Raw genomic sequence first — 72,089 nt, forward strand, 5'->3', positions numbered from 1 at the left:
ACTCGGCTTTGGTCTCCGGACCCATGCATCAATCCCCCTTCAGAACTATCACATTCTCCCTCACCTTCATCCACTTTCCCATCACCTGACCACCAACCCCATTCCTCTCCCTCAACCCCGACTCAAAATCCTCATTCCTGATGAAGGGCTTATGACCGAAACATCGATTCTCCTGTTCCTCGGATGCTGCCTGACCTGCTGTGCTTTTAAAGCACTACACTCACGCCACCGCAAAGATGGATGAGCTCGTCTGGGCCTCTTTATCTGAGAGCGGAGAAAGCTGAGAGAGAAATTGATTAACGTGCACAGAAAGGTTTAGGTATGTATGACAGGAATAAACTTCTTCTGGAAAGGGTAAATAACCAGGGATATAGATGAAAAGCTAGAGGGAGAATGTTCAGAGAAGATTTAAGAAGAATGTTTACACCCTGACAGTGTTGTTTGTTTGGAACTCACTGATGAACGTGTGGTAAAGCTTAGAGTCATCATAACACTCAGGAGTGTTTAGGCGAACACTCTGAGGAGCTAGAGCATGCACGGATAAGGACCAGGTACTGGAAAGTGGGGCGAGGATAAACCGAAGTTTGATGAAAGACTTGAACACCGTAACTTTGGGTGCAGTAAAATGGAGATTAGCGCAGCTCTGCAGCCCAATGAAAGACGTGTTGGATCTCTCCTGCATTGTTAAGATTGCGATTCAAAGTTTGTGGGTTTGAGTCCCACCAGAATCGGAGTGTAGTTCAGATTTCAGCTGAATCAATGATTGTTCTGCTGACTCATCATCAGTTCCGATCGCCTCGAGTTCTCGTCCCCGCTACTGACCAGAGAAGACTCCTCACCTTCTTGGTGGTGATTTTTGATGGAATCGTATCATTTGAAACATGATCAACCACGAATCCCATTGCATAAGCTCACTGTCTCTAAACACATTTCCCTCCCACAGTTGCACAGTGTTTCGGTTTATTCCGTGTCTTTTTCCCTTTGGGTGACAGGTTGATGTGGATGGGCTGGGAGAAGACATTGACGTGTTCGGTCAACCATAATAATATCAAATGGCGGGGTGGTGCTGGCGGGTGAAATGGTCCCCTCCTATTCCTCTCTGTGCTGTTTCTGACAGAGGGTTTTAAACAATAACATGATGAGGACCCTGTGAATCTACACCACGGAATACCAAGGTCCTCCCATTTATCCCACTGCCCTCACAGCTGGAATACACAGCTCCTGTTGTAGCTTTAGATCAGACAGTGGAGGATTCTCCCAGGTGCTCTGTCAGACTGCATGCTCCTTCACATAGGTTTCCCACTGGACACATGGAGCAAGCAAGCGTGTGGATATTGGGGATTCAGCGACAGATTTTCCCGTTTCCTGGCTAGGGTTCTGGCCACGGTAATAAACATGAATTTCGGGATTATCTATCTCACTTTGGATTCTTATCACTTTACAATTTAAACTGAAAATCAATTTACTCTTGCATGATATTCTTATATCTTCAGTATTCATGAAAACTGTGCAACATGTCCTTGGATGTAGCCATGGTGAAGTTTGATGATGAGTGCAGTATGTTTCATGTTGTCTGTAAGAACTTGCAGAAGGAGGTGAGTGAAGTGTCGTTGAATCGAATTCTGTGCTAAATTGAAGCCGACCGAATGAGAAGTCCTGTGACAGCGATAATATAACATTGTCTGTAAACAACGCAGCGACCCACAGAAACCCAGTTTTCAATCAAGTCTATTTTGCACAACGTTTTTCTATGTTTTCCTGAACCTGATGCGCGAATAGTCACAGGTACACATCAGTTCCTCCTCCTCTGCCTCACCTTTAATTTCAGAACGACAACAAAAGTAAAACATGCGGGTCGAAGGTCCCAGAGGTACGAGTAGGGCACTTTATAGGCTTGCTGCCGGCGGCTCCAGCGGAGCAACTGATCAGCGCTTGGCACTGAACAGCGTGTTAAACTGCCGCAGTTGTAATTTCAATCCTTATCTAACGCTGGTTTTACTGACGTTGATCAGGAATTATTGGAGCATAAGACTGAAGCGTAGTTGAAAAATAATGTCGAATAAAGCAGCATCTATTCTAAAACTCCAGTTTCTGATTTGTGGGATTGTTCTGTCTTTGGGAATGGTATCAATTATTAACCGTAAAACTGCACAAACTCCCCAGGTAGTAAACCATCTGTGGATCGAGAAACAGAGATGATATTTTAGCTTGATGACCTTTTTCAAATCTCTAACACTGCACTGGATTACATTCTTGAAAAGGTTGTTAAACTCGTTTCATATAATCCTGTTTGCTGCAAATTCACACAGATCATTAAACCGTTCGAAAGGAATTAGATTTATCTCTTTGGGTAGACTGAATGTTGTCAGTGAATCTGGTAAAGTCATGACAAATAGTTTTGCTGCTGTGCAGAACAGAGAGTTCCAACAGGAATAAGGACGAGTCTTGTAGCTGGATGTTTCGGGAGGAGACCAGTGAGTATTAAATGGACTCAGTCCCGTTCCTGGTCATTGTGACCAAATGTTCAAGGCAACAGATGGCAAAGATAATTGTGCTTGACATTGACAGGTCCATTCCTACTCACTCGAGTCACAATTGCATTACAGATCGCAGGAGCAGTGGAGATGATGATTCTTATGGCAACCTGAGAGAGTGCGGCAATTAATCCCACGTTGTTAGTCTCACTCTATACCATAAACCAGTTAGCCAGCGGACTGAGATAACCAGCTTCCATTTAATGTAAAGCTAAAACAAACAGCTCAGTACATTAACAATTTGTAGTAGTTCACTTCGAATCAGCTGCTTCACATTTCAACACCACCAGCTCTTCTTTCACTTAACATGTTCAGTTGCAGATATTATGCAATTCCTTTCCGATTAACGCTAAACAATTTGTGAGTGTGTCACTTTTGCCTCACCATTCAGGCAGCCCAGAATCTCTGCCCCTGTTAAATTCGCTTTTTGTGTGTCTGCAACTGGCTTTTCAAATATGCTGGAATCATCTTCTAATTTTATTTTTCTGTCTGGAAAGTAATCTCCGAATTCAAAAACTCAGAATAAAAAGTACCTGCTGCCAACTTCGTTGTCTTTCCTCGCTGGTTTTGAAGCTCTAACCTCGAGTTATACACTCACCTGAACGAGGTAATTTCCCTCTTATTTACCCTTACCAACCTCACATCCGCTGGAAAACCTCCATTAGGACACAACTCAGTCATTCCTGATTTATGTCGCGTAAATCTTCATCTATTCCACCATCCCATTAAATCACTTCTTTTCTTTTCTCGTGCCTATTCCTCCCAATAAATCTCATTTCCATAGTCTCTAACGATTTTGTATCAAGGGAACTCTGACCATATCCTTCCTAACCAAATTGAACCCCCCAACCCCCGTGTATTTCATCAGTAAATTTCGCCCCGTGAAATGATGCTAGGTCTAATTCAACTCATGAAAACTTAACACAATGCTATGCAATCTCATTACTGGTACAGGAAAGATGAAGGCTATTTCACTTACAGCTGAATCTGTTGGCTGCAGCAACATTGGGTCAAATTGCAGTCACATAGGTGAATGTTGTTCGCATTTTTATTTCTTCTCAACGTGTGCTGAAGTAACACAGTGCAAAATAAATTAATATTGGTGGACATAATTAAGGGGGCATGTTAAATCTGAGGTTATGAGAATAAAGCAGTTTTGATTAACATTGACCAGAGATTGTTCAAATCTCAGACACATGAGATTGATAGAGAGCAATGTTGAGAGAAATAGACTGTCTTGGCAAATGCCGATGTTATGAAGTTGTGGATGTAACGTACTTTTAATGGTGTTGAAATGTCTGGCTAGCACAAGGAGTCCAGAACAACAAAACATTTGATGAAAACAACTAAGAACTGTGTTACATGGATACAAACATCAAATTTGAATTCGGCCAATCAGTTTAAATTATGCCCCAATCAAGATTGAATTTGATATTTTTAAAATGTTAAAACCAATGAAACGGTCCGACGCTTTGTGGGACAAATCTCGGACATTTTAAAGAATTACTCAGAGCGGCAAAGAACAGCAAAGAGAGCAGCTAAAAGACCAACAGATGTAGGATGGCAGTAAAATCTCCAAGAGGTGTCTCTCTGGAGAAATAGATTGCATAGAAAAAAAGCATCAACACCGACCTGGAGAAAAACATCTACAGAGGAAGATACAAAGAGAATATTCGACAACGATCTGGTTTTTAAATTTGAACTTTTTGGTAAAGGTTATTGGGGTCGGAGTGAGGGAAGGTATTGCAGAGCAGAAGGTTGAGAGAAAGGAGTTTTAGGTTGATTATTCTCTGTCAATAAAAAGCAATAACGTTGCTATTTTTAACTTTAAGTAGTGATTTTTGGGTTGTTTCTTTGTCTCTGGAATTTTAACAGAATACAGCAAGGGGTGAATCCTTTCTGCTTTGCTGGTTTCCATTAGCAGAGGGGGTTTACCCCGTCACGTAACACCAGATTCTGTGGTTGCTTTGTTGTTTTGCTCATTTGTGCATTTTGCCTCATTAACGATTTTGAAGTTGTCCCCTCTGCACAAAACTTCCGTGCATTTGTGCCATTGTACAAAAGGTGCAGTGTGTCTAAGCGACAGGGATCCCGACAATAACATGGAAACAACACTGCGCACTCTCCTCGAGTCTGGAAAACGATCCCTACACACGTCATGTTACATCCCGCTCTCAAGGGGCTTTTCATTCCATCGCTTTCAATTCCTCACAGAATCCGTTTCAACAGTATTTGTCACTGAGTCATTTCTTTGTTTGTGCTCAAATCCGGTGAGCAGAGGGTCCCAGTTGGAGCGTGCTGAGCACATAACCCATACTCTGTGAACTGTACTCTGCTTTTCATCATTTCACTAACAGCATGTATCTATGCTCTGCAAATTTTCACACCTGTTTTAAGAAGTAAGATAAACAGTTCCTGGTTCCTGCTTTTGTTATCACACAGACCAAGATTGTAAATGCTGGGAACATGCACTGGTCGAGACTGTCTGCTCTCCCACATCCGTTTTCTCCCCAGGAGGTGTTCAGATGATGGTCTGAATCGCTTTCTTCTGTTCCCTGTCACTCCGGGATGATGTGAGCTGTGAATCTGTTCTCTGAGCTGGGGGTAACGTGATAAAACTTATACACATCAGGTGCAACGTCTGAGCGACAGGACTCGCTGCAGTATCATCCCATGCTGAATCAGACAGCAGAACCCTCGCTATGACTTCGAGAAGGACACAGACACAGATGACTGGAAGAGATTCTCTCGTTCCCTGCAGTTCTTCACATTTCTATCGGTCTCAGATGGCGTTATTTGCACAAGGTTCCCTAAAGATTATTAAGTCCTGTGCATGCGCGATCTCTCTTTTATGCAGCTTTCCAGAATTTCCATAACTCCGACTACCTCTAACCCCCTCCCGCGCTCCACAACCCCGTGTTTGATAGTGGGCTGAAAAGCGTATTCATGTTTCTCTCCCACAACACTAATTGCCAATTGAAGATGAGTTCGTCCAGCTGCCAATGATGGGAGACCGCTCGCAAAGGAAGTGCCGAGCACAGCCTCAGGGGAACCGGAAGTCAGAATGGCAAGGAGCTGCTATTAAAACTCAGTGCGGCCTACCCTCCGAAACAACAGAAAAAACCCTATTTTTTAAACAAGGAAACTCACCTGATGCATGGATCATGCTTCTGTTGCGGTCCTGGCTTGTTGGTCTTGGGTGTGATATCGCCTCGGGTGGGTGATGTTCGTGTGAGAAGTCACACTTGAGCACTGGAGTTTTGCATATGGTTCTATTTTTGACTCAGAATGTATAATTTTGATGAGCTTGAGTTCAGAACAAGGCACCGAAGCTTAAAGACACACAACAGCAACTTCTTGTAGGTCGTTACAAGACTGAGAAATGGATTCGCTAACTTCAAATGATGCTGATCCTGTTAATGTGGATTTTGCCGAGAGCACGTCCTGTGTGGAGTAACCTGAAAGCCTTAATCAGTCCAAAATTTTGTTTTACTTATGCTGTGATCTGCATGTCCTTGATTAGTATGATCTGCCTTTACCAATCGCAGACAAAAGTTTTCACTGTACTGAGGTTCATGTTATAATCAATCAATCAAATAAAGTCAATCAATCGACCGACATAGACATTTCGTTATTGTTTGGGGTCTGCATAGGCTCACTTTGCACTGTGACATATTTTGTGATTCTGAGTGATATAACAGTTAAACCAACAGAATATGGCAAGTTAGTCACCGGTTATATTGACACAGCCGGGACACATCTGTGCTACAGAGTGTCACACAATAATAGTGAAGACCTTTTGAAATCATCCTCTGAGGTACAAGCCACACGCCAGACCGAAAAGCTGAAGACTGTGTGAGACTGCTGTGGTCAGCGCTAACAAAGCGGCCCAGTGGGGCGTATTGGGCTCATAACCATGAGATTAATGGATTGAAAACATCCTCTACTCGTTGACAATTCCATGTTTCAGTGTGTGTACTGCCCCCTCCAGTGTTTTTCTATAATAGATCTCCATTCTACGCATTGCGTGCTGTTTCATTTCTGCTTCCTTTCATTCAATGTATCAGAAATGAATATTTCATACCGATACACACGGGAAATTTACACAAATGAGGAAACACACTTGTGAAGTTCTGGAACATCTTTTCCTGTTCTCTGTCGGTGTGCTCTGATCTGATTCGCAAAATCTCTTGCCAGAGCTGGGAATAAACTGGTGAAGGTGAGATACATCAGTTGTAGAGTGCTCTATGCGCATGACGCCCTGCAGTTATTCCCCACGCCGTTTCACACAGCAGTGTTCTTCCTGTGAAATGAAAAGCTGTGAATTACAATTGGATCAATTTGTTGGAGACAGAATTGCGATACAGGGACATCTCCACATTATTAGGACATACATCACCAACTATGAATAACCACAGGGATATATAAGCGTCAGAAAGTCGCTATGGACTCGATGGGCTGAACAGCTTCTATCGGCGCGTGAGTGACGCCACGCATTGATGCTGTCCCTCTTCCTGTCTCTGGGACAGAGTGGCTGATGGTGAAACAAAGTCTCATTGTTAACCCTATCTTCTGCGTTAAACTGTCTGCAGACCCGCAGCTCAAGGACGTGGGGATGGCTATCAGTGAGTGAGACTTTCAATCGGATTGTCTTTATCTAGGAAAGTTGGGGTTCAGATGTTCACTGGTGCCCGATTGCGGCAAAGAAGCCGATGTTAGTGTTACAAAAGCCTTTCTGCAGGATTGCTGTGTGAAGATGGATTTTGAACAGCAATCGGGCTGCACAAAAATGCCGTCACATGACTTTACCTGAGGGTGGAGAGTCCGGAGTACATTTGTGTCTTACCCACCAGCTCAACGTCTTTATCGTTGGCTCAGATAAATGATATTTACAGGAAGCTCCCAATCAAATTTGCTGATTCGCACCACTTGATGGAACTGGCCGTGCCGATGACAGCGAGCTTTAGAGTGTAACGACACTTGCCTCTCCTCACACTGATTGCCGGTGGAGGGAAATAACTGAATACTCTGCCGATGGAGACAACTTAGTCCAAGCAGAAGGGATAAACAGTACTGTTCTGTGAACAAGGAGACAAAATGTCAAGGCGATATTCTGAAAACACTTTGACGCTCAGAAATCTGAGAACAAATTGGGATGTAGTTGGACCTGACCGAATCTCAGCTGGTTTGGTGTTGGCAATGTAAGAGTGTCTAGGGCATGATCTTCGCTCAGCAGCTTGTGTTAATACTGGCATGGGAGAATGTCTCACTTCAAGTTGCCATCGAGTCTTGGTTGTTTGACTTCACTTTTGCTCGGTCGTCCTATCAACTGCCTGATAAAAACATGTAAATCATTAAGTTGCACCCTTTGAAATAACTTTGAGTTTTGGGCTCAGAAGTGTCATTGTAGTGGGCATGGCACACTACCACATGCGGTGGAAGTCAAACAAGTGTTAGAGGATGTTCACCCACAGAATCCCACTCTGAATAAATCCACCATCTTGATGTTCGTACAGTTCTGGGTGTGAAACTTTAGGAAGTGGGGACGTGAAATGATTGGAAACAGCGCTGAACAGGTTGATGAGAATAGTGTGGTATATGAGGAATATCAACAATAAAGGTCATTTGGAAAGTTGGGACAGGTCTCCTTGGAGAGCAGAAGGCCAAAAGCTGGCCTTGTTCAACCTTTCCAAGACATGAGTAGGTTAGACAGAGGGAATGAGGAAGGGGAAATGCTCCCTTCGCCTGAAAGTATCGAGAACGATTCGGCAGAGTTTTAAAGATATTAGTACAAGAAGAAAAATGTACATGAGGAGAGATGTTTTCACATCGGGAGTAGTTAGGGTCTCACATTGACAAAGACGCAGTTTCAATCGAGTTGTTGAAAAACTAATTCAATGTTTATGTTGAAAGCAAAAATGTGTAGAGTTACAGGGAGAAGGCAAGAGAATGATACGAAAAGAGAAGCACATTTATCTCTGTAGAGAGCCAGCACAGCTAAGGTGTTTTGTTACACATTTGTGATTCTGAGTGGAATCACAGTTCGACCAACAGGATGTAGGAAGTTAAACAACGGTGATATTGGCAAAGCCGGGACACATGACACAATAGAAGGTTATCCAGCACGTAAATGTCACAGGGAAGATGGCGCTGTCTGAAAATCCTGCAGGATGTCCTGCGGATCAGACACAGGAAATTTCACTATTCGAACCGAATCAGCCCGATGAATGGGAGCCAAGGAGCCGGAGGCGCCTGCTTCAGAACTCAATTATGAAAGAAGCTTAGGCTCGAGTCCCCACACTGCAATTTCTGTGGCTGCGGCGTGTTGAAATAATAAGCAGGATCGGGAGTTTGTTTTATGGAGACGGGGTCAGTGTCCATCTTGTCATGATCGTGTTCGCCTCCCACTTGTTAAATCGCGGGCGCAAGCTGCATTACGTTCCTGGCAAGTTGAGCTTGTACTGGAACCGAATGAAGACTGTTATTTCATCGCTGTTGTGAAACACAGTCCTGCGGTGACTCGAGTCGCCCTAATTTGATTTTCTGGCGAATGGAAAAATCGTTCCGATGAATTTCGGTGTCATATGTTATTGAATTTCTCCCATTTCCTTCATTTTCGTCTTGGAGACATCGGAAGGGAAAGGTAATCTAATCGAGACTGTGATTGGTGAAATTCACTTTTTATTGCCCATTCTTATTAGGTTCTTTCTTTCTCTCTTTTCAGTATTGACTGGGAAATGGTGGTGGACGCCACTGAGCCACAGGAACGGCGGCAGGGGCTTGTTCCGGTAGTGTAGTGGTCATCGCGTTCGTCCAAAACGCGAAAAATCCCCAGTTTGAAAATGGGCAGAAACTGCTTTCATCTTCAACTGCAGCATTTAACATGGACAAGAACGGAGCTTTCTTGCTTGCTTTCCCATCTGTAAACCTGCCTTCGAATTTGCTTGAACAAATCTGCTCTCGTTATGAAATGTAATGCAACTCCATTTAATTACTGTGCAAAGTATTGTAAATTTTTCTCCAACCTGGTTGTGATCATATGCCATTCTGTTTGAGAGCTCTTCACATCGAGAACAAAAAGCACTCAAGGGCAGTTAGCACCTCTTCCGGAGTGGGGGGGAGGGGTGAGCTAATTACCTTTTGACTTCTGTTACTACGTTCAGAAACTGTCTTTTAGATTGATGTGAACAGAAACTGCATTTCTAATAAGCACCGTGGAATTTAGCATAATTTATTGAGTCGCTTCTCGTCGACTCAGTTGGTATCCATGTGGCTCATATCCAGGTGTGAACATCTCTGCAGCGAATTGCACGGTTAAGGCAAAAAGGCAAGGAAAGTGGCATCTCGAACCGGCTCCGAGGTCAGAGCATCCTCACAATGTGCTCTGTCGTTCTCAGATTGTAATGCTACCTCCGGTTTTAGGGTGGAGAACATTCTTTGGGACTCTTATTCTGCATAACAGACACAGTGACTGAAACGATGCTGCGCGGTATGATGTGGAACACGGCCAGCTCAGCTTTGTGCATTTTCCCTGTAGTCCGGTGTGTTTCATGTTCCGTGCAAACGTGAAAGTTGTCCTGTTTCGACCAAAGGGTGAAATCATTTAGCAAAGCAAGAATCGAAATTGCAGTAATGTCAAGCAGCTCATGGTTATTTGACCAAATCATAACCGATCGTATGTTCTCACGCACTCACAGATACATTTGTAGCTGAAAAGAGTCTGAGAAGATAGACTCAACTTAGCATTGATACTTTTCTGGATTGATGGGCTATCATTATCTGCAGCGAAATTAATATTGTAGACGGGCACATCCCAGCAGTTGTGCGAGTCGGAGAGGGATCATGGAACCCTTTTCACGTGACTTTGCATCTGTTGTTATGCAGCATCACAATTGGAAGTGCAAGAAAATGGGGAGCGCGGCCGGCTGGTAGTGTGGCCGAGCGGTCTAAGGCGCTGGATTTAGGCTCCAGTCTCGACAGAGGCGTGGGCTCAAATCCCACCGCTGCCATTTTCTGCTGATCAACTCCAACGCTGCAGCTCGTTAAAATGCTGTTTCTGTCCCCACGGAAAATTGATGTTGAAAACAAAAGAAAAATGGGTTTGCTTCCCAGGGAATTAAATGTTGTGTGGGGTAGTGCCAAATATTTCAAAGTGTCTCTGCAGTTATGATAGTGTTCGCCTCCCGCGCGGAAAATCGCAAACAGCTCTGCCCTTCCAGGCAAGTTGAGCTTTCACTGGAACCGAATGGAGACTGTAATTTCATCGCTGTTGTGAAACAAAGTCCTGCGGTGACTCGACTCGTCGTTATCTGGCTAATGGGAAAATCGTTCCAATGAATTTCGATGTCATATGTTATTGAATTTCTCCCATTTCCTTCATTTCCGTCCTGGAGACATCGGAAGGGAAAGGTAATCTAATCGAGACTGTGATTGGTGAAATTCACTTTTTATGGCCCATTCTTATTATGTTCTTTCTTTCTCTCATTTCAGCATTGTCTGGGAGGTGGTGGTGCACTCAGGCTCCAATATGTTTGAAAGAGTAGTTTGGAATTGCCCTGTTGTTAGTTGCGAGATTAGTTTATGGCTCATGCCCCCGGACTGTCTCACATTTAGCATTCATGCATCTCTGTGTCTGAAAATACATTTGGTTTGCCAGTTTTGTTTGTGTTCCGTGTTAAATGCTTTCTGTTTTGCGATTCGTTCAATACATTACGAATTAACAGGGTTTCTGAGGTAACTTCCAGCTGCAAAACTCCTCAACTGAGAATCTGGGAAAATTTCCCGGAGTATGGTCAGTCGGAGCAAAAGTAAGGAAGTCGTTCGTTTCTGCAGTGTTTCACAATACTACCTTACCCGTGAGCAGTCGAACAGACTAAATGATTGTGCCACAGACTGCGACGGCAAACTCCGCGAAAAAGTAATCCTTTAAAGCCGGTGTAAGCAACACAACGTTATTGGGGTACACCGAGTGGAAACAAATACTTCGATGTATCTCGTCCATGCTCACCACATAGCCAAAATTAAACAAGTCCCATTAAACAACGAGCTATTGGAAACAGAAAGGTGAAAGGTAGAACGGCTTCACCTTTCAGTGCTGGATGACACTGAGCCACAGCCGGGGTGGCTGCGACTTGTTTTTGTAGTGTAGTGGTCATCTAGTTCACCTAACACGCGATAGGTCCCCAGTTCGAAATTGGGCAGAAACTGTTTTGTTCTTCAACTGCAGACTTTTACATGAACAAGAACGGAGCTTTCTTGCTTGCTTTCCCATCTGCAAACCTGCCTTCGAATTTGCTTGAACAAATCTGCTCTCGTAGTGAAATGTAATGCAACTCCATTTAATTACTGTGCAAGGCATTGTAAAGTTTTTCTCCAACCTGATTGTGATCATATGCCATTCTGTTTGAGAGTGTAGTTACCGCCTTCTGTTCCGTCCACGAAAAGCAGTACTGCATTTGCATTCCTTGCGCAGGCGGCCCGGTTCAAAGACAGGAAAGAAGCTGATGCGCTGGTGTCACAGCGCACCACGGATTCCTGAACTTGTCTGTCTGTCAAATGTAGCCCAAAGTCGTCTCTGAAAGCCCTCATTTGGAAGCTGTCTGTCGTTATTCAACGTGCGAGAATTGGCACCAGAGGTCCTGGATCATGTTTTGGAGCAGTTCGCACGTTAGTGGCTCATTCAACCAGCAACAGCAATGAAAGAAATTACACTTTCAGAGGAACCTTTGAACTTGTGCTTTCATAGCGTCGCTAGCATTAAGGTGCGCCCCGAGATCTGAGTCATGCTGGAACTGAAACGGAGGAATCGACAGAGAGGCTACAGAATGACATCGAATCCATTTGGTTTTCTTTAAATCACTGACGAGCAGGAAAATGTAAACGGGGAGGGCGAGTGGGGAAGTGAGGCAGTTGCAGCTCTGGTGAAATTCCTTCGGTGTGATTCACTCAGCAACCAGAGACGTGAAGGTGACTCAGGCGTGAGAGCTCTTCACATGGAGAACAAAAAGCACTCAAGGGCAGTTAGCACCTCTTCTGGAGTGGGGGTGGGGTGAGGTAATTACCTTTTGAATTCTGTTACTATGTTCAGAAAATGCCTTTTAGATTGAGGTGAACAGAAACTGCATTTCTACAAAGCACCATGGAATTTAGCAAAATGTATTGAGTCGCTTCTCGTCGATTTCCACACAGGTTTCCAACTCATGTCCAGGAGTGAACATCTCTGCAGCAAATTGCACGGTTAAGGTAAAAGGCAAGGAAAGTGGCATCTCGAACTGGCTCCGAGGTCAGAGCATCCTCACAATGTGATCTGTCGTTCTCGGATTGTAATGCTACCTCCGCTTTTAGGGTGGAGAACATTCTTTGGGACTCTTATTCTGCAAAACAGACACAGTGACTGAACCTATGCTGCACGGTATGATGTGGAACACGGCCTGCTCAGCTTTGTGCATTTCCCCTGTCGTCCGGTGTGTTTCGTGTTCCATGTAAAAGTGAAAGTCGTCCTGTTTCGAGCAATGGGCGAAATCATTTAGCAAAGCAAGAATCAAAATAGCATTAATGTCAAGCAGCTCATGGTTATTTGACCAAATCATAAGCGAACATATATTCTCACGCACTCACAGATACAATTGTAGCTGAAAAGAGTCTGAGAACGTACACTCAGCCTACCATTGATTTTTGTCTAGATTGAAGGGCTATCATTATCTACTGCGAAATTGACATTGCAGACGGGCACATCGCAGCAGCCTTGCCAGTCGGAGAGGTATCATGGAACCCTTTTCATGTGACTTTGCATCTGTCGTTATGCAGGAGCACAATTGGAAATGCAAGAAAATGGGGCGCGCGACCGGCTGTTAATGTGGCCGAGTGGTCGATGGCGCTCGATCCAGGTTCCACTCTCGAAAAGGGCGTGTTTCGAATCTCACCACTGCCATCTCTGCTGATCAACTCCAACGCTGCAGCTCGTTGAAATGCTGTTTCTATCCCCACGGTATATTGATGTTGAAAACAAAAGAAAAATGGGTTTGCTTCCCAGGGAATTAAATGTTGTGTGGGATAGTGCCAAATATTTCAAAGTGTCTCTGCAATTATGATAGTGTTCGCCTCCCGCGCGGAAAATCGCAAACAGTTCTGCCCTTCCAGGCAAGTTGAGCTTTCACTGGAACTGCATGGAGACTGTTATTTCATCGCTGTTGTGAAACAAAGTCCTGCGGTGACTCGACTCGTCGTTATTTGGTTTTCTGGCTAATGGGAAAATCGTTCCAATGAATTTCGATGTCATATGTTATTGAATTTCTCCCATTTCCTTCATTTCCGTCCTGGAGACATCGGAAGGGAAAGGTAATCTAATCGAGACTGTGATTGGTGAAATTCACTTTTTATGGCCAATTCTTATTGTGTTCTTTCTTTCTCTCTTTACAGCATTGTCTGGGAAGTGGTGGTGCACTTAGGCTGCAGTATGTTTGAAAGAGTAGTTTGGAATTGCCCTGTTGTTAGTTGTGAGATTACTTTATGACTCATGCCCTCGGACTGTCTCACATTTAGCATTCATGCTTCGCTGTGTCTGAAAATACATTAGATATGCCAGTTTTGTTTGTGTTCCGTGTTAAATGCTTTCTGTTTTGCGATTGGCTCAATACATTTCGAGTTGACAGGGTTTCTGAGGTAACTTCCAGCTGCAAAAATCCTCATCTGAGGATCTGGGAAAATTTCACAGAGTATGGTCAGTAGGAGCAAAAGTAAGGAAGTCGTTCGTTTCTGCAGTGTTTCACAATACTACCTTTCCCGTGAGCAGTCGAACAGACTAAATGATTGTGCCACAGACTGCGATGGCAAACTCCGCTAAAAAGTCATCCTTTTAAGCCGGTGTAAGCAACACGACGTTATTGGGGTACACCGCGTGGAAACAGATACCTCGGTGTATCTCGTCCATGCTCACCACATAGCCAAAATTAAACAAGTCCCGTTCCCCAGCATTTGGCCCCAATCCCTCTAAACCCATCCTATCCAGAAACTCATCCGATTACCTTTGCAATTTTCTGATTGTAATAGCCTCCTCCACTTCCTCTGGTAGCTCATCCCAAACACGCACATCCTTCTGTGTGGACAATGTGCCTCAGCTCCTTTGTCAATTTCAGCCCACTCACCTTAAACCTATGCTCTCGAGTTTTCAACTCACCCCAACTTGGGTAAAACACGTAAATACTCAATTTACAAGCCTTCCATCAGATCATGTCGCAGCCGTTCCGCTGCAGGGAAAGTCGTCCCAAACCATTCCAACTCGTCCTACGGTCCAAACATTGTCGACATCTTTGTCTGTATTTTGTCATCAATTTCACGGGTCTTTGTTTTACGTTTTCAAGATGTCAATTCCGCTGGACAACAACGTGCTGTTGGAAACAGAAAGGTGAAACGTGGAATGGCTTCAACTTTCAGTGCTGGATGCCACTGAACCGCAGGTCGGGTGCCTGCGGCTTGTTTCGGTAGTGTAGTGGTCATCACGTTCGCCTCACACGCGAAAGGTCCCCAGTTCGAAATTGGGCAGAAACTGTTTCGTTCTTCAGCTCCTGCCTTTTACATGGACAAGAACGGAGCTTTCTTGCTTGCTTTCCCATCTGCAAACCTGCCTTCGAATTTGCTTGAACATATCTGCTCTCGTAGTGAAATGTAATGTAATGCAATTCCATTTAATTACTGTGCAAAGCATTGTAAAGTTTTTCTCCAACCTGGTTCTGATCATATGCCAATCTGTTTGAGAGTGTAGTTACCGCCTTCTGTTCCGTCCACGAAACGCAGTACCGCATTTGCATTCCTTGCGCAGGCGGCTCGGTTCAAAGACAGGAAAGAAGCTGATGTGCTGGTGTCACAGCGCACCACGGATTCCTGAACTTGTCTGTCTGTCAAATGTAGCCCAAAGTCGTCTCTGAAAGCCCTCATTTGGAAGCTGTCTGTCGTTATTCAACGTGCGAGAATTGGCACCAGAGGTCCTGAATCATGTTTTGGACCGGTTCGCACGTTAGTCGCACATTCAACCAGCAACAGCAATGAAAGAAATTACACTTTCAGAGGAACCTTTGAACTTGCGCTTTCGTAGCGTCGCTTGTATAAAGGTGCGCCCCGAGATCTAAGTCGTGTTGGAACTGAAACGGAGGAATCGACAGAGAGGCTACAGAATGACATCGAACCCATTTGGTTTTCTTTAAATCACTGACGAGCAGGAAAATGTAAACGGGAGGGCGAGTGGGGAAGTGAGGCAGTTGCAGCTCTGGTGAAATTCCTTCGGTGTGATTCACTCAGCAACCAGAGACGTGAAGGTGACTCAGGCGTGAGAGCTCTTCACATCGAGAACAAAAAGCACTCAAGGGCAGTTATCACCTCTTCTGGAGTGGGGGTGGGGTGAGGTAATTACCTTTTGACTTCTGTTACTATGTCACCACATAGCCAAAAGTAAACAAATCCCATTCCCCAGTATTTGGCCCCAATCCCTCTAAACCGTTTCTAACCAGAAACTCTTCCGGTTACCTTTGCAATTTTCTGACTGTAATAGCCTCCTCCACGTCCTCTGGTAGCTCAATCCATACACGCACAATCCTTTGTGTGGGAAATGTGCCTCATGTCCTTTGTCAATTTCAGCCCACTCACCTTAAACCTATGTTTTCGAGTTTTCAACTCTCTCCAGCTAGGGCAAAACACGTAAATACTCTGTTTACAACCTTTCCATAAGATCATATCTCAGCCGTTACGCTGCAGGGAAAGTAGTCCCAAACTATTCCACCTTGCCCTATTGTCCAAACATTGACGACATCCTTGTCTATATTTTGTCATCAATTTCAGGTGTCTTTTTTTTAACGATTTCAAGATGTCAATTCCACTGGACAACAATGAGCTGTTGGAAACAGAAAGGTGAAACGTGGAATGGCTTCAACTTTCAGTGCTGGATGCCACTGAGCCACAAGACGTGCGGCTGCGGCTTGTTTCTGTAGTGTTGTGGTCATCACGTTCGCCTAACGCGCGAAAGGACCCCAGTTCGATGCGTTGAAGGTATTGTGGGAGAATACAAACATTGAATTGGTTAGAAAAGGAAGATGCGAAGTGGATATTAGTCATAGATCGTAGAACAATACCGCGCAGTACAGGCCCTCCGGACCTCGATGTTGGTCCGACATGTCGTACCAATCTGAAGCCCATCTAACCTATGCTATTTCATGCACTTCCATATGCTTGTCCAATGACGACGTAAATGTACTTAAAGTTGGCGAATCTACTACCGTTGGAGGCAAAGCATTCCATAACCTTAGTTCTCTATGATTAAAGAAACTACCTCTGACATCTGTCCTATATCTATCATCCCTCAATTTAAAGCTATGTCCCCTCTTGCTCGCCGTCATCATACTTGGAAAAAAGGCTCTCCCTGTCCACCCTATCTAACCTTTCTGATTATTTTATCTGTTTCTATTATGTCACCTCTGACCCTTCTTCTCAGCAATTAGAACAGCCTCAAGTCTCTCAGCCTTTCCTTGCAAGGGCTACCCTCCATACAAGGCAACATTTGAGTAAATCTCCTCTGCAGCCTTTCCAAAGCTTCCACATTCTCTTATAATGCGGTGACTAGAACTGTACACAATACTCCTAGTGCGGCCGCAGCAGAGTGTTGTACAGGGGTAGCATAACCTCATGGTTCTGGAATTCGATCCCTCTATTAATAAAAGCTATAACACTGTCTGCGTTCTTAACAACCCTCTCAACCTGGGTGGCAACTTTCAAGGATCTGTGTGCCTGAACATTTCCCATCAACTACCACCCTCTGTCTTCTTTCAGCAAGCCAATTATTGATTCAAACTGCTATATCTCCCACAATCCCATTCCTCCGCATTTTGTGCAATAGCCTACGGTGGGGAACCTGATCGAACACCTTGCTGAAATCCAAAATGCACCACATCTACCGGTTTGCTTTCATCTACCTGTCTGGCCACCTTCTCAAGAATACCTCGTCCTTGTGAACCTCAATCACATCTAGTTTAGTAGCTTGTACCTCTGTATTCTCCTCGACAACACTAGTTTTCTAGAGTGAATACTGTTGAAAAATATTCATTTAGTGCTTCCCCTATTTCCTCAGACTCCACACACAACTTCTCACTACTATCCTTGATTGGCTCTAATCTTGCTCTCTTTATCCTTTTATTCCTTAAATACCTATAAAAAGCCTTTGGGCTTATCCTGATCCTATCCGCCAACAACTTCTCATGTCTCCTCCTGGCTCTTCTGAGCTCTCTCTTTAGGTCTTTCCCTGCCTACCTTGTCACCCTCAAGTGCCCTAACTGAGCCTTCACATTTCATCCTAACATAAGCCTTCTTCTTCCTCTTGACCAGAAATTCCAATCCCTTCATAAACCACGGCTCCCGCGCACTTCAGCTTCCTTCCTGCCTGACAGGTACATACCTATCTCGGACACTCAGGAGCTTTTCCTTGAATAAGCTCCACTTTTCTAATGTGCCCATCCCCGGCAGTTTCCTTCTTCATCCTATTCTTCCTAAATCTTGCCTAATCGCATCATAATTGCCTCTCCCCCAGCTGTAACTCTTGCCCAGTGGTATACACCTATCCCTTTCTATCACTAAAGTAAACATAACAGAATTGTGATCGCTTTCACCGAAGTGCTCACCTCCTTCCAAGTCTAACATCTGGCCGATCTCATTACCCAGTACCAAATATAATGTGGCTTCACCCCTTGTTGGGCTGTCGACATACAGTGGCAAGAAGCCCTCCTGCACATACTGGACAAAAACTGACCCATCTCTATTGCTCGTACTATAATGTTCCCAGTGAATATTTGGAAAGTTGAAGTCCCCCATGACAACTATCCTGTCTCTTTCACTCCTATCGAAAATCATCTTTACTATCCTGTCCTCTACATCTCTGGAACTCTTCGGAGGCCTATAGAAAACTCCCAACAGGATGACATCTCCTTTCCTGTTTCTAACCTCAGCCCATTCTACCTCAGTTGACGATTCCCCAAACATCCTTTCTACAACTGTAATACTGTCCTTTACTAACAATGCCACACCTCCCCTCTTTTACCATCTACTCTGTTCTTACTGAAAAATCTAAATCCTGGAACCTGCAACAACCATTCCTGTCTCTGCTCTAACCATGTCTCCGAAATGGCCACAGCATCGAAGTCCCAGATATCAACCCATGCTGCAAGTTCACCTACCTTATTCCAGTTGCTCCTGGCGTTGAATTAGACACACTTCAAACCAACTTCTTGCTTGCTTGTGCCATCTTGCATGCCGGAAAGTTAATTTCGGACCTCCCTACTCTCAACCTTTTCTATACTTGAACTACAATTTTGGTTCCCATCAGCCTGCTGGATTAGTTCAAACCTACCCGAATAGCCTTAGCGAATTTCGCCCCCACCCCAGGATATTGGTGCCCCTCTGGTTCAGATGAAGACCATCCTGCTTGTAGATATCCCACCTACCCTAGAAAGAACCCCAATTATCCATGAATCCAAAACCCTCCCTTCCGCACTATCCCTGTAGCCACGTGTTCAATTCCTCTCTCTCCCTGTTCCCAGACTCACTAGCACGTGACACGGGCAACAAACCAGAGACAACAACTCTGTTCGTCCCAGCTCGAAGCTTCCATCCTAGCTCCCTAAATTTCTGCCTTAAATCCCCACCTCGCTTCCGACCTATGTCGTTGGTCCCAATGTGGACCACGACTTGGGGCTGCTCCCCCTCCCCTTTAAGGATCCCAAAAACTCGATCAGAGACATCACGCACCCCGGTACCTGGGAGGCAACACACCACAGAACATCCTATCTGTCCCGCTAATGATGGAGTCCCCAGTGACTATTGTTCTGCTCCTCTTCCCCTTTCCCTTCTGAGCAGCAGGGACAGACTGTGCCAGAGCCCTGTGCCCCACTGCTTTCCCCTGGTAAGTACCCCCCCAACAATATCCAAAATGGTATACTTATTGTTGAGGGGAATGGCCACAGGGGATCCCTGCACTGCCTGCCGGTTCCCTTTCCATCCCCTGACTGTAACCCATTTGCCTTTTTTCTTGTACCTGAGGAGTGACTACCTCCCTGTAACTCCTCGCAATAACTCCATCTGCCTCCCGAATGATCCGAAGTTCATACAGCTCCAGCTCCAGTTCCCTAACGCGGTTTTCGAGGAACTGCAGTTGGGTGCACATCCTGCAGATGTAGTCAGCAGGGACACGAGTGGTGACCCTTACCTCCCACATTCTGCAGGAGGAACATTAAACTGCCCTCACCTCCATTCCCATTATTCTGAATTCCCAAAGAGATTGCTGAAAAAGGTGGAATTAAAAGTAAACTCGCTACCTTACCAATCTGGTGCACAGAAGTTTTTTTTTTCCTGTCAGAGGAGGAGATGGGTGGGAGACACTACCCGAGTAGTGTTTCGGGTAATGCAACCACACAAATATATGACTTTCCAGAAGTCGTTCGCTCCTCCCTCACACCTCTCAGCAAATGGAGGCCCGACCCACGAGGTAAATCCCTTTTAAATCTTTATATAGATCTAGGCATGTCAAGGAACGGGCAAATATTGGTCTTTGGATCATATTAAGAAAATGTGCCTGTGTTTGAGCACAATGACGAGTTGAATGGAAAAGCAGTGTATTCTTTAAATGAAATATTTCCTTATTATTGAGCCTTCGCGTAAGGGGAAGAGCTACTCTTTGTTTTCCTTGTCTAGACCCCTCATGTTGTTAAACACCTCCATCAGGAGCTCCTCTCAGCCTTCTTTGCTTAAAAGTAAAATCAAGTAAATCCAACCTCTCTTCAGTTTGAGTACACTCTTATCGTGTTACTTCTGAAAGGTATCAGTGTTAAATTGACCTGTCCAGCTGAACAACCAGTTTATACCATCTTGTATCCTCATACGTTCCTCCTCACTGTGAACCACCAGTTCATCTTTCTGTCATCCACAACATTCTTTATCAGTCCCTCCAAACTCCATCCCTCCCATTCTCATCATCATCGTTTATGAAGTTCGCAACTAAGCCTTAATTTTCTCCTGTTCTTCAGATGTTGTTCATAGGGAAAGCATTGAGAATTCCATTCGCTTGTTTTCCTATTTTGGTGAATTTGCAGCGTGATGCAGTTGAGTTCTTTTTTATGAGGGAGCCACAAATTTTATATTGGACATGGATCTGAATTCTGCTTTTATACTATGCTCCTCCGTATGTTTTATTTATTAAGCTTGTACGTAATTAGTGTTGGATGAGGTTTAGATGGCTTTCACGGCAGCATTTGTGTTCCACGTGGACCTCGATAATGTTCTTTGTATCGTTCCCTGCTATAGTCAGAGCTGAAGGAAGTTTTTGTCTCTACGATAGTGACTGATTCATTATTTCAACTAAATTATATATAGACTCACAGCAGGAGATCAAATCATATCGTCAAGTCCACCTTGAACTGGAAACAATTATTAAATCATATGTCTACTTTTCTTCATATTGTAAAAACATTTTCAAAAAATGTTCTTAGAGCAGCGTGGATCTTCTAGCTGCTCCTGGGATTTCAGGCAGTTGAATATTTAATATAGTCTTTTTTGCAGTCAATATTATAGTTAATTAAATGAACATAATTATTTCTATTTTGTTTTATTAACATGCAAAAACAAACAAAACAGCAAAAAAACTCACGATTTTCTTTTAAACGAATTTTTTTTAAAAGAGATTTTTAAGGGTGGTTTACAAAAAAAACGAAATGTCTATTTTTGTTTTAAAAGATTTCTTTTATTACACTGCAGAAGTTTTTTTAAATTAATTTAATTTATTTAATTAATTAAAATCAGGAGGTGCACCTTCCTTCCGGAGAATCCTACACGTTTTCAGCTCTGGAGAAAACTATTTTCTTCTCGGGCTTTATTGAAGAGGAATATTTTTATTAATTTAGCTAAATGGTTGATTTTGTTTAATTTTTCTATGTTTGATACCTATATGTATATATTTTTCAATTTTAACAGTATTGTCTGTAGGTAATGAAAGGTAACAGAAGGAGTCATAAAAAATTCTGCTTTTAGGCATAATATTATTGAAGTCTCATATAAGGCACAGAGAGGATGGCTGGAAGAGTTAGAAAGAAAATATTATCCAGCATATCAGTCATATAGATGTGTGGCTCTCAGGAAAGATGAGAAAGTAGTTCAAAATTCTTCGGTGGCTATTCCTCTACCAAAATGCTTTTCAGCTTTTAGAACAGCTGAAGGGGATTGAACTAAATGGAAGAGCAATCAAATATTGGACACTTGGAATTATTCTTATGTTCAGCAGCGTTTGAGAAGATTTAGTGGAATTATTGCTTCAGTGGACTTTTCTATCGGGGCATTAACAGAAGATTCTATGGCAGTGACCGGTAATTCAGGATGCTTTGTTGATTTCCCTGTGCTAAGATGAAGAACGTCTCGAAACATTTCAAGCACGTTGTTAAAGGTGAGATTGAGTAGAGAAACATTATTGTAGATATTGGCAGGAATGATACTTTTTGGGAAAGATAAAAGCAGTACAGAATGAACTTAAGAGGTCAGTTAGAGTATTAATAATAAAACCTTTAAAGCAAAACTTTCTGTTTTACTCCCAATGCCAAACTCAACTGGGAAGGAACAAAAGGTTAACAGAGAAAACCCAACGGTTGAAGAGCTACTGTGTTATTGAGGGATTTAGATTTTTGGGAAATTAGAATCTATTTTAGAATAGAAATGACCTGTTCAGAAAGGATTGGTCCAATCTAAACTGGAAAGCAACCAATATCTTAGCAGGGAGATTTGCTCCTTCTATGTAGGGATACTTTATGTTGATAGAGTTGACAAAGGGGATATTCCAAGTAGAATAATAAATAGTAGGATGAATGGACAAGTTTATGAATTTGACGGGTGCACATCAATTAGAAAAGAAAAACGAGAGTCAAAAGTATATAATAATTCTAAAGCACGAAATTGCATTTATTTCAATGTGAGGGGTCTTACAGGGGAGGCTGATGAACTCCGGGCATGTTCAAGAACATGGGATCTGGACATCATATGTATTACAGGAAATTGGTTGAGAGATGATCAACTAGGAAATGTACTGCTGGGAAAGCACAGCAGGTCAGGCAGCATGTGAGAAGCAGGACAATCAACGTGTTGGGCAAAAGCCCTTGATCAGGAATGGGCTGATGAAGGGATTTTGCTTGAAGTGTCGATTTACCTGCTCCTTGGATGCTGCCAGACCTGCTGTGCTTTTCCAGCACCACTCTCTCGACTCTAACTTCCAGCATCTGCAGTCCTCACTTTCGCCTGAGTGATGTTCAAGCTGAGAGATGGCAATTCAATGTTCCAGTTGTTAAGCATCATAGAAAGGGTGGAAAATATATGCGGAGGGCAGGGAGGGGGCGGTCTGCCATTTTTGATTAAGGAATAAATTATTGCTGGAACTGAGGATGATATTTCTGAAAAATTATCTAGTTAAAATATGCAGCTAGCATTAAAAATAAGAAAATAAAGTTGACTTTGAACAGATTGCACTAATTGCTCTTTTGTGAAAAACCGTCCAGTGAAAATATATGGGTCAAAATTAAAAAGAAGAAAGGAAAGAACACATTAATTGTATTGTACCGATTGCTCTCCAACAGTAAGAAAGAAATTGAGAAACAAACATGTAGGGAAATCTCGGATATATATAAGCTTAATAAGGTTGTAATAATGGGGGATTTTAATTTTCTTAAAATTGATTGGGACTACCACAGTTAAATGGTTGGATGGTGAAGAATTTGTCAAATATGTTCACGAAAATTTTCTTCACAAATATCCGGATGATTCTAACAGAGATGGAGCAAAACTAAGCCTTCTTTTGTGCAAAAGGCAGGGCAAGTGATTAAAGTAAACGTGAGGGCATGTTTTGGGCATTGCAATCATAATTCTATTAGTTTCATAATGGTTATGGAAAAGAATAAGCCTTTCATTAATTTTTTTATTTATTTGGAGTACCATGAATGTTAATGGGATGGAACAAGGACTTACACAAGCTTGATTGGAGTAGACTGTCAGCAGGTAAAACAATGTCTGACAAGCAGGAGGCATTCAATAGTGTGACGACAGGAGTTAAGAGGCATTATGTTCCTGTTAGAGTGAAGGGAAGATTAAGGAACAATGGACAACTACAGTTATTAAGCTTTTATTCAAGAATCAAAGAGAACCTTACTTTAGATATGGACAACTTTATTCAATTTAATCGCTTAGTCAATATGAAGAGTGGGGGGGGGGGGCATTATTTCGAGAGAAATCAGGAAATCAAAAAGTCAATATGAGATAGTATGGGCAGATAAGGTTAAGGATAATCCAAAAATATTGTGCAACTGCATTAACAGCAAGAGGGTAACCATAGAGAGGGTTAGGCCTCTCAAAGATCATGAAGGATATCGATGTTTTGAACCCAGGATATGGAAAATAAAATCATCCCATTCCTGGTGCAACAGACAGCAACAAACACACACTATTTCCTGCACCTCACATTCATCCAGCTTGAACTCTATCTGCTATCTGTCATCAAGATCCTTTTGCATTCTTAGAAAACAATCTTCAATGTCCACTGTGCCACCAGTTTTGGTGTCATCCACAAACTTATGAATCATGCCTTCGATATTCTCATGCAAATCATTTGCATAAACGACAAACAAAGAAAACTCAGATCCAGCCTCTATGGAACACTGCTGGGCACAAGCCTTCAGTTCGAATAGGAACCGCTCACCATTACTCTGTTTCCTGCCATTGCACCAATTGAAAGTGCTGGAGAGAAACCACACTTTTCAGGCAGTATCGGAGCAGAGAAAAATGGAATTAACTTCTTTTGAGTCCAACATAACTTGTTCAAGATAGGTTCATATAAGACTTGATAACTCTGTTTCTCTGCCCAGATCCTGTGTCATCTGTTGCTTTTCTCCATCATTTTGCATTTGCATTTCAGATTACCACTTATTCTTGATTGATCTGGATGTTGGTTATATTTGGACAATATGCTCCATTCCTGTTCCTATCACTTGTGCCAGTGACACAGGTATTACACTGGAATCTGTTTCTTCTTTAAGTTCTGAAAATAAATGCGCGGATCTCACCAACGTGATTTTGATTTAAAAGGCTTTTTAGAGACATCTACACTTGACGAAAAGTAAAAAAATAGTTTATTAATTACGATATTGCCTGTGTGTTTATGACTAGACTTATCTCCTCAGTCACTGAGCATTTTCAACACGTTTCTCTGAATAATTACAAAAAAAGATAGTTGTCATGCAGCCCATCATCTCTGTACCAGCTCAGTATGAGCTGTGTCTTCACTCTTACTCTGCTGAAACTCACTGTAACCCAACACATTTTGTAATCTGTGTCTGTTTTTATTTCTGTATATCCCGTCCCGATATAAACAATCTGAACAACCTGTATAACCTGTGATTAAGCAGTCGATATATACAATATAACTATGTACTTCACATTTAAAATTGTCCTATTCCATTCATATTGTCGTTCAACATTCCATATATCAGGGGTCATCTGTTATCTTGCTCTGCACTGCATTTCATTCCATTTGTCAGAAACAGTCTTGGCTGAATACTAGTGACTGGGAGATATTACTGCATCCCCCTCAGGTCTCCTCAGCCACTGGCCGCAGCCCTTTCTGTCTCAAAGCCATTATCATATTCATTCCATCCTTTACTCATTAATTCACGACGTTTAATAAACAAGGTTATTGTACATTGTTATGAACCAGGCCCGACCACTCAAAACATTCTTAAGCACGTAGCCCAGTCCGTAATGTTGCCATTTATTGAAGGAAAGTGTATAGTGGATATTCCCAAAGTGAATTAGTTGGTCCGACTGCCGACTTTTAAACAAACAGCATGTATTTGTAAAAATAAGGAATGAAACACAATGAACCGAAAACACTGTACCTGAATAATTCATCCTATCCGAAACTGACAGGCTACCTCGAATTAAAAATGCTGATCCAAATTACTTCCAACAATCACAATAAACAAATCCCTGAGCACAAGGAGTAAAAATTACACATAAAAAAGCTTATAGTTTACGAAGTCAGAGGACTGAAGGAGGGGGAGAGCATCCAGTTTCAACAGTGAACCTGACTCAACGAACCCTCGAACTGAACTAACCTGTGCAGCTGGAGAGCTGGCCACATCCTCTTGATTACACCAGTTTTATTAAAAGGCTTGAAAACCTTCTGCCCGAGGCATTATCTGTTAGGTAAAAGAAAACAAAGGACCCCAATGAAGCATTCAAAATTGAGAACATTGGGTCGTTTAGAACCTCTCTGAAAAAACTTTTGGACAACATAACCTTGGAAAGATACCACCTGTGTGACAACTCCCCCAATATAAAACCGAATCTTCAATATCCAAGATGGCTTCAGTTTTCAAAACTCCCAAAAATGGTAGTTTGTACTCTACAATGAGCATGTATATTCATTTACTATAAACATGCAAACATGCACAACTACATCCAGATTCAGTGTGTGGTACATTCATCATTGAGTGCCTCCATTTGTCACTCCAGTCTCAACAATGTATTGGAAATCATGTTTTCAAGACCTGCCACGTGCACAATTTTTAAAGTGAATGGCTGTCGCAACAGGCTCCAGCTAAACAGTCTCGCATTTTTGTCCTAACAATTCTCAAAAAGACTTCATTGAGTTATGATAAGTGTACATGGTTGTCTCCGATACATTGCCATTAATATAAACAGTAAAATGTTGTCATACCAACACAAAAATCACAATCTCTTTCTCAACTGTTAAATATTTCTACTAATGAACATTGAACTTCTTGGAAGAATACCCAGTAGGTCTCTCTGTCTTCCCGTCATCTTCCTGCAAGAGCCCAACAACGAAATCCACATCATTCGCATTTAAATCCACCTTGAATGGTTTTGCATAATCAGATGTGTCTGATCGTGGGCAGTGGTTAACACATATTTCAAATGCTGTCAAATGCCTTCTGACACTCCTCTGAGCAATGAAACTTCTTGCCTTTCTTTAACAATTCAGTGAGTGGAGCAGTCACACTGCGAAAATGAGGCACAAACATTCGATAAAATTGTCTTAATCCCAGGAACCGCTCCTTTTGTCAACAGGATGCGAAATTCCCCAATTAACGTCACGTTAAAATCTCATGGCACCATTTATCTATGTCCAATAGCATGGCCAAGGAAGGTGACTTTTGCTTTGGCAAATTCATTTTACCCTCGGTTTACTACCAAGACTGCCTTCCGAAGTCGATCGAACAAGTCTAATAGATGCTGTAGTGTTTCTTCCATGAGTCACTAAAAATCACAAGGTCATCAATGTAAACCACAGATTGGATAATCCAGCAATTTATTGGTTAGTCCCTGCAATGTGGATGGCACATTTTTCATACCAAATGGATGTTGCTTGTCCCACATTTTCAACTCAGTTTTCAAACAGTGGAACTGGGAATAATCAACATTTTAAACTGCATTGACGTTATGATAGCCCACACATAATCGTTGGGTACCGTTTGGCTTTGGCACCATGACTGTGGGTGATTTCCAGTCACTGTAACACATGTTGACTATGTCATCTTAGAGCTGGCATTCAATCTCCTTCTGAGCCTGTGCCAACTTTAGAGGATTAGGTCCGTAAGGATGTTGGTTAATTGTAACGACATCTCCTATAGCTACATTCTGCACAATTAGGTGAGTACTTCCAAGTTAATATCTGCGAAATTCCACATGTGATAGTAATAACTCTTTCTGATCATTTCAATTTTTCTCATCAAGGTAAATCAATAAATCATTCCCAATTTTAGACAAGCATCTCATTGTCCACTTTAATTTGAGGAATGTCCGATTCAGAATCCTCTGAAATTGGTTCTTACGTCGGTGCTGTAATCATTACCACCTTGTCCTCTGTCTTTCCTTCCCCATCAAAGTACATTTTTAGCATATTCACGTGACATACGCTGTGAAATTTCTTTCTTTTTGGAGTCCCTATCAAGTAGTTATCCTCTATCTATATCCGTTGTATTTGGTAAGGTCCAAAAACTTTGTTTTTCATAGTTCACCTATCACTGTCCGCTTCCTGCTTTATTGCATGCTGCAATACTTTTAAATGCTGTCCAGCCAACTCCCCGCACCCTAATCGTTCCCTAAAGTTTGAGACCTAGTCCAAATGTGTGGCCTTTGAATTCTGATTTACTATTTTCTCCTTAATCAATATTAATGGTCCTCTCACTTGATGTCCACAAAATATATCAAATGGATTGAATTTGCTCTCTTAATTTGGTTATCCCTGATCACAAAAAGCGCAAATGGAATTACCTTACCCTAGTCAGCTGGATAATCCTGATCATAAGCCCTCAATATGGTCTTTAATGTTTACTGTCATCTTTCTGACGCTCCCTGCAATTTTGGATGGTATGCAGTCGATTTGAATTGCTTTATTCCTAAGACATCATAGTGAATAAATTAAATGTGAAGTTTGAACCTTGACCTCACTGTATCTCTATTCGTCGTCCGTGTCTATTTTTTGAAAAGAGTAATTCCTTTGAAAATCTTTTAGCTGTGATACGGCAGCTTGGGATGGACTCTGGAAATCCAGTCGATACATCCATTATTGTTAACAAATACTGGTGCCCACCTTTTTGTTTGAGTTCGGGGACGTAGCCAATCAATCAAGACTCTTGTAAAAGGTTCTTCAAATGCAGGAATAGTAAAGAACGGCGCAGGTTTTATTATCGCTTGTGTTTTTTTTTTCCAATTACCTGATATGTATAATACATCTGGCAAAATTCAACTACATTCTGTTGGAGTCCAGGCCAGAAAAATGTCTCTGTCTTTCAACCTGTGTTTTCTTCACTCCTCAGTGACTTCGAGGTGGTAGCTCATGCGCCATTCACATCACCTTTTTTCTGTATCCCATTGGCAATATGATTTGATGAACTTCTGCCCAATAATCATCTCCTTGAGTATGTGATAGTCTACACTTCCTCATTTGGACATAAGTTTTAGGGTAATAACACTCAGGGATGCATTCAAAATTCCTAACGTATATGCTTTTTGATAAAATTCCTTTAACCTTTAATCTTTCTGCTGTAACTCAATTAGTTTAAATGAACTAAAATATTTGCATGATGCCCTGTTTGCTCAATCGTTTTTTCACAACTATATGATGGAACAAAGTCTCTGTAAATGCCACTTCAGCTTCCTTATCTTTACATTTTTGATATCTCCTGTTTCAACTGGTCACATTGGGGCTTCGTTACCCACACTCAGGAAACTTCCAGGATAAGACTCCTGCAGTTCTTCAGTTGCCTGCGACTCCACTGGCTTTTCAACCAGAGTTGGCAGCAGTTCAACCGGTGAATCAGCTGTACTTTTTGCAAGGATAGATTGTATTCCTGGAGCTGAGAGTTTGTCCAATGGTCCTACCACAATTTCTCCACACTTTTCTGGATATTCTATCCTCGCTTTACATCATTATGCACTTTTTGACTCAAGGTGAATTCTCTTTAGCAGTACCTTTTCTGGAAATAGTCCTTCTGGAGTATATATCTCCTGATCTTTCAGCATCACAGACTAAGAGGGTCCTGTGTCCCTTAATACTGCATCCTCTTTACATGCTCTATGTCTGTAAACTTTCCATTTGCAGGTATATTTTCTAAGCAGATCTGCCACTTCCTCTTTAACAAACCTCTGATCAGCTTATACACTCTGATGCAGCTTTCTAGCTTCCACTGTGCTTTCTGTTACCACCCCAACAAAACTTCCAAGCTTATCCTGTTTTCCTGCATCTGTATTTTTTTTCCTGAACCCTCCAATGCAGTGATTTCATGTGACCTAATTTATTGCAATGAAAGCACCGGACCTTTTAAACTTCTTTGTTTCCTTCAAGTGTTTACTTTTTAGCCTGTGCGAAATCATCCTTATGACCTTCTTCGAGATCTACCTTTCCCTCCCACGTGAGGATGCTCTTTGCCCCAGTTTCTATCCCTCGTGGACTGAAATTGATTCCAAAAGCCAAACCATGTTTTATGGATCAATTCATAATCATCCGCCACTTCAGCTGCCAGCCTTGCCGTTTTAACCTCGACTCTTCCGAATGTGTTTGCATTATGTCAGGCAGTGAATCTTTGAACTCCTCCAAAAAGTAATTGTCTCTCTTAGAGCATTGTAAAGCCCTTTTCCAGCTATCAAAGTTACTTTGTTTGATCCTTTCAAACTCAATGTATGCTTGATCAGGATCCCTCCTTGTATTCCTGAAATGTTGTCTGTCGGATTCTGGCACAAACTCATATGCACTTTCTTTACCTCTTCATACACCCCAGATCCCTCATCTGTTAGTGTTGCATTGCGAATACTTGCCGAACTCAACCTACAAGTTTTGTTTGGATCAACAAAACCCACATGGTCACTGGCCACTGCAATTGATTAGCCACTTTTTCAAATGAAATGGAAAAGGTTTCCACATCCTACTCATCAAATTTAGGCAAGGACTGGATATATATATCAGGCTTTTGACTACCATGGTTTTGCTCATCCTCACTCTGTTCTTCACTAAGCTCACCTTCAGCCTTCATCCCCACCCTTTTAAGCTGACTTTCCATCCTAAGTGTCTATCTCTGAAGCACAAACCCTCTGTATTTTTCTTTCTCTCCTGCTAAGGACATTCATTGTTTTTGCTTTCCTCTGCTAAAGCTATTCATTCTCTTTCTTTCTCTTCTGATTTTAGCCGTACCTCAAACTGCTTCATTTACCGTTTAACTCAAGCTGCGTCATTTAAATTGAAGTTTGCTCATCTCTACAGATCCTGATGGAGTTTCCAGCAAATTGGAATGCTAAGATACTGCTGCAATCATCTCATCTTTCCTCACGTTAGGAGTTAGCTTCAACACACGCTTTTCTACTAATGCCCACAACTTGGACTTATGTGCATTTTGTTAAAAACCCCAAGGTCACATCTTCCACCTCCAAAACATCCTTGATTCCTGCAAGAGCCATTGCTGTCTAAAGCTCTGAGTCCCCACCAAATCAACACACGGAATAGGAGACACTAATACTTGCCACTCGCTGGCTAAATCCCGCAAATGGCCTCCATTCTGTTATGGAACAGGCCCGACCCCACAGAACATTTTAAGCAACTAGCCCAGACCGTAACTTTGTTATTTCTTAAAAGTTAGTGTAGAATGGATCTTTCTTGAGTGAATTAGCTGGTCAGACTGCCGAGTTTTAAACAAATAACATTTATTTACCAAATTACCGAATGAAACCCAAGAAACCCAAAATAGAATACCTGAATAACTGATCCTATATAAACCCAACAGGCTATCCAGACTTTAGGATCCTGTTCCAAATACTTGCAACAATCCCAATAAGCAAACCCCTTAGCACCAAGCGTAAAACTGACACAAAGGCTTACAGGTTATAAGGTCAGAAGGGCAGATGGATGGGGAGAGCGTCCAGTTCCAACAGTGACCCTGACTTAAATAACTCCAGAACCGATCAGACTCGTCCAGTTAGAGAGTTGGTCACGTCCTCTTGATTATACAAGTTTCCGATTAAAGACGAGAAAGCCTTCTTGCTGAGGCATTACCTGTTAGATATAAACAAAAGGATCCCAATGAAACTTTCAAAGTTCAGACATATTGGGATCTTGGTTCATTTAGACCGTCTTTAAAAAATTAAAGTCAACATAACCTTGGAAAAGGACCCAGGAGTGGGAGAGAGTCAGCCTCGTCTGTGACCCACCGCCAAAGAGATGATGAGATAGGAAGGTTGAATCCCCTCACAATTATCCCAGTGCCTTTGTTACAAATTCAAACAATTCCCTGTTAATGCAGTGTCTAAGAATGTGATATCACTCAGTATCTCTCCATGTGGTATCCCTCGCTGTGTCAGTCTATTTGCTGCCTCTGTCAGCATTTCTCCCTCTTACAGATGGTCTGAGATCCTGAGTCAACAGAATTCTCCACTCCAGAGAGATGCAGCAGCACGGGCAAGGGATGGAGATTGGGATTTTCGAGATCGCTGCTGGACTCTGTGCAACTCTGCATGTGTTATCCTCATTGCATCAGTCTAATTTCCCATTCTGTCTATTTCTGTCTCATGCAGGTAATCAGGATGTTCCTAACTCCTGTCTCATCCATCACCTCATTAAAGCTGGTTGGTCAGCCAGAGAGGGATGGAGAGGGACATCTGGAGCCTTCAGTAAATCCTGCAGCCGGTAAGATCGCTCACAGTATACAGCACAGGGTGGAAGGAGGAGATGTCTTTATTAAGACCTGGAAGACAGGACTTAGACACAGATCTGGGCAAGGAACAGCAACATTCTAGGCTTCATTCCCACCATCTTGTGAGGGTCCTGCTTTCACCTCTGCTGTACTGGTCCTCGATGCGACAGCACAGGGGATCGCAGGCATCAATCCTGGCCCATTCTGTGTTCGTGATCACTGTAATATCCTCCAGTCCCGATAATCCTACCTCTGTCTGGAATCTCCTCTAGTCCACACCATTCTCTCTGTCTCTGTCAGGTTCTCCAATCCCTAACACCCTAATTCCTAAACTTCTGCAGTAGATACTAAATTCCTTCATCCTGGTAAACCCTGACAGTCCTGTCTATCCCTGTAAGATCCTCCCACCAATGCCACCCTCCATGTCAATGTATTTGTCTTTAACCTCTCCATCGGTCCCTATCTATGTAATCTTCTCCAGCTCCTACAACCCTTCCTTTGCTGTGAAAAATTTGTAATCTCCTTATCCTTCTCCAATTCTTTGATCTTTATCTTGTTAAATTTCACCCTCATTCCCGACACCATACCCCTCGCGACCACAGGAACCTCCTTCAGTTTGTGCAACCCTCCCCATCTGTATAACTGTCTCCATCCCAGCACACTGGCATTCTCCATTGCCTTCCGATCTCTGTAACCTTCAGAACCGAGAAGCCTTGTTATAACTGTAAACGTTTCAGTCACTACAATCTTCCATATGTCTGTTAGTATTCACAATACACTTCTCCCGGAAACACACCCCGTCTGTGCCTCTCCGACTGTCTGCCTCTCCCTACATCCATCCCTATCCCTATCTCCAGAATCTAATCCAGCTCCCTCTATCTCTGTAAATTCCTCCAATCCCCAAACCCCTTTGTCCCACTGACATTCTTGACCAGATGTAACTCTGTTTAACTCGAACAGCCTCGAGTCCCTGGAAGCCTCCCTGTCTCTGTAACCTCTACCAATCTGTTTAACCCCCCACTACTGAGGAATGACTCCCTGTATTCGCCATAAGGCAGATGGAATGACAGTGAACAGATATGATGGAACTGTCATCCGGAGATTTAGCTGCAGAATGACCATGACTGGGAGGTGAATACTGAAGGGTTGTTGGGATAGAGTTATAGAGTGCAGCATGGTAACCAACCCTTCGGTCCAATCCATTCATGCTGAGCAGATATCCCAACCCAATCTAGTCCCAATAGGCAGACTAGGCAAAAAGCCAACAACTTGTGAAGGAAGGATGAGGTTAATGTATTAATGAGACAGTCATGTGGATCTGAATATCAAAAGTGGAGCTGAGAATAAGCAAGCAGCAGCAACCATTAGCAGGAATTCTTTTGTAAGCACCAGACAGTGATGGGAATGTCAATATGGTTACAGTCAGGACTGTATGTACTAATGGCAAGGGCAGTACAGTAACTGTGTGTGACATGGTCTCCATGCCGACTGATACAGCAATGAGTATCAGTGCTGTAACGGATAGAATCCTGGATTGTATGTGAGGTGGTTTTCTATAACATCATCATATTTGTAGATCAAATGCTGTGTACTAATAAATATCCAATAATTCCATTATAAAGGAGTTTTGTGAGCAGAGACCCATAATATTATGCAAGATATAATGAATTTGTGCTCAGATCATGAGATGTAGGAGGGGAATGAAGCCATTTGGCCCATTGACTATGCTCTGTCCTTCAATTAGATCATGGTTGATCTGATACTGTTCAACTCTACTTTCCTGCCTTTTCCACAAAACCCTTGTTTCCCTGATTCATTAACATCTGCAGGAGGTTACAGAACAGTTGGAGAGATAGACAGAAATGGCAAATTGAGTTCAATCTGGACAAGCGTGAGATGATGTCAAATTCAATAAGAACGTTAGCATACTGAGGGATATTGATATACAGAAGGATCTTGGTGCAAGTCGGTAACTCCCAGAAAATGGCAACAGAAGTATTTCAGATGGGAAAGAAAGCAAATGGAGCACTGGCCTTCATCAGTCACAATGTTGGGTATAGTGGTTTCCATCTGATGCTGTGATTCTATAAGACGTTTGTTTGGCCACATTTGGAGTATTGTGTGCAGTTCTCACCTCCACACAATAGGGAGGATGGGGAGGCTTTGGAAGGGGTGCAAAAGGGATTTATCAGCACGTTACCTGTGTTTTAGGGTTTTTAAGGGTGTGTTAGGTTTAAGAGGAAATTAAACAAAGTTGGATAGTTTCGTGAGAGTATCAGAGGCTGACAGGTGACCAAGTATAGGGATATAACGTTAGGACAGGGATAAATAATGTAGATAGTCAGTATCTCTTTTCCAATGTGTAAGTTTCAAATACTGGAGTGCATAGGTTTAAGGTGAGAAAGAGGAAGTTTAAACGAGATGTGTGAAGCAAGTTTTTTTTTACGTGGAGTGGATGTTACTGATTGAGATCGTAGAAGCAGAAATGTGAGTAAAGTTTTGAAGTGGGATTTAGACAGAAACATGAACAGGCAGAGAATAGAGGGATATGGACCATGTGCAGGCAGATGGTATGAGTTAGAATAGTATCTTGGACAGCATAGACGTGGTGGGCCGAAGGGCCTGTTGCTGTGCTCTACTGTTCTATTTTCTAACTTCCCAGCATCTGCCTGATCAGACCCCCTCAGAATTTTGGATGTTTCATTCCATTTCTCTCTCATTATCTAAACTTCAATGGGTTCAACCTCAACCTACTCCACCTCTTCTCATTAGAAAGTTCCTCCATTCCCAGGATCAGCCGAGTGAACCTTCTCTGACCTGTCTCCAATTCAAAAATATCTTTCCTGCGGGCACTCACACTGTTCATGATATTCGAGGTGGGTCTGACTTGTACCTTGCATAGTTTTAGCTAGACCTGCCTAATTTTAGACTCCATTCCCTCTGTAATAAATGTCAGCATTTTATTTGCCATCTCTATTACCTGCTGACCCTGTGAGCTACCTTTTTCAGATTGATAAACAAGATCTCCCACAACCCTTTCTGCTGTCAGTCTGAAACCAAATAGTGTTAGCCTGACAGTAAATCGGGAGCATACTGACATTGTTAGAAAGGATATTTCAATACACAATAACTGGCCACTTAGAAAGCCAATTGATTAAAAGAGAATTTGTTTTTGAGCCTGTTGCATTTAATTTGTTGGTGTGAATATAAGTGGCAGAATTGTAATGGTGTAGGAGGGTGTGGTGGTACGGGGGATATGGTGTATTTGAATTATCAGAAGCCTTTACGCAAGTTTCAATAAGGGCTAAAGAGTCACTTGGTAGAGAATAGGCCCCCTTAAAGATAAATAAGGTCACCCATGTGTGGAACCAGAGGAGATGAGTCAGATATTAGACAAAATAGTGTTGTCAGAATTTACTGTGGCGAAAGACATGGAAGCTCGGGAACGTGGGGAAATAAATAGTGATGTCTTGGAAAGAATCCTCAACAGAGAAGAGAAAGTGCTGGAATCTTAAAACAAATCAAGGTAGATCAATCCTCAGCAGCTCATTAGATCTGTGCTAGAATATTGTGAGAAGCGAGGGAAGAGATTGCAGTGTTTCTAACAGAAATATTTATATTATCAACAGACACAGTGAGGTGTTGGAAGACTGGAGGGCGGCTAATGCTGTTCCATCACTTAAGGGCTGCAGGGAAAAGCCAGGAAATTACAGCTCAGTGACCCCAGTGATAGGGAAGTTGTTGGAGGAGATTCTGTGAGAAAGGTGCTCCTTAAATTTACAAAGGCAAGGGCTGATTCGAGATGGTCAGCAGGGCTTTGTGAGTGGAAAACTATGTTGCACAAACCGGATTGACTCTTCGAGGAGGTGGCCAAAGATAGATGAAGGCAGAGCAGTCAACGTTGTCCACATGGACTTTAGCATCGAGTCAAGAGGAAGGAGGAAGTTTACTTAAGTTCGAGGAAGCAAGGATCAGACAGGGCTCCAGAGAGTTGCATTGGGTGGCAAGGTGTCTCAGTGGTTAGCACTGCTACCTCATAGCACCATGGACTCCATTTCGATTACAGCCTCAGGCGACTGTCTGTGGGGTGTTTGCACATTCTTCCAGTGTCTGCGTGGTTTTCCTCCAGGTGCTCTGGTTTCCCCCCACAGCCCAAAAATGTGCAGATTATGTGGCTCAGCCATGCTAAATTAACCATAGTGTTCACGGATGTGCAGGTGTGGTGCATTAGTCAGGGCAAATGGAGAGTAATAGGGTGGGGAATGGGGCTGGGTTGGATACTGTTTGGAAGGTTGGTATGGAGGTGTTGGGCAAAATGGCCCATTTCCACACAGTAGGGATTCTCTCAAGATACCAGGAAGGAACCGTGGAATGGACTTAGGGCAACTAGAAGGGAATGTGAAAAAGCATTGTTGGGAAGGATTAAGGAAAACCATAAGGTATTCTCCACTTATGGGAGGAACAAGAGCAAGGCATGAGTGAGGATAAGGCCAATCTGGGGTAGTGGAAGGAACTTGTGCCTGGAGTCACAGGAGGTAGGGGAGGTCCTTAATGAATACTATGTCTCAGTATTCACGGCTGAGAAGGGTCTTGTCGTTTGTGAGGGCCGTGTGAAACAGGCTGATGTACGTGAACAGGTGGATGTTAAGAAGGAGAATGTACTGAGAATTTTGTAAAATATAAGTCACTGAGCCAGACTGGATGTGTCCAAAGTTACTACACGAAGCGAGGGAATGGATTGCTGCACACCTGGGTGATGACCTTTGCACCCTCAATGTCCACTGGAGTCGGACCAGATGATTGGAGGCAGGAAACTATGATTCCCTTGTTCAGGAAAGGGAATAGGGATAATCCTGGGAATTGCACACCTGTCAGTCTTATGTCTGTGGTGTGCAGATTATTGGAGAGGACTCTGAGAGATAGGATTTATTATTCTTTGGGAAACCATAGTTTGATTGGAGATAGTCAGCATGGTTTTGTCAGGGGCAGGTCATGCCTTACAAGTCTTATTGAATCTTTTTAGAATGTGATGAAACACCTTTATGGCTCATTCAGAAAATATGGAGGCATGGGATACAGGGAAACCTGTCTGTCTGGATACGGGATTACTGGCCCACAGAAGACAGAGGGCGATGATAGATAGAAAACCATTCATCCTGGAGCTCAGTGACCAGTGGTTTTCTGCAGGGAGTGGTTACAGGACCTCTGCTCTTTGTGATTTTATGAATAAGTTGAATATGTGAATGGAAGAGTCGGTTCGTAAGTTTCCCAATGACACAAAGGTTGGTGGAGTGGTTGATAGTGTGTGGGGCTGTTGTAGGTTGCAATGGGGCATTGACAAGACGCTGAGAAGTAGCAGATGGAGTTCAATCTGGAAAAGTGTGAAGTCGTTAATTTTAGAAGATTGAATTTGAATGCAGAATTCCTGGTTAATGGTAGGATCCTTGGCAGTGTGGAGGAACAGATCCATAGTTCCCTCAAAGTTGCCACCCAAGCTAATCGGCTTGTTAAGAAGGAATATATTGTATGGGATTTCATTAGTTTGGGGATTGAGTTTTAAAGCCGAGAGGTTATGTTGCAGCTCTATAGAGCCCTGGTTAGACCTCAGTTGGAATATTGTGTTCAGTTCTGGTCCCTTCATTACAGGAAGGATGTGTAAGTTTTAGAGAGGGTAAAGAGGAGATTTACCAGGATGCTGCCTGTACTGGAGAGCATGTCTTATGAAGAAAGGTTGAGGGAGCTAAGGCTTTTCTCGTTGAAGTGAAGAAGGATGAGGGGTGACTTGGCAGAGGTGAACAAGGTGATGAAAGTCATAGATAGAGTGAATAGAGAGATTTTTTTACCTTGACATAAATAGCTATTACAAGGGGTTATAATTTTCCGGTGATTAGCAGATGGTTAAGGGGAGATCTCAGAGGTAGGTTCATTACATATAGAGTGGTGTATGTGGAATGCACTGCCAGCGGTGGCAGTAAAATTAGATGCATTCGGGACATTTAATATACTTCTGGATAGGCACATGGATGATAAAAAAAATGAAGGGAACGGAAGTTCGAGTCATAGAGGTGTACAGCATGGAAACAGACACTTCAGTCCAACCCGTCCAAGCCGACCAGATATCCCAAACCAATCAAATCCCACCTGCCAGCACCTGGTCCATATCCCTCCAAACCTTTCATATTCATATACCTCTTAAATGTTGCAATTGTACCAGCCTTCACCACTTCTTCTGGCAGCTCATTCCATACACGTACCACACACTGTGTGGAAAAAGTTGCCCCTTTGGTCTCTTTTATGTCTTTCCCCTCTTATCCTAAACCTATGGACTTCCCAACCACAGGGAAAATACTTTGTCTATTTACCCTATCCATGCCCTTCATAATTTTGTAAACCTCTGTAAGGTCACCCCTCAGCCTCCGACACTCCAATGAAAAACGCCCCAGCCAGTTCAGCCCCTCCCTATAGCTCAACTCCTCCAACCCTGGCAACATACTTGTAAATCTTTTCTGAACGCTTTCAAGTTTCCCAACATCTTTCCAAAAGTAAGGAGACCAGAATTGCACGCAATATTACAACAGTGGCCTAACCAATGTGCTGTACAGTTGCAGCATGACCTCCCAACTCCTGTACTCAATACTCAGACCAATAAACGAAAGCATACCAAACACCTTCTTCACTATCCTATCTACCTGCGACTCCACTTTCAAGGTGGTATGAACCTGAACCCCAAGGTCGCATGGTTCAGCAACACTCCCTAGGACCTTACCATTAAGTGTGTAAGTCTTGCTAAAATTTACTTTCCCAAAATGCCGCAGCTCGCATTTATCTGAATTAAACTCTATCTGCCACTTTTTTTTAATCTTACGGTCGGATAAAAGATTGGCATTTCATCATGACCGAAGGGTCTTGTTCCGTACTGTTCTGTGTTCTACGTGTCGTATGGAAAGCTGGGTAATAAGCTCAGATCAGTGTAAAAGGTTATGACGTTCAGGAGGAGGTAGTCAACTGGACAGAAAATTGGGCTAGATGGTAGGAGACTGAGGGTGATGGGAGACATATTGTCTTTCTGACTGGCGACATGTGACCAGCAGTGGGGTGGGTCCCCTGTTGTTTGTTATTTGGATAAATGGTTTGGATGGGAATATTGTTAAGTAAGTTAAGTTTTTTGGGTGACACTGAAATTGGTGGTAAACTGGACAGTGATGAAGGTTATCTATGATACAACAGGATGAACAGTACTGCTGGGATAGTGGGCTGAAGAATAGCTGATGGAGTTTAATTAGATAAAGGTGAAGTGTTCCATTTTGGTGAAACAAACCAGGGTGGGACTTGTACAGTTAATGTTAGAGCCCTGGGTCGTGTTGTCAGTAAGTGACCCAGTGACCCAGGTAAACAGTTCTTTAAAAGTGGTGTCACAGACAGGCTGGTGAAGAAGGCGTTTGGGATGGTTTCCTTCACTGGGCAGAGCATTAAGAGTAGGAGTTGGGACGACATATTGTATCTGTACAAGACATTGGTGAGGCCACCATAAAAGCATTGTTGATCAGTGGGAAGAACTCATCTGGTTCACTGACCTCCTTTTGTGTAGAAAATCTGACATTCTAACCTGGCCTGGCTAATATGTGACTCCAGACCCATTGCAGTATGACTGACTCTGAGCTGTCCTCTGTGTAATTAGCAGTGACACCCACATCTCATGAATGAATAAATAAAAATACATGTATCCCTCCCTATCTCTGCAAACACCTCCGGCTGCAGCAATCCGTACTAGCTTTGTAACACCGTTCAGATCCTGTCCACTCTCTGTAACACTCTCACCACCTCCAGCACCTTCACCTCTCCCTGTTCCTTTTGTGACATTAAACCCTTACACTGATTCCCCTTCCCACTGCCCAACTCCTGCGAGCAGACCCTTTGCAATCCCTTTAACACTTACTCCAAAAACATTTTCTCGCTTCAGGATTTTAAGTACTTTTTGGTGATCTTCTAAGCCTCATAATCTAATATGATCCATTTTGTCCTGAGTGAGGGGCCGGAGGGAATTTCTTGCTGAGATTTTCTGTTTCGATGGAATGTTCTTTTGTTGAGTGATTTACTCTTCCTTCAAACTGTTCATTTACAGGCCCATATTTCAGTCTGTTTCGCCTCTTTACCTTGGTCAGGTCTCATCTCAAACCCGTGTAATTGGCTGTTTTTGTTTCTAGTTGTAGCTTGTCCTTTCTGTGGTTCACTTTAAAACTTTATATTTCTTTAAACTGCACTTTATCACCATTTCCCTGAGGATCTCTCCAGGTGACATTACTCATCCACTAAGTTTCATCACACATCGGTCACTCTGAGATAGCTATGTCCCTAGCCAGTTGCACAATTTGTTATTCAAAAAAAAACCGACAAAAACTTTTTCTGAACTCCTCTTCCAATATCACTATTGTCAGTGTGACTGTCCCAGATTATGGAAATATTGAAGTTTTCCAAAATTATCACAATGCCTTTGTTAAAAAATTCCAGTGAGTTCCTGTGTAATGCAGTGATGAGCAATGGAATGCAGTTCGCTGGCCTAAAACGGTTCTGCTGCTTGTGTCCTTGGAAAGTAGTAGCCAGAATTTACATTCAGACTGACTCTACTTCATGATCTGAGGCCAAATGATTTCTCTGTAATGCCTTTGTTATCCATTATTGTTAGCGTTGCCCATTTTGCCTGAGTTTGCACAAGGTGGTGAACCATTGAATATTTATGCCCACCTTTTGTTCGCCCTGTACGCATGTCTCTCTGGTGTCTAAATCCCTTTTATCTCTGTGTCACAAATGAATCTACCTTATTGAAGAGACATTATCCATTCCAAAAAAAACATAATTTACTATTTTCCATAATTTCCTGTCACAGCCCTATTCCCTGATGTACATTCCCTGGTGTAGTTAAACTCTGTCCCATCCTGTTCCTTTCTGCTTGTCTTCAGTCATATTCCCACGCTGCTCCCACACTTCACCTTTTCTCTTTGCATTTGGAAAGCTCGTTTCACCTGAACCCTGTCCCAGCATCCTCTGTGTCAGTTTAAAGCCCTGTCCCATAAACCTACCGACATGATTGGCCAGGACACTGGTTCCAGTACAGTTCCAGTGGGACCATCCTAATGGACTATTTATTAAATCGGGTATGGGATGTGGGTGCCTCTGGCTGACCAGCCTTTCTTTTCCAGCCCTAGCTGCCTTCGAGCTAAGTAACTTGCTCGGCCATTTCAGAGGGTAATTGAGAGGCAAACACTTTGCTGTGAGTACATCGTGTAGACCACGTGAGGAGATGTCCTTATCTAAAGGACAAGTATTTGGTTTTTTTGCACATCAGCAATGGTTTCGTATTTATTTATGGATTGTTAATTACTATTTTTAAAATTATTAATTTCAAACTCCACCATTTCTGATGGTGGGATTCAAACCCTCTTCCCCTGAACATTAGCTGAGGTTTTGGATACATGTTCTAGCAATAATACCACTTGGCCATGACTTCACCTGCTCACTGGTTGCTCATCCCTGAGCACTGATACTAGAGCATCATGAAGCTAAACCCATTCTTCCAACATGACTGTGTGATCCTGAAGTCTTGCAGCACTCTGGTGATATCACTCAGTCTCTGTCCATGTGGTATCCCTCACTGTGTGGGTCGAATTGCTGCCTCTGTCAGCGCCTCCCGCTCTTCCAGTTACTCCAGATCCTGAGCCAACAGAATTCTCCACTCCAGAGAAATGCAACAGCACAACCCAGGGATGGAGTGGGACTTTCCAGATAGCTGTGGGGTTCATTTCCATTCTCCATGTGTAACCCTCACTGCATCAGTCTAATTTTCTATTCTGTCTATCTCTCTGTCTCCTGTAGGTATTTAGGAAGTTCTGGGGGTCTCGTCCAACACCTCATTGAAGATGATTGGTCAGCCCGAGAGGCAAACGGAAGGGCGATGTGGAGTCTTCAATAAATCCTGCAGTGAGGTAAGATCACTCACAGTGCACAGAGCAGGGAGTAATGAGAGGGCTCCAAACATCGCTAACAGGACATGACATAGATACAGTGCTGGAGGGGGAGCGCAGTACAGTACAGACACACCCCAGACTCAATCACCACCTCTACTTTATTTTATGTTGCACTGAGACAGCATGGGGAGTGCATAGTTATCAATCCAGGCCTGTGCTGTCTTAGTGAGCATCAGGACAACAGAGGGGCAAGCAGGCCTCTGACGAGAGGTTGGGAATGCTGCCTGGGATCTTTCTGTTCTGTGTCCTCCCTCCATCACTGTGCTAAGACTCACTACTCTGCAACTCTGTGCCTATGGCATGGCTTGTGCAACAGTGTCTTCAGTAATTTTTAACTCCTATAACAGTTCCTGTCCCTGTAACTACCTCCCTTCCCGATAGTCCTCCACATATTTGAAATGTACTGCATTCCAGACTACCCTCCTTATCGCTATAAATTGCTTCAGCGTCTACAACATGCTTTATTTCGGTACTGTAATCCTCTTTAACTGGATACAGAGTGATACAGCACAGAAACAGAACCTGTGGTACAACTCATCAATGCTCTCCATGTTTCCTATAATGAATGAGTCTCATTTGCCTGCGTTTGGCCCTTAGCTCTTCAAACCTTCTCCCCTCCATGTACCTGCCCAAATGTCTTTTCCATGCTGTAATTGTTCTTGTTTCTCCCATGTTCCCCTGGCAGTCTGTTCTGTCTGTGCACCATCCTCTGTGGATAATGTTGCCCCTCAGCTCCCTCTTTAAATCTTTGCTCTCTCACGTCCCGTTTGTACTCTCGAGTTTTGGACTCCCTTACCCTTCGCTATTCACCATTCTTAGGCCCAATCCTTGTGGCACTCCACTGGAAACAGACCTCCAGTCTGATAAGCAAACCTCCAACACCACCCTCTGTCTTCTACCTTTGAGCCAGTTCTGTATCCAAATAGCTAGTTCTCCCTGTATTCCATGAGATAGAATCTTGTTAATCAGTCTCCCATGGGGAACCTTGTCGAATGCCTTACTGAAGTCCATATAGATCACATCTACCGGTCAGCCCTCTTCAATCCTCTTTGATACTTCTTCCAGTCTTCCGACACCTCAACTGTGACTATCGATGATACAAATATCTCAGCAAGAGGCCCAGCAATCACTTCTCTAACTTCCCACAGAGTTCGAGGGTACACCTGATCAGGTCCTGGGAATTTATCCACCTTTATGCATTTCAAGACATCCAGCACCTGCTCCTCTGTAATATGGACATTTTGCAAGGTTTCACCATCTATTTCCCTACATTCTATATCTTCCATATCATTTTCCCCAGCAAAAACTGATGCAAAATATTTGTTTACTATCTCTGTCTTTTCAACTTTGTAATTGTAACCACGTCCACCATTCCTCAGGAAGATCATTCCACAACCAAAACACCCCATGTCTTTTTTTTAACATCTCTCTCTTCTAACCTTAAAAATGTGGTCCCTCCTCTTGAGACTCCCCCATCCTACGGAAAAGGCAACTACCATTCAATCGATCTATATCTCATTTTTTAAAATAAACTTTTATAACATCACATCTCAAACTCCAGGCTCCAGTGAAAAAAGACTCAGCCTATCCAGCTATTTTTCAGAACTCAAGCCAATCATGTCCAACAATGTCCTGGTAAATCTCTGCTGAACATCCTGCAGCTTTATAATATCCTCCCTATAACTGGGCGACCAGAACTGGACAGAGTATTGCAGAAGAGGCCTCAAAAATGTCTGCACAATCTCAGCATGACGTCCCAAATCCTCCACTCAATGGACTGAGCAATAGTCAGGCGTGCGAAGCACTGGCTTATCCATCCTGTGATGCAAGCTTCACGATTTATGTACCTGAACCCGGAGGTCCCTCTGCACTAAAACACTAACCGAGGCCCGAACATTAATTGTATAAGCTCTACCCTTGTTTGTTTTACCAAGTGCACTACCTCGCATTTATTCAGATTGAATACCATCTACAGTTTTTCAGCCCATTCACCCATTTCATCAAGATCGCTTTGTAATCTCAAAAACCCTCCTTCACTGCCCACTATACTACCCTCCAGTCTGTCCAGCACATCACACATGGCTATCAATGGTACAAATCGCTTTGCTCGCTGCTCCACAATTTCTTCCCTACCATCCCACAATGTCCTGTGATACACTTAATCAGGTCCTGGGGCTTTCCATTCCTGTAAAATCTCCAGCACCACCTCTTCTATAACATGCACTCTTTTTAGAGATGGGCAGCATGGAAACAGACCCTTTGGTCCAACTCATCAATGCTGACCAGAAGATCTAAATAAATCCATCCCATTTACCAGCATTTGGCCCATGTACCTCTAAACCCTTATTATTCATATACCCATCCAGATACATTTTAAATGTTGTCATAGTATCAGTATCTGCTACTTTCTCTCTCAGCTCATTCCATACATACATCAGCGTGTGCATAAAAGAGCTGTCCCTTCAGTGCCATTTAAACCTTTCCCCTTCAACCTTAAACCTATGTCCTCTAGATTTAGACTCTCCAACTCTTGGGAAAAGACCTTGACTGTTTACCCAATCCATACCCCTCATGTTTATATAAACCTCTGTCAGATCACCACTCAGTCTCCGATGCTCCAGGGAAAATAACCCCAGCTTATTCAGCAACAATCCTGGCAACATCTTGTTAATCTTTTCTGAACATTTTCAACTTTCACAACATCCTTCCTATAGCGGGGATACTGGAATTGCAGAGAACTCCAAATGTGGTCTAACGTATTACTCTTGTTCCCTGAGTTCCCCAGTCTTTGTCCACAATAAGTTCTGGAGTAAAAAATGTGTTTAAGGTCTTAGCCATATCCTGCGGTTCCACACACCAATAGTCTCCTTGATCTTTAAGGGACACTATTTTGTCTCGAGTTACTCTTTTACTCTTAATATATTTATACAATCACTTTTGGATTCTCCTTATCATTCTCTGCTGAGACTATTTCATGTACCCTTTCTGCATTCCTGATTTCTACCCAAAGTATATTCCTGAAGTCCCTGTGATCCTTAGGGATTCCCTTGATCCAGCGGGCTATACCTGACATGAGCCCCCTTTTCCTTGACCAGATCCTCAAGAGACAGCCAATGTTTTCTAGTGCTGTCAGCATTGGCCTGCACATAAACAGGAACATGCTGGTGGTGATCGCTCAATTTATCTCAGTTTTAAAATATTCTCACTTGCCAGACTTCCCTTTCCCTGCAAATAGACTCCCAATCACCTTTTGAGAGTTCCTGGCTAATATTATCAAGATTAGTCTGGCCCCATTTTATAACTTGAACCTGTGGACCAGCCCTGTCCTTTTCCATGGCTATTTTCAAACTAATAGACTTGAGTCACTTTGGCAAAATGCTTTCCCACTCACACCTCAGTCCCTTTTCCTACCTTGTTTCCCAAGGGGAGGTCAGGTTTTGCCCCTTTCTCTTTTCAGGCCATTTACATATTGATTGGGAGTTTTCTGGAACACAATTACCAAATTCCTCCCTTGCAAACACTGAACACTGGCAGTCCCAGTCTAGGTTTGGAAAGTTTAAAAACCCCAACCATAACAGCCCTATTAATATGATTGATATTTGAGATCTCCTGATATGTTTGTTCCTCAGTCTGCCACGGAGTATTCGTGGTCAGTAGGACAATCGTGTCAGAGTGATGACCCATTCTTATTTCTCAGTTCCACTAACATAGCGTCACTGGGTGATCCTACAGGAATATCCTCTCTAGGTACTGATGAAATGATTCATGCAATGAAAACCCCACCACCACACGTCCTCTCTTGCCTCCCCTTCGATCCTTCCTGTAGCATCTCCACCTTGAAACACTATCACCCACCCTGTCAATGTGAGCTCCTCCTGTATCTCCATCCATTTACCCATCTCCATAACCTTCTCCAGCTCTTACCCCTATCTGTTTAAACATCACTCTCCACTCGAACCTCCCCTACCGCAGGAACTTCCTCCTGTTTGTGCAATGCTCTCTTATCTGTGAAACTGTCTCCAACCAAACTTGCTACCCCAATCTCTCAAAAACCAATCCAGATTCCACAGCCTCCATGTTTAAATAACCCCTAGAACCTAAGCCTCCCTATATCTGTAAACATCTTCAGTCACGATAACCCTCCATATCTCTGTTTGTTCCGCCAGATGATGCAAACCTCTTTATCTCTGTAATCTGGTCAGTTCCCTGAAACAGTCACTGTCTGTGTAATCCAGCCCTGTCCTACAAACATCCTTAGCCCTGTAAACTTCTCTATCCCTCCCAACATTCCCAACTCCATGAACCTGTCAGCCCTACAGCTCTCCACATTTCTGTAACCTCCTAGGGGCCTATGGTCCTCCCTCCCTGTCAAACCACCTCCAGTCCCCACGTCCCTCCCACTCTGGGTCCTCTGCTCCAGATCAGACCATTGCTGTCTCTGTAAACACCTGCACTCCTGCCAACTCTTCCCATTTGTGTAACCTTGTTCAGACTCCATACTCTCCAGTTTTCTGCATCCTCTTCATGCATTGCAACTAAAACCACATGTTTATGTAATATCCACCAGTGCTTACACCCTCCCCAGCTCAGGAATCTCTTACAGTCCTAACAAAGCAACTAAACTGTGAAACCTCTCATTTCCCTACAATCCTCCCTCCCTCCCTCCTCAAATGCCTTCATCACCATGAAACCTCACAACTACTGAAGCCTCCCTTTGGTACTGCAACCCTCCTAATGTCTGCAAAATCGTCCTGTCCTGATATCCCTCCCTATCTCTGTAACGGGTGCCACCCTCCAGTGCCCTTCTGGTGAACATGGCAGAGGAGAGAAGATTTGTAGAGTCCAGGCCATGTTACGGAGGTAGAATTCTGGGGATTACAGATTTGGTCTAATGTCTGTGGTGTGCAGATTATTGACGAGGACCCTAAAGACAGGATTTATGACTACTTGGAAAACCATAGTTAAATTAGTGACAGTCAGCATGGGTTTGTGAGGGGTCAAGTCATGCCTCACAAATCTTATTGAATTCTTTGAGGATATGACAGAATACGTTGATGGATCATTCAAAAAAGGATGATTGGGATACAGGGAAATCTGTCTGTCTGGATACAGGATTGGATGGCCCAGAGAAGACAGAGGGTGGCAGTAGATGGACAGTATTGAGCCTGGAGCTCAGTGACCAGTGGTGTTCTGTAACAATCGGCTCTGGGACTCTGCTCTTTGTGATTTTTGTAAATGACTTGGATGTGAATGTTGTAGAGTGGGTTAGTAAGTTTGCCAATCACGTGAAGGTTGGTAGAGTGGTGGGGAATGTGGAGGGCTGTTGTAGGTTGCAATGGGACATTGACAGGACGCAGAGCTGGGCTGGAAGTGGCAGATGGAGTCCAATCTGGAAAAGTGTGAAGTGATTCATTCTGGAAGGTCGAATTTGAATACAGAATACAGGGTGAAAGGCAGAATACTTGGCAGTGCGGAGGAACAGAGAGACCATGGGGTCCGTGTCCATAGATCCCCCAAAATCGCCACGCACGTTGGTAGGGTTGTTAAAAAGGCATATGTTGTGTTGGCTTTCCTTAGAAGGGGATTGATTTTAAGAGCCGTAAGGTTTTACTGCATCTTTATAGGGTCCTGGTGAGACCACACTTGGAATATTGTGTTCAGTTCTGGTCCCCTGTTTACAGAAAGGATGTGCAAGTTTTAGAGAGTGTACACAGGAGATGTACCAGAATGCTGCCTGGAATGGAGGGCAGTTCTTACTAAGAAAGTTTGAGGGAGCTAAGGCTTTTCTCATGGGAGTGAAGAAGGGGGTAAGGTGAACTGGTAGAGGTGAACAAGGTGATGGAGAAAGTGAGGTCTGCAGATGCTGGAGATCAGAGCTGAAAATGTGTTGCTGGAACAGCGCAGCAGGTCAGGCAGCATCCAGGGAACAGGAGAATCGACGTTTCGGGCATAAGCCCTTCTTCAGGAATCCTGAAGAAGGTCTTATGCCCGAAATGTCGATTCTCCTGTTCCGTGAACAAGGTGATGCGGGGCACAGAGTGAGTGAATAGTCAGAGACATTTCCTCCTACGGAATAAATGGCTATTACAAGGCGGCATAATTTTAAGGTGATTGGAGGATGGATAAGAGCATAGAGAATGGTAGGTGGTTGGAATGCACTGCCAATGGTGATAGTAAAATTAGATACTTTCGAAACATTTAATAGACTCTTGGATAGACAGATGGATAATAGTAAAAAGAAGGGTATGTCGGTTAGTTTGATCTTACAGTTGGATAACAGGTTGGCATGAAATCATGGCCGAAGGGTCTTGGGCTGGACTGTTCTGTATTCTATCTTCTGTCTGGTAAACTGGGTAATAAGCTCAGTTCATTGCAAAAAGGATATGGCATTCAGGAGGAACGAGGGAACTGGATACAAAATTGGCCTGATGGAAGGAGACACAGGGTGATGGGATACATGTTGTTTTTCTGACTGGAGGAATGTGACCAGCGGTGTAGTGGGTCCCCTGTTGTTTGTTATTTGGATAAATGGATTGGATGGGAATATTGGTTTCCTGGTAAGTAAGGTTTTTTGGTGACGCTGACATTGGTGGTAAAGTGGACAGTGAAGAAGGTTATCTGTGATACAACAGGATGAACAGTCCTGCTGGGATAGTGAGCTGAAGAATAGCAGACGGAGTTTAATTAAATAAATGTGAGGTGTTCCATTTTGGTGAAACAAACCAGGGTGGGACTTGTACCGTTAATGTTCGGGCCCTGGGTCGTGTTGTCAATCAGTGACCCAGTGACCCAGGTACACAGTTCTTTGAATGTGGTGTCACAGGTAGACAGGCTGGTGAAGCAGGCGTTTGGGGTGGTTACCTTCATTGGGGATGGCATTAAGAGTAAGAGTTGGGATGTCATGTTGTGGCTGTAGAAGACATTGGTGGGGCCACCATTAAAACATTGTTGATCAGTAGGAAGAACTCATCTAGTTCACTAACCTCCTTGAGGGAAGGACATCAAATATTCAAACCTGGTCTGGCCGACATATGACTCCAGACCCACAGCAATATGGCTGACTCTGAGCTACCCTCTGGGTAATTAGCAGAGGCGTCAAAGAACGTTGTTCCAGGCAGTGACACCCACATCCCATGAATGAATAAATAAAAATACCTATGTCCCTCCCTACCTCTGCAAACCCCTCCAGCGGTAGCAATCCGTCCTGGCTTTGTAACACCCTGACCACTCTCTCTGTAACACTCTGACCACCTCCAGCACCTTCACCTCTCCCTGTTCCTATCGTGTCAATGAACCCTGACCGTGGCTCCCCTTCCCACAGCCCTCCTCCTGCGAGCAGACCCATTGCAATGCATTAACATTTACTCCTAAAACACACTCTCATTTCAGGATTTTAAGTACTTTTTGGTGATCTTCTCAGCCTCATGACCTTGTATGATTCCTTTTGTCCTGAGTAAGGGATCAGTGGGAATTTCTTGCTGAGGTTTTTACTGTTTCAATCGAATGACCTTCTGTTGTGATTTACACTGTTCCTTCAAATGTTCTCCACTGTTCGTTTCCAGCCACATATTTCAGTCTGTTTAGCCTGTTTACCTTGGTCAGTTCTCCTCTCAAACTCATGTAATTGGCTATTTTTTGTTTCTAGTTGTAGCTTGTCCTTTCTGTGATTCACTTTAAAACTTTATATTTCTTTAAACTGCTCTTTATCACAATTTCCCGAAGGATCTCTGCAGGTGACATTACTCATTCACTAAGTTTCATTACACGGTCCCTCTGCAATAGTTATGTCCCTTAACAGTTGCACAATGTGGTTTTCAAAGAAACACTGAAAAAAAAATTGTCCGAAATCCTCTTCCAATATCAATGTTGTCCGTGTGATTGTCCCCGATTATACAAGTATTGAAGTTTTGCAAAATTATCACAATGCCCTTTTTAAAAAAATGTCAATGAGTTCCTGTGTAATGAAGTGATGAGCAATTAAAAGCTGTTCGGTTGCTAAAACTGTTCTGTTACTTGTGTCCTTGGCAAGTAGTAGCCAGAATTTACATTCAGACTGAATCTACTTCATGATCTGAGGCCAAATGCTTTCTCTGTAATGCCTTTGTTATCCATTATTGTTAGTGTTGTCCGTTTTGCCTGAGTTTGCACAAGATTGCGAATCACTGAGTATTTTTGTTCATCCTGTATTCATGTCTCCCAGCTGTCTAAATCTCTTTTATCTCTGTGTCACAAATCCATCTTCCTTATTACAGCGACATTGTCCATTCAGAAAAAAACACAACTTACTCTTTCCCACAATTTTCTGTCACAAATCTATTCGCTGATGTACAATTTTAGTTAAACTCTGCCCTATCCTGTTCCGTTCTGTTTGTCTTCAGCCACATTCCCATACTGTTCCACTGCTCCACGTTTTCTCTCTGGATTTAGAAAGCTCCTTTCACCTGAAGCCTGTCCCTGCATCCTCTCTGTCAGTTGAAAGCCCTGTCCATAAGGAGAAAGTGAGGTCTGCAGATGCTGGAGATCAGAGCTGAAAATGTGTTGCTGGAGAAGCGCAGCAGGTCAGGCAGCATCCAGGGAACAGGAGAATCGACGTTTCGGGCATAAGATTCCTGAAGAAGGGCTTATTCCTGAAACATTGATTCTCCTGTTCCCTGGATGCTGCCTGACCTGCTGCGCTTCTCCAGCAACACATTTTCAGCCATGTCCATAAACCTACCGACATAATCGGCCAGGACACTGGTCCCAGCACATTTCCAGTGGGACCATCCTAATGGATTATTTATTAAATCAGGCATGGGATGTGGGTGTCTCTGGCTGACCAGCCTTTCTTGCCCATCCCTAGCTGCCCTTGATCTGAGTTGCTTGCTCGGCCATTTCAGAGGGTCTTTGAGAGGCAAACACTTTGCTGTGGGGATGTCGTGCAGACCACGTGACGATGGGCAGATGTCTTTCTCGAAAGGACAAGTGTTTGGGTTTTTTGTACATCAGCAATGGTCTCATACTTATTTGTGGTTTGTTAATTACTATTTTTAAAATTATTGATTTCAAATTCCACCATTTCAGATGGTGGGATTCCAACCGTCCTCCTTGAACATTAGCTGAGGTTTGGGATACATGCTCTAGCAATAATACCACTCAGCCATCACTTCGCCTGCTCACAGGTTGCTCATTCCTGACCGGTTATACCAGTGCATGATGAAGCGAAACCTGTTCTTCCAACACAATTATGTGATCCTGATATCTTCCAGTACTCTGGTGATATCACTTAGTATTTCGCTCTTTCTCTCTCTCTCTTTCTCTCTCTCTCTCTCTCGCTCTCTCTCTCGCTCTCTCTCTCTCTCTCTCGCGCGCTCTCTCTCTTTCTTTCTCTCTCTCTCACTTACTTTCGCTCTCGCTCTCGCTCTCTCTCGCTCTCTCTCGCTCTCTCTCGCTCTCTCTCGCTCTCTCTCGCTCTCGCTCTCGCTCTCGCTCTCGCTCTCGCTCTCTCTCGCTTGCTCTCTCTCGCTTGCTCTCTCTCGCTCTCTCTTTCTTTCTCTCTCTCTCACTTACTTTCTCTCTCGCTCTCGCTCTCGCTCGCTCTCTCGCTCTCGCTCGCTCTCTCGCTCTCGCTCTCGCTCGCTCTCTCTCTCTCGCTCTCTCTCTCTCGCTCTCTCTCTCGCTCTCTCTCTATTGAAGCTACACCAGATCCTGAGCCAACAGAATTCTCCACTCCAGGGATGGAGACTGGGATTCTCCAAGTCTCTGTGGTGGTACACAGTGCCATTTTTAATCGTCAATGTATCAGTGTAATTTCCCATTCTGTCTATCTCTCTGTCTCCTGTAGGTACTCAGGAAGGTCCTGACTCAGTAGACTTCCCAGCTGCTGGGTGTCTCGTCCATCACCACATTGAAGATGGTTGGTCAGCCAGAGAGACAAAGGGTAGGGAGACCTGGAGCCTTCAATAAATCCTGCAGTGAGGTAAGATCACTCACAGTGCACAGAGCAGAGAGCAATGAGAGCGCTCCAAATATCGGCTAACAGGACATGACACAGATACAGTGCTAGATGGGGAGCACAGTTCACACATACCACACGCTCAATCACTACTCCTGCTGTAAGTTCTGTTGTACTAAGACTCACTAATCTGCAACACTGTATCTATGGCATGGCTTATTCACCAGTGTCTTCAATAATTTGTAACTCCTATAACAGTTCCTATCTCTGTAACCTCCTAGCCCGATTGTCCCTCCACATATTTGAAATGTACTGAATTCCAGACTACCGTCACTATCGCTGTAAATTGCTTCAGTGTCCACAACATTCCTTATCTCGGTAGTCTCCTCCTCCAATAACTGGAGACCGAGCCATGCAGCACGGAAACCTTTCCTTCAACCAAACTAGTCCATGCTGACCAGAGTCCATGAATGAGTCGCGTTTCCCTGCATTTGACCCGTATCCCTTCAAACTTCTCCTCCCCCCAAATTGAACATTTCTCTACCACTTTCCCTGAAAGTTTATTCCATAACTGCACCATCCTCTGTGTGGAAACTTTTCTCCTAAAATCGCTTTTAAGTCTTTCCTCTCCCTTCTCATATTTTTGCTCACTGGAACACAGAACATGACAGCGCATTACAGACCCTTCGGCTTTCGATTTTGCACCAACGTGTGGAACCAATCTGAAGCCCAAGTAACCAACACTATTCCAACTCTTGTCCATATGTCTATCCAATGACCGTTTAAATGACCTTAAAGTTGGCGAGTCTACCACTGTTGCAGGCAATGCATTCCATGCCACGACTAATCTGAGTAAAAAAACCTACCTCTGGCATCTGTCCCATATCTATTTATTCATGTTAATATCTACCTCAATGTAAAGCTATCTCCCCTTGTGGTAGGCATCGCCATCCAAGAGAAAAGGCTCTCACTGTCCAACTCCTCTCACCTGCTGATTATCTTATATGTCTCAATTAATTGACCTCAAACACATTCTTTTGAACAAAAACACCTTAAAGTCCCTCAGCCTCCCCAAATGTGATTGGAGATGGAAACAGTGGAATGAAGTGGAGTTTGTAACCAGAACAGTAGACAGTGACCTCCATGCTCTTAATACGTAAATAACAAAGGCAATGATACAGTAAATTGCAGTTCTCCGCTGGAACAGAGTAGGTCAACATAGAGAGTAACAATGCCAGCTCAGAGAGGGAGACAGTCAATGAACACATTCCTTGATGTAGTTAGTAGTGGTCTGTAGAGTAAATATCTGGAATGAGAATTTCAACAGGAAAATAACAGTGACAAGAAGTGTAGACTATATAAAAGAACAGTAGATTAGCAAAGGCTACGACAACGGATAGTGGGCACCACACAACAATCAACAGACAGGAGTGTTCCCTCCCAGCTGGGGAACACTTCAGTGGTCCAGGATATTCAACCTCGGACCTTCTAGTGACCATCCTTCAAGGCGCATTTCAGGACAGGCAGCAGCGAAAAGTGGCCGAGCAGAAGCTGATTACAAACTTCAGTACCCATAGGGAGGGCCTGAACTGGGGCCTTGGGTTCATGCCACATTGCAGGTGACCACCATTGCATTATACACACACACACACACGCACACAGACACACACACAAACACACACACACAGACACACAGGTACTCCTATACACACACATACGTACGGACACATATGTACACAGACACGCACACAGACACACACACACCCTTACAGACACACACACTCTCACAGGCATCCGCTCAGAGATTTAGACCACTCTACACTCATGCATACACATATACACTCTCTCTCACTGATACTCAAGTCCCCCCACCCCAGACACACACACACTCCCACACTCACACATGCACCCCCTCACAGACTTAAGATACTCTACATCACTACACACACGCATACACTCCCTCTCACACTCACAACCCCCAACCAAGACAAAGACACACATACAAACAAAGACTCACGTGCACCCATATATTATGTGGGGTGATTTTGTACTTGCATAATTACATTATACTTTGCTCAAAAACTGCATGCATTCATGTAGAAATCTGAACTCAAAAACTGCATGAATTCATGTAAAACTCTGTTATCTCACTTTTTAGATTAGAATCAATCTAAAGATTATGGTATAGACAGAGAACACAGGGGCTAACAGCTTCAACATATTGTCTAACTAACACTCGTTGTTACTGCTAACCTGAGAATGCAACTTTAAAAGAAAAACGTTTTGTAATTTACACATGAAAGTAATGAAACTATCATGCTATTCAAACAGATGAAAGACTCAACAAACAATCAAGGTATTTTTCAATGTATAATTTCAGTTACATCAAACTGTAAATTTTTGCTATAAATTCTGTGCCTTACAAGTGTGTCCTCCACTATCACCTGATGAAGGAGCAACGCTCTGAAAGCTAATGTGCCTCCAATTAAACCTGTAGGATGTAAACCTGGTGTTGTATGATTTTTAACTTTGTACACCCCAGGCCAACACCGGCATCGCCAAATCATGACGAAACAAACAGGCTCAGTTAACCAGTTCCACACATCATTTTTCATATCACTGTAAAAGGGAACATTTACCGGGTTTGGAAGGAATGGATGAAGGTTGTTGAGGGATGGACCAAAAGTTTTTAAATGTTTAAAATCTTTTTTTAAAACTTGTATATGAGAGTATTAAAAGGCACTGCAGGGGTCTATATATGTTCCACTCAGTTTATGAATGGAGGCAGTTATAAAATAACAGATCTCTTGCATAAAAAGAAGTCAGGTGGGCAAGTTTCTAGATACCTTACCCCAAAGTATAATACTTAATGACCAGTGTGAGGCTGCTCCTGGTTTTAAGTGCCCTAATATCAAATCCTTTCATAACCTTGAGACAGAGCATTGAGATTGCTGCTCAGCAACAGGCCGAAGCAATTCTGTCCCAATGGGCCTCTTACAGAGGGATAAGAGAAGGCCATTCAGCCCATATTAGCCTGTTGCTACTTGAAAAGGTGGAAATCTAAAATATTGGCACATTTTGCCAACAGAATCATTCAAAACGAAGAGATGTGACGCTGCAATTGTATGAGGTGTTACTGAGAGGGCACCTGTAGGACATTGTGTTGTTTGTGTTTCTGTAACTGAGAAGGGATGGACTTCCATCAGAAACAGTTTAACGGCTGCTCATAATCCACGGATTGCTGTGTCATTTAATGCCTCGGGTCTGTTACACAAAGACAGGAGGAGGCCATTCCTGCTTTCCAGTCTATTACAGTGGGCCACGAGGAGCCCGTTCGGCCTCTAGACCCTGTTATAGAGGGGCAGGAAGTGTAAATGTAACTTTCAAGTCTGTTACGCATAAATATTAGTTTTAAATTAGTTTTGGAATAGGAAAGACCTGATGTAAACATTAAGGTTCCAACTTTGAATACGGCCAACTTTGAAAGAGTTAGGCGAGCCCTGTGAAAGGCTAATTGGAATACCCTATTCACAGGTAAAGGGATGGTTGGAAAACGCAAGGCCATCAAAACTTGTTTTCAGAGAGTCCAGAGCCAATGTGTTCCCATTAGTGAGAGAGTCAAGGCTGGTGGCTGGTGGGTGCAGGGAGTGCTGGATGGCGAGATATATTGATGGTCTGGTCAAGGTAAGGAAGGAGGCATATGTCAGGTAAACAGAGCTGAGATCCCGAGAGATGTGTCAGGGCAGCAAGTGTACAGTGAATGGGGATATCAGACCAGAAAAATGTGGACAAGGGATGGCTTTAGAAATACAGTTAACGAGGCATTGAAGAAATTATACAAATCCTTTAATGTCAAAAGATTAACTAGGGAGAGAATAGGGCCCCTTTAAGATCAGTAAGGCTACCTATGTATGGAACCACAGGAGATTGGAGGGATATGAAACATGTATTTGTCCTCAGTATTTAATGTGGAGGAGGTTACAAGAGCGAGAGAATGAGGAAATATATAGTGATACCTTGAAAGTGTCTATATTACAAGGAGGTGTTGGATATTTTAAAACACATAAAGGTGAACAAATCCCTGGGACCTGATCAGTTGTTTCCCAGATATTTGTGAGAAGCTAGATTGCTGATATATTTGTAACATTGATTTCCACGGGTGAGGTGTCAAAAGACTGGAGGGCTGCTAACATAGTGTTATTATTTAAGAAAGTAAGGAATAAACGGGTAACCATAGATTGGTGAGCCTGAAGTCAATGGTGACTAAATTGTTGGAGGGGATTTCGAGGAAAAAGATCGATATGCATTTGGAAAGACATGGACTGAAGAGGGCTGTGTACATTGGAGATCACATCCCACTGACTTGGTGGAATTTTTTGAGGAAGTGATGAAGATGATTGATGAAGGCAGGACAGTGGATGTTGTCTTTATGGAATTCAGTTAGAAAACCAAAATGTTCTGCATGGTAGACTGGTTAGCAAGGTTAGACTGCCTGGGATCCAGGGAGAGCTCGTCATTTAGATCCAAAATTTTCTTGAATATTGGAAACAGGGCGTGATAGTGGACATTTGTTCTTTAAACTTGGAGGTCTGTGACCAGTGGCCTGCCGCAAAGATCAATAGGGGTCCACTGCCTTTTGTCACCAATACAAATCATTTGCACTTGAGTAAATGAAGTATGGTCAGGAAGTTTGTAGATAATTCCAAATTTGGTGGTGTAGTCGACAGTGAAGAATGATCTCTCAGACTATAATGGAACTTTGCTTAGGTGAGCCGAGGAGTGGCAGATGGAGTTTATTTTAGTTAAATGTGAACTATTACATTTTGGCAAGAAAAATCAAGGCAAGACATATAGGTAGGGTTCTGTCGAAAGCTGCAAATCAAGGAGAACTCCATCGAAATTATCGAATTCCTTCAGTTAGGAAATAGGCTTTACGGCCCATCGAGGCCACACCGAACCTCTAAACAGTATCCCACTGGACAAACCCCTACCCTATCTCTCTTAGCCTGCTTTTCCCATGGCTAATCCACCTCGCCTACACATCCCTGGGTACTTCACGCAATCTAGCATGGCCAATCTACCCTTACCTGTATATCTTTATACTGTCAGGGGAAAACATAACATCCGGAGGAAACTCATGCAGACATGGGGCGGATGTGCAAACTCCACACAGCCAGTCAATGATGGAATTAAACCCAGATCGCTGCGCTCTGAAGCAGCAATGCTAGTCACTGAGCTACTGTGTCATCTTGTGGTGCAGGTTCTCCGTTCCTTGAAACTGCCGTCACAAGTAGATAGCGGAGTGAAGAAGGCACTTGGTGACCTGCCCTTTTTGGTCCGTGCTTTGAATCTAAACATTTTCACTACATGTTGCATCTGTACAGGACATTGGTTTGACCACTTTTGTAATACTGCCTTTAATTCTGGTCTCCCTGCTGTCGGAAATATGTTGTCAAACCTGAAAGGGTGCAGAAGTGAGTTAAAATAATGTTGCAGGTGTTGGATGGTTAGAGTTACAGGGAGAGTTTGAATAGGCTGGGACTATTTTCATGTGTTGAGGCTGAGGGGTGATCTTAAATACGTTTATAAAAGCATGACGGGCATAGATAAGTTAAACAGTCAACGTCTTTTACCCAGGATAGGCAAGTCCAAAATTAGAAGACAAAGGTTTAAGCTGAGAGGAGAAAGATTTAAAAAGGAACATGAGGGACAACATTTTCACACAGAGACTGCTGTGTGTATGGATTGAACAGCCAAAAGAGGTGGTGGAGGCAGGTACAGTTACACCATTTAAAAGGCATTTGGATGGATACATGCATGGGAAGTGTTTAGACGGAGATGGGCCAAGTGCTGGCAAGGGGGACGAGATTTATTTAGTATATTTGGTTGGTATGGGCGATCAGACCGAAAGGTATTTGTCCGTGCTGTACATCTCTGAAACTCTATTGCCTCTTGAGTGTATAACACAGGAACAGGAGGACGATATTCAGCTTCTGAATTCTGTCAGGCAACTTGTTTGTTCAATTGCTGAGAGTAAAATACAAAAATACATCATTCAAATTTTGACGGTGTTTTACAAAAGCAGGAGAAAGGCTTTTAGTCAAGAGAAGCTGCAACGAATGTGAAGAGGCCATTCAGGCCCTCGACTCCATTCCACAGGAGCAGCAGGTGAGTGCAGAGCTATTGGAACCTGTTAGTCAGTAGCAGGAGGAGGACATCTACTTTCACAAACCTTGGATCAGGCTGCAGTCACACAGCTACTCAAGATTGGGACACAGGAACAGGATGCAGTCATTCAACTGCTTGAGACTGTGACACAGGGACAGGAGGGAGTCACTCAGAGGTCGAAACTGGGACACAGGGACATCTGGAGGTTAGTGAGGCCCCAGCATCCTGTTGTGCAAGGACAGCAGGAGGTGACTCACTCCCCTCCAGTATGGGACACTGGGAGAGAAGGAGAGTTTGCTTGGAACAAACAGAAGTATATGAATAGGTTGCATTAGTGGTCCATTCCATCCTGCCCCAACATTCACTAAGACCACGGCTGATCTGATTGTGATTCCCTCATTCCATTTTACGGAGACTCCCCTCTCTGCAGCCTCTGTCCCGTTTCTTGGACATGTTGCAGACTCAGATGCTGCAACAACACTCACCATGACTCATCCAGAAGGATGGGTCTAACAGGATGAGTCAGGATTTGAAGAGTCCAATCACAAGAATGAAAATTCAAAATAAAGGCATTGCCAGATGTTTAGTACTCTCACATTCGCAATCCAACTCACATAACCAGCCCATCCATTACATATTCAGGATGGAGCACTGTGTATATCCGGCTAGTGTACAGCTATATGCAACCCGGCAATGTCCAGAGTGAAACACTATGCAGCCCACACCAATGCTTGATCTATAATCCTGAACTAAATTTTAGGTGTGGGGAGCTGTGCAGTCCGCACTGGTTCATTCATATACAAACCCAGGCTGTTGCATTGTTCGATAACACTGTGTTAGATCACTGCCCAGTGTGGGGAAACAGGTAACCAATGCTGTAAGTGACAGAATGTGCAGTTCCCATCCATTTACAGCTCCATATCTGCACTGTACCTTGACAAGGGGTGCTGCGAATGTGAAAATCAATGTGAGGAAGAGATATAAATGGAAACAATTTAAATACCAATAGTTCTGATTAAGGCGCATATCACTCTAGTATTTAAAGTTGAAATAACTGAGATAATATCCAATGAGGTTTTGTGAACGGTGCAAAGAAGTAAGAGGGGGATGGTGATGTGATAGTGGTTGCACTATAAGCCTCCAAATAATCAATGGGAATAAGAGGAACAAATATTCAGGGAGACTGGCGAGACTTGCAGGACCAATAGGGTTGTCATAATAGGTGATTTTAATTTTCCTAACATAGACTGGGACTTCCAGAGGGTTAAGAACTTAGATGGAACGTAATTTGTTAAGTGTGTTCAGGAAAGCTTCTACAAGCAATATAGAGAGGTTCCTATTGGGAAAGGGACAAACTCGACCTACTGTTAGGAAATAAGGTCGAATCGGTGACAAAGGTAAAGTGGGCGAGCATTTTGGGAATAGTGACTAGAGCTGTATTAGTTTTAAAATAGTAGGGACAAAATTGGTCCACAGAATCAAGTTCTAAATTGGGGAAAGGCGTATTTTGTTGGAATTAGACAGGGGATTTCAGGGGATGATTGGAGTAGTTTGTTTGCAGATAAAATGATCCCGGGCAAGTGAGAGGGCTTCAAAAGTGAGATATGTTCCTATATGTTCCTGTGAGGATGAAGGGAAAGTGAGGCTGGAAGAGAGAACCCTGGATAACAAGAAATATTGAGGCTCTGACCAGAAAAAAAAGAGGCGTGACTCAGGTACAGGCAGCTGGGACCAAGGGAATCCCTGGAGGTACACAGGGGATACAGGAGTTTACTGAATAAGGAAATCAGCAAGGCGAAAAGGGGGTATGAGATAGCCTTGGTTGAGCAGATTAGTGTGAATCCAAATTCAGTATAAGAAATAAAAAGAACAACCAGAGAGAGAAAACGACACCTTAATATCCAAAATAGGCATGCCTGTGTAAAATCTCAAGAGATGGGTGAGGTCCTCAATTCCCCTTCTGTGTTTATCATGAAGAAAGACATGAAGACCTGTGACCTTTGGGAGGTTAGTTGTATATCTTGGTACAGTCTCTGTCACAGTAGAGGTGCTGATGGACATATTAGAAATCACAAAGTCAGATAAATCTCTTGGTCCTGACCAGATATCTCCAAGAGCACTGCAAGAGGCGAAAGAAGACCGTTCAGCGGCCAAGGACCCGGAATACTGGGCGGTAACAAATGTGCCCTTATTCAAGAAGGGTTGGAAAGAAAAACCTGGGAAAGGTAGACCAGAAAGCTTCATATCTGTTATCGGTAAACCACTTGAGAAGCTTCTGAGATATAAGATATGCATTTATTTGGAAAGACAGAGTTTGACTTGGAGCAGTCAGCATAGCTTTGTGCGTGGCAGATCATGCCTTAGAATTTTTGTTAGAGTTTTTGAGGAAGTGACCATAAAGGTTGACAAATGCAGGGTGGTGGACATAGTCTGTATGGATTTCAGTAAGGCCTTTGATAAGTTTCCACATGGTCGGTCGCTCTGGAAGGTTAGATGGCATGTAAACTGGCAAATTGGTGACACAGTTGGCTTGACATTATGAAGCAAATGGCTATTGTGGAGGTATGCTTGTCGGACTGGAGGCCTGTGACTAGTGGAGTGCCTCAGTGGTCGGTCCTGGGCCCATTGCTGTTCGTTATCTTATACCAATGATTTGGACCAGAGTGCACAACGCAAGGTTATTAAGTTTGCAGATGACTCTAAATTAGGAGGCATCATTTACAATGAGAAACATTATCAGAAATTGCAGCAGTACCTTGGTCAGCTGAGGATGTCGGCTCAGAAATAGCAATTTGAGTTTAATACAGATAAATGTGGCGTCCTGCATTTTGGAAAGTCAAATCCAGGTAGGAGTTTAATGATGAATTTGAAAGCCTTAAGGAGTGTAGTGGAACAAAAGGACGTTGGAGATCAGGTGCACGGTTGTCTGAAATTTGAGTTTAAATACGCAGGACAATGAAGAAGGTTGTTGGCTAACTGGTCTTCATCAGCACATTGAGCATAGAAGTTGGGACGTTATGTTGCAGTTGTACAGAATGTCGGTAAGGCTGTAGTTGGAGTATTGTGTTCAGTTTTGTTCACCTTGCTCTAGAAAGGATATTATTGAACTAGAAGGAGCGTGGAAAAAATTTAGAAAGATGTTTCCTGGGCTAAAGGCTCAAAGTTATAGGCAGAGGTTGGACACGTTAGAACTTATTTCTTTACAGTATAGGAAACTGAGGGAGTTCTGTTAGAAATGTAGCTCTTATAAAATCATGAGAGGCGTGCATGTGGTGAATACTTCAATTTTATTTCCAAGGATGGGGAATCAAGGACTAGCGGACATCTATTAATGTTTGGAAAGGATAAAAAATAGAAAAAGGAAACTGAAGGGCAACCTTTTTACACAGAGTGTTGTACGCATATGGACTGAGCTGCCAGTGAAAGTGATTGAGGTGGGTACAATAACAACATTGAAAAGGCATTTGGATAAATACACAGATAGGAAAGGATTAGAGGGATACAGAGCAAGGGCAGGGAAATGGGGTGAGTGTGGATTGACATTTTGGTTGGAATGGACCAGCTGGGCCAAATGGCCAGTTATACTGGCAGTCTCGTGCAATATTACTGTAAATGAATGTGTTTTGGGGTGGAGACAGAGTCGGGGGGAGACTGAGAAAAAAATGTCATGGAAGGATATGTTCACAGGTTTCTGAATGCTGAAATGAAGACATTTCGATAGTATCATGCAACATGGGTCAGTATTTCGAAGAATTATGAGTGAAAGGGATATTGCTGTGAGTTCAGGCGATGGAGAGTTTTGGATGAGCATTTGGTTCTGCAGCTTTGTTAACTGGGAGTGAGGACAACAGAGTCTTCGCCTCACTGGGCTGAATCTAACAAAAAAAAACTGTCGCAGTTACATTTTCATTAAGTGTGACAGAGGGGTTGTCTGCACAAGGCCGAGCTAGTTTCCTGGTGGTCTTACCAAAATCACTTCATTAACTACCCACCCCACTCCATAGTGTCCCTCTTATACAATGCCAGCCTGATTCTCCAACCCATCATGACTGGAGGTACTCACCATCGCCGGGAGGTCCCGAATATTCTGTGATCCCTGGCACTTGTACCATCTTTAAAAGGCCAATTGGTACACGGTTGTGCTTTCTCAGTTCAGGTCTGCCCTGCACAGTTTACCTCGAGCATGGCAGCTAAGGGGAAATTTTCACCACGGTTTGTCAACGGGGGCACGGAGGTCCTGGTAGATGGGCTAGTACAGAGGGGGACCATTCTATTCCCAGGGGGATCACACCACCAGACCCACCAAGCATAGTCTGAACTCCTCACCCATCTCAGTGCAGTGTGCGGTCTGAGGAAATGTCCAGCAATACAGCACACGCATCAATAACCTTCCCTGCTCTGTCAGGGTAGGGGACACTGTATTCTCTCTGCTCCCTCACACTCACTGTATATCTGTTATAGCATCGACCCCCGAACAAGGCTCATGCTCCACCACTCTCACTACTGCATGCATCACCTTTCCTCTCTTTCTCTCTTGCCTTTCTAATGCCCCTCCACAGAGTTATAAAACATTCTGGAGAATGCCAATTATGGAATGTTCCAGATAATGTTCCAACTTATTCCCACTTACAGAAAAATGGCTGTGCCCCAGTGTGTAACACGTAAAATGATGGAGTAGAGATGGACGTTTTACAAATCACACACAACTAAAATCCATCATGAGGCCATTCAGTACTTCAAATATGTTCCAACATTCAATACGTTCGGGGTTTTCTCAGCTCCATGTTACAGGAACTTTCAGTCATTCAACCCCCAGGTTCCTGTTACCGAGCAGACGATTCTCAGACACTTCATACCCCGGGTTTCTTCTAGCATGTGTTCAGAAGGCATTTCCCATGGGAACGGACTCTCCTTACAAAATATTTCATCTGATTTATAAATTCATGCAATAATCAGCATGCTTTCCACAGACCAATCAAAAACTTGCACTTATTTTATGGTTATCGATATCAAACCACAATTAGTCATTCTGGTTATTTCACTTGTCACGCCTTATTGTATTCAGCCAAAGGCAGCTTCCAAAAACTTGACTCATTATAAAATGCAATTTCTGGCAGAGAACATTTTTATCCTCAGCCGTTATCATGACGTTTATCTCAAATATACCTTTTAGCTTGTCATGAAAGTTTCTCTTGCCCTTTGTCTGTGACTGATTCTGTGTGTAACAGTTATACAGTTTGTGATGCAGAGGGAGGACACCAGCGCCGGTTCAATTCCCCACACTGATAGCGGTTACCATGAAGGGGACGCTCTCTCAACCTCACCCTGTCACTGGGGTGTGGTGACCCTCAGGCTGAACCACCATGAGTAGTCTTTCTAATGAGAGTTCTTTGGGACTCTATTCTATCAATTCTGGCATTTTAACTTTTTAACAAACATTTTTTATTGAAAAAGAGTTTTTTTATTATTATTATATTAAATCAATAACAAAACAACTCAAATACCTGAACAAAATTACACCCATATGAATGTACATACAAAACAAGTTGAAGTCTCTAAATGGACAGAAGAAAAACAAAAAATAAACAATAAATAAAAAAATACGGCTCAGCGTGACAAAACGATAGTTCTCGTTCTTCGAGAGCATTACACATTCATATGTTCATAATTCTTCATAAAAGATTCATGAGACAATATCGTCACGGCTATATAAAAGCCCCTTTTAGAGTAGCAGATAAGCCTGTATCGCGGTAATCCAAAAATGATTTCCACATCTTATATAAATCTCTGCTTTTTGGTGCCCCATACTAGTGAGAAAGTCCAAAGGGATATTCTCCATGACAAACTTACAACCACCCAACAGACCCGGGGGGTTTTCAGACATCCAACATAACAGAATATTTGTCCCAGCACAGGAAGTTTGGGGGAGATATTAAACGAGTATTTTGCATCAGCATTTATTTTGGAAGACACAAAAGGTAGGGAAATAGATGGTGACACTTATCAAAATGTCCATATTATAGAGGAGGAAGTGCTGGATGTATTAAAATGGGTAAAGGTGGATAAATACCCAAGGATGTCTTGAAACGGGTCCCCAGGGCCTGATCAGGTATACCCTAGAACTCTATGGGAAGCTAGAGAAGTGATTGCTGGGCCTCTTGCTTGAGATATTTGTAATATGGAAAGTCACAGGTGAGGTGCTGGAAGACTGGAGATTGGATAACGTGGTGCCACAGTTTAAGAAGGGTGGTAAGGACACGCCAGGGGACTATAGACTAGTGAGCCTGACGTTCGTGGTGGGCAAGTTGTTGGAAGGAATCCTGAGGGACAGGATGTGCATGTATTTAGAAAGGCAAGGACTGATTAGGGATAGTCAATATGGCTTTGTGCGTGAGAAATCATGTCTCACAAACTTGATTGAGTTTTTGAGGAAGTAACAAAGATTATTGATGAGGGCAAAGGGTTAGATGTGATCCATATGGACTTCAGTAAGGGTTTTCATAAGGTTCCCCATGGGAGACTGATTCGCAAGGTTATATCTCATGGAATGCACGGAGAGCTAGCCATTTGGATACATAACTGGCACACAGGTACAAGATAGAGAGTGGCGGAGGAGAGTTGTTTTTCAGAATGGAGGCCTGTGACCAGTGCAGTGCCACAAGGATCGATGCTGGAATCAATACGTTTTGTCATTGACATAAGTGGTTTGGCTGTGAGCATAAGAGGTACAGTTAGTAAGTTTGCAGATGACACCAAAATTGGAGGTGTAGTGGACAGCGAAGAAGGTCACCTCAGATTACAACAGGAACTGGACCAAATTGCCAATGGGCTGAAAAGTGGCAGATGGAGTTTAATTGAAATAAATGCGATGTGCTGCATTTCGGGAAACCAAATCTTAGCAGGACTTATACACTTAATGGTCAGGTCGCTGGGAGTGTTGCTGAACAAAGAGACCTTGGAGTGCAGGTTCACAGCTCCTTGAAAGTGGAGTCGCAGGTAGATAGGATAGTGAAAAAGGCGTTTGGTATGCTTTCCTTTATTGGACAGAGTATTGAGTACAGGAGTTTGAAGATCATGCTGCGACTGTACAGGACATTGGATAGGCCACTGTTGTAATATTGCATGCAATTCTGGTCTCCTTCCTATCAGAAATATGCTGTGAAACTTGAAAGGGTTCAGAAAAGATTTACAACGATGTTGCCAGGGTTAGAGGATTTGAGCTACAGAGAGAGGCTGTACAGGCTGGGGCTGTATTCCCTGGAGTGTCCGAGGCTGAGGGGTGACATTATAGAGGTTTACAAAATTATGTTGGGCATGGATAGGGTAAATAGGTAAAGTCTTTTCCCTGGGATCGGGGAGTCCAGAAAGAGAAGGCATAGGTTTAGGGTGAGAGGCGAAAGATATAAAAGAGACCTAAGGGGCAATTATTTCACACAGAGGATAGTACGTGTATGGAATGAGCTGCCAGGTGAGGTGGGGGAAGCTGATACAAGTGCAAAATTTAAGAGGCATTTGGATGGGTATGTGAATACGACTGCTTTGGAGGGTTATAGGCCGGGTGCTGGCACGTGGGACGAGATTGGTTTGGGATATGTGGTCGGCATGGATGGGTTGGACCGAAGGTTTCCATGCTTTACATCTCTATGACTGTGACTTATACTAATCTCTATTCTCTGGTGCACCATACTGGTGAGACAGTCCAAAGGGATATTTTCCATGAGGAGCTTACAAAGACCAACAGCCCCAAAGAGTTTTCAGACATCCAACACAACACAATAAGTTTCCTAGCACAGAAAGTAAGGATTTTTTTCCCATGCGTAAGGTACTCTGGGCAGGCCCAGGAAAAAAGAAACCACGTCCATCTACAATTCGGTCCACAAAGCCCACTCTGTCAAACCTAACACAGTGCTCCAACATATATGAAGCCTGCAGCAGGACCACATGCAATGCGCAAGAGTGCCTGTAGTCATTCTGCATTTAGGACATGCTGAAGATAATCCTACTTTGAATTTAGAGAGAAACACTGGTGTCAGATTGACCCTATGAAGAATTTACAACTGCATGGAATGTGTCCTGTTACAGATCAAAATCCTTTGAGCATTTTCACAAATATTCTCCCATGTCTCCGAAGAGATGTAAACCCCCAACTCTCTCACACAGACGTTACGAAGCTGCATAGCTTTATCGGAGGGGACATTATCCAACTGATGACAAAGGGGACTGACAGAGAGTGTATTCTTAGCAAAAAGTATCCACTTCTTTGTATTGGATCTATCGGTCTCTGCTTTTTTTTAAAATCAAATCTCTAATCTGGAAAAAAAACAGAACAAGTCTCTACTAGGTTCCGGACCCGTGTAATTTGATACCACTGTTGAAACTTTATTTCTGGAACAGCACAGCAGGTCAGGCAGCATCCAGGGAACAGGAGATTCGACGTTTCGGGCACAGGCCCTTCTTCAGGAATGAGCCGAGAGTGTTCAGTAGGAGAAGATAAAAGGTAGGGGGGAGGAACTTGGAGGAGGGGCGTTGGAAATGTGATAGGTGGAAAGAGGTCAAGGTGAGGGTGATAGGTCGGAGTAGGATGGAGGCGGAGAGGTCAAGAAGAAGACTGCAGGTCTGGAAGGCGGTGCCGGGCTGGAGGGATTCGGCTGAGACAAGGTGGGGGGAGGGGGGATGAAGAAACTGGTGAAGTCCAAGTTCATCCCCTGTGGTTGGAGGGTTCCCAGTCGGAAGATAAGACGCTCCTCCTCCGACCGTCGCGTTGTTGTGGTTTGGCGGTGGATGAGTCCAATGACCTGCATATCCTCGGTGGAGTGGGAGGGGGAGTTGAAATGCTGTGCTACAGGGTGGTTGGGTTGGTTCGTCCAGGTGGCCCAGAGGTGCTCTCTGAATCGCTCCGCAAGTCGGCGGCCTGTCTCCCCAATATAGAGGAGGCCACACCGGCTGCAGCGGATGCAGTAGATGATGTGGGTGGAGGTGCAGGTGAATCTGTGGCGGATATGGAAGTTTCCTTTGGGGCCTTGGAGAGAAGTGAGAGGGGAGGTGTGGGCGCAAGTGTTGCACCTCCTGCGGTTGCAAGGGAAGGTGCCGGGAGTGGAGGTTGGGTCGGTGGGGGGTGTGGATCTGACAAGGGAGTCGCGGAGGGAGTGGTCTCTACGGAAAGCTGATAGGGGAGGGGAGGGAAATATATCCTTGGTGCTGGGGTCTGTTTGGAGTTGGCGGAAGTGACGGCGGATGATGCGCTGTACATGGAGATTGGTGCGGTGGTAGGTGAGGACCAGTGGGGTTCTGTCCTGTTGGCGGTTGGAGGGGCGGGGCTCAAGGGCGGAGGAGCGGGAAGTGGAGGAGATGCGGTGGAGGGCACCGTCGACCACGTCGGGGGGGACATTGCGGTCCTTGAAGAAGGAGGCCATCTGTGTTGTACGTATTTTGAACTGGTCCTCCTGGGAGCAGATGCGGCGGAGACGAAGGAATTGGGAGAATGGGATGGCGTTTTTACAGGGGGCAGGATGGGACGAGTTGTAGTCCAGGTAGCTGTGGGAGTCGGTTGGTTTGTAGTAGATGTCCGTGTTGATTCGGTCGCCTGAGATAGAAACAGAAAGGTCTAGGAAGGGGAGGGAGGAGTCCGAGACTGTCCAGGTGAATTTGAGGTCGGGGTGGAAGGTGTTAGTGTAGTGGATGAACTGTTCAACCTCCTCGTGGGAGCACGAGGTAGCGCCGATACAGTCATCAATGTAGCGAAGGAAAAGATGGGGGGTGGGGCCAGTGCAGTTGCAGAAAATGGATTGTTCCACATACCCTACGAAGAGGCAGGCATAGCTGGGGCCCATGCGGGTGCCCATGGCTACTCCTTTTGTTTGGAGAACGTGGGAGGATTGGAAAGAAAAGTTGTTCAGGGTGAGGACCAGTTCGGTCAGTCGAAGGAGGGTGTCGGTGGAAGGGTACTGGGTGGTACGGCGGAAAAGGACGAAGCGGAGTGCTTTGAGTCCTTCGTGATGGGGGATGGAGGTGTACAGGGACTGGATGTCCATGGTGAAGATGAGGCGTTGGGGACTGGGGAAGCGGAAATCCTGGAGGAGGTGGAGGGCGTGGGTGGTGTCACGAACGTAGGTGGGGAGTTCTTGGACTAATGGGGACAGGACCGTGTCGTAATATGCCGAGATGAGTTCGGTTGGGCAGGAGCAGGCTGAGACGATAGGTAGTCCGGGGCAGTCAGGTTTGTGGATTTTGGGCAGGAGGTAGAAACGGGCGGTGCGGGGTTGTGGGACTATGAGTTTGGAGGCGGTGGATGGGAGGTCCCCTGGACCGCTACCTGAACTCCCGCACCCCTCCCACCCACTCCAACCTCTCACCCTCGGAACGCGCAGCACTCCACTCCCTCCGTTCCAACCCCAACCTCACCATCAAACCAGCTGACAAGGGAGGCGCAGTAGTAGTTTGGCGCACTGACCTTTACACTGCTGAGGCCAAACGCCAGCTCGCAGATACCTCCTCCTACCGTCCCCTTGACCATGACCCCACCCCCCCACCACCAAACCATCATCTCCCAGACCATCCATAACCTCATCACCTCAGGGGACCTCCCATCCACCGCCTCCAACCTCATAGTCCCACAACCCCGCACCGCACGTTTCTACCTCCTGCCCAAAATCCACAAACCTGACTGCCCCGGACGACCCATCATCTCAGCCTGCTCCTGCCCAACCGAACTCATCTCGGCATAACTTGACACGGTCCTGTCCCCATTAGTCCAAGAACTCCCCACCTACGTTCGTGACACCACCCACACCCTCCACCTCCTCCAGGATTTCCGCTTCCCCGGTCCCCAACGCCTCATCTTCACCATGGACATCCAGTCCCTGTACACCTCCATCCCCCATCACGAAGGACTCAAAGCACTCCGCTTCTTCCTTTCCCGCCGTACCACCCAGTACCCTTCCACCGACACCCTCCTTCGACTGACCGAACTGGTCCTCACCCTGAACAACTTTTCTTTCCAATCCTCCCACGTTCTCCAAACAAAAGGAGTAGCCATGGGCACCCGCATGGGCCCCAGCTATGCCTGCCTCTTCGTAGGGTATGTGGAACAATCCATCTTCCGCAACTACACTGGCCCCACCCCCCATCTTTTCCTTCGCTACATTGATGACTGTATCGGCGCTACCTCGTGCTCCCACGAGGAGGTTGAACAGTTCATCCACTACACTAACACCTTCCACCCCGACCTCAAATTCACCTGGACAGTCTCGGACTCCTCCCTCCCCTTCCTAGACCTTTCTGTTTCTATCTCAGGCGACCGAATCAACACGGACATCTACTACAAACCAACCGACTCCCACAGCTACCTGGACTACACCTCCTCCCATCCTGCCCCCTGTAAAAACGCCATCCCATTCTCCCAATTCCTTCGTCTCCGCCGCATCTGCTCCCAGGAGGACCAGTTCAAAATACGTACAACACAGATGGCCTCCTTCTTCAAGGACCGCAATGTCCCCCCCGACGTGGTCGACGGTGCCCTCCACCGCATCTCCTCCACTTCCCGCTCCTCCGCCCTTGAGCCCCGCCCCTCCAACCGCCAACAGGACAGAACCCCACTGGTCCTCACCTACCACCCCACCAATCTCCATGTACAGCGCATCATCCGCCGTCAGTTTCGCCTCCTCCAAACAGACCCCAACACCAAGGATATATTTCCCTCCTCTCCCCTATCAGCTTTCCGTAGAGACCACTCCCTCCGCGACTCACTTGTCAGATCCACACCCCCCACCGACCCAACCTCCACTCCCGGCACCTTCCCTTGAAACCGCAGGAGGTGCAACACTTGCGCCCACACCTCCCCCCTCACTTCTCTCCAAGGCCCCAAAGGAAACTTCCATATCCGCCACAGATTCACCTGCACCTCCACCCACATCATCTACTGCATCCGCTGCAGCCGGTGTGGCCTCCTCTATATTGGGGAGACAGGCCGCCGACTTGCGGAGCGATTCAGAGAGCACCTCTGGGCCACCTGGACGAACCAACCCAACCACCCTGTAGCACAGCATTTCAACTCCCCCTCCCACTCCACCGAGGATATGCAGGTCATTGGACTCATCCACCGCCAAACCACAACAACGCGACGGTCGGAGGAGGAGCGTCTTATCTTCCGACTGGGAACCCTCCAACCACAGGGGATGAACTTGGACTTCACCAGTTTCTTCATCCCCCCTCCCCCCACCTTGTCTCAGCCGAATCCCTCCAGCCCGGCACCGCCTTCCTGACCTGCAGTCTTCTTCTTGACCTCTCCGCCTCCATCCTACTCCGACCTAGCACCCTCACCTTGACCTCTTTCCACCTATCACATTTCCAACGCCCCTCCTCCAAGTCCCTCCTCCCTACCTTTTATCTTCTCCTGCTGAACACTCTCGGCTCATTCCTGAAGAAGGGCCTGTGCCCGAAACGTCGAATCTCCTGTTCCCTGGATGCTGCCTGACCTGCTGTGCTGTTCCAGCAATAAAGTTTCAACTTTGATCTCCAGCATCTGCAGACCTCACTTTCTCCTCTAATTTGATACCACTGTCTACATTTTCCCCTACGCTGCAAATTGTTGCCCATTCCTCGAAAATCCTTGATTCTGTGGGGAGAATCCGTCTGTGGGGAAGAGTGTTCCCAAGACTCTCAGCACTTTGAGAAAACAAATATAAACTTTATGATCTGAGTGTGAGATTATTTTTTTTTCTGTCTCCTTATCTGAGAAAGGATATAATTACATTGAAAGCAGTTCAGAGATATTTCATTTCACGTATTCCTGTGGTGAAGGGCTTATAGTATGAAGACTTTAACAGGGTACTCTTGGAATGAGAATGAAACATACAAGACCTTGATTAGTGTGGATTAGGTATATACTCGCTGGGTGTTTGTATAGGCCAAATTTGTTGTAATTGTCATAGAACCTCTTCAGTGTGGAGGCAGGGCATTCCGTCCATTAAGTCCGCACTGATGAACCAAACAGCACCCTACCTGGACGTGGCCCACTACCTTATCCATGTAACCTTACATTTCCTATAACTAACCCACCTAATCTACACATCTCTGGGCACTATGGGCAACCACTTTAAAATACACATCTTTGGACTGTGGCAGGAAACTGGAGCACTGGGAGGAAACCTACACAGTCACATTCCACATAGAGGGTCGCCCGAGGTTGGAATTGAACCCAGTTCCTTGGTGATGTGAGGAAGCAGTGCCACCCACAGATCCACCATACTCCTCCGTTAGTTCTGTTAGTAACTTGTGGCTGACTAAAGAAATCGGCCTGACTTCTTATCACTGAACCTAACCCAGACTGAGACCTTTATCATCGGCCATATCACCAACCAGGTTACCTTTAAAATTTGTTGTGAGCAGTGGAGGAGTGGGAATAGAAAAGGAAATAGTGACACCCTTCATCCTCAGTCACAAATGGAGTGAGAAGAAATTCACAAAGTGGGAATTCAGTCGAGTGGAAATCCTCTTTCCCAGAAGTTTGGGATGGCTGAATCTTTATATTATATCGAGGCTGGCTTCATGTGATTTTCCATAGACCGGTGAATCAGGGATAATGGTACTTGGAGAGAAAAGTGCAGTTGGGACAACAATAAGATGAGCCACGATCTCATTTACTGGTGCAGTAGTGTCAAAGGGCCGAATGGCCCACTCCTATCCCTCAGCCCTGTGTTCTGATGTTCCATTCAGCCCTTCGGACCTGCAAATTGAGGCCACTCTGATGGTTAGGTGTAGTTTTGGAAATGTACTTGGAAAATCTAGCCTGGATCAGGAAGTGAACCTTACCCCCAATCCCTGTTTCCAGGCTTCCCATCTCTGTAACTTCTGCTCCAAATTTAAGCCATGTCCCAGACCCAGATTCGCTGTGACTATAGCACCCATACCCCACCCAGGGTAAACTCAAACAAATCCTCTGCTCATCCGAATGTAGCATTACAGAACACAACTTCCAGGAAAATGACCAGTCACTTTCCAAAAGCATAACATGTGAAATTAATAACAGTAGGAACAGTAGGCTATTCGGCCCTCAAGCTTGCCCTGCCATTTAATACGGACATGGCTGAACTACTCCAGGACTCGACTCCACTTTCTTGCCGACTCCTTGAGGAGAGTGAATGAGTTATATATACCCGCTGGATGTTTGTGT

General features: G+C 44.0%; 1 long non-coding RNA gene and 1 other non-coding gene across 2 annotated transcripts; both read left to right on the forward strand.

Moving 5' to 3' along the window:
* Window positions 1–10,461: 10,461 nt before the first annotated feature.
* trnal-uag (transfer RNA leucine (anticodon UAG)) lies at window positions 10,462–10,543 on the forward strand. The gene has a single exon. It is a non-coding gene; the product is annotated as a tRNA-Leu (tRNA).
* Window positions 10,544–31,672: 21,129 nt separating this feature from the next.
* On the forward strand, window positions 31,673–51,768 carry LOC148135150 (uncharacterized). Its single transcript, XR_015755569.1, has 3 exons — window positions 31,673–31,788; window positions 41,666–41,775; window positions 51,641–51,768. It is a non-coding gene; the product is annotated as an uncharacterized LOC148135150 (long non-coding RNA).
* The last annotated feature ends 20,321 nt before the right edge of the window (window positions 51,769–72,089 follow it).

Source organism: Chiloscyllium plagiosum, unplaced genomic scaffold, assembly GCF_037043375.1.
Source record: "Chiloscyllium plagiosum isolate Xiang-an unplaced genomic scaffold, Cpla_swu_hap1 HiC_scaffold_51, whole genome shotgun sequence".
Taxonomy (NCBI): Eukaryota; Metazoa; Chordata; class Chondrichthyes; order Orectolobiformes; family Hemiscylliidae; genus Chiloscyllium; species Chiloscyllium plagiosum.